Source organism: Staurois parvus, unplaced genomic scaffold (assembly GCF_062004578.1).
Source record: "Staurois parvus isolate SC_StPar_1 unplaced genomic scaffold, SC_StPar_1.0 ptg000231l, whole genome shotgun sequence".
NCBI classification, from domain to species: Eukaryota; Metazoa; Chordata; class Amphibia; order Anura; family Ranidae; genus Staurois; species Staurois parvus.
In genome coordinates, this window is record NW_028318027.1 from 934847 (window position 1) to 998426 (window position 63580).

At 44.2% G+C, this 63580-nt stretch overlaps 2 protein-coding genes across 2 annotated transcripts in view; both read left to right on the top strand.

Moving 5' to 3' along the window:
- Nucleotides 1-11065, top strand: part of LOC149460380 (olfactory receptor 10P1-like) — a 12731-nt gene extending 1666 nt beyond the window's left edge. The window contains exon 2 of the mRNA XM_089679784.1: nt 10092-11065. Within this exon, the coding sequence (XP_089535910.1) occupies nt 10092-11042 (951 nt within the window). The 3' untranslated portion in view covers nt 11043-11065. The remainder of the gene's footprint in view (nt 1-10091) is intronic.
- Nucleotides 11066-21496: 10431 nt separating this feature from the next.
- LOC149460381 (olfactory receptor 10P1-like) lies at nt 21497-31451 on the top strand. Its single transcript, XM_089679785.1, has 2 exons — nt 21497-21611; nt 30478-31451. The coding sequence occupies exons 1-2, from the start codon at nt 21504-21506 to the stop codon at nt 31426-31428; spliced, it is 1059 nt and encodes a 352-aa protein (XP_089535911.1). The 5' UTR covers nt 21497-21503; the 3' UTR covers nt 31429-31451.
- The last annotated feature ends 32129 nt before the right edge of the window (nt 31452-63580 follow it).

The following is a 63580-nucleotide window of genomic DNA, read 5'->3' on the forward strand; positions in this document are numbered from 1 at the left end:
CAATCCTTAATGTAGCCACCGCATCTGATTTTCTTGTATTTTAGGCTGTGTTTTCCTTTGTTACTGGGAGGATCACCAGGTAAATAATACACATCCTGTCCTAGGACAACCCTCACCATGCTGCATCTATGAGGGGTCAGTCACCCTAGGACAGAAAGGGGGAGAGTCGCTAAAACTGGAGCACACTGAATCTGGTGCAGCTCTGCATAGTAACCAATCAGCTTCCAGGTTTATTATCAAAGCTTCATTGAACCAGCTGACTTTAGAAGCTTATTGGCTCCCATGCACAGCTTCACCAGATCCTGAGTGTAGCAATCGTGCCCACAGAGATGGACGCAGTCCTCCATTTGGTTAAGAATTTTCCAGGTAATACCATTTCTCACTCCCAAAGCAGGCTGCCCCCTCCATTTTGTAGATCTATCATCCCCCCTTCCTCTCTGTTCATCCACAGTGACATATGGCCTGTGTGTTGGAAGTGTCACAGGCAGGCCAGAGCACAGCAGGCAGCTCTGAGCTATAAAACCTCTCTGAGCTGGGTGCTGGACTGTCTAAGAAACTGTGCAATCTGGCACCTCGTAAAAGGATAACCCAAGCCTTCCACTGAGTTCAAAGACATTCCAGGGGAGTCATAAACTAGATACCACTTTTAAAATCCATTTTCCCTCTATGCCTCATATCTTGGAATATGAGAGACTTACATAAAAACCAGGCATATCTTCAGATTGCTCATGAGAAGACAAACCATTTGATATGTCACACTCCTTGGCTGGAATATATAGGAAAGCAGAAAATGACATCTCTTGAACCATTCAGGTATGTTTTTCATATTCATATCTAACCGTTCTGCAGATGCGTCTGCATATTAATCTCCCCGTGGGTGGAATGTTACTTGTGCCTAGGAAAATTTATGAGCCAAAATATAAGCTAGGAGAGATTTTGGTTCTAGCTTGGGTCTCCGTCTAGACACCTCTCCCCAAATGAGGCATTGGTCCTTGGCTTCAGAGACACCCCCTGCTTGGGGACACAAAATAGGCTGTCAGGCCTAAGAGTTGAAGTTGAAGAAATCTCCCTTTTAACATCAGAACCAACTTGGGAGACGGTGCCCTTCTGCTCTGAAACTTGATCTGCTTAACCCAGGACTTTTGGCAAGTAATCTACCTCTCTAAACTTCTTTCTATTACCTTTTTGCTGTGTTATTGCTCTCTGTATATTTATATATATATTGGTTACATCTTTTTTCTGTAAATATTTTTATTGCACCCTTTTGACCTTTTAGTAATAAATATTTCTTTCTGAAAGTGTTGAACTGTTTCTATAGCTCTTTAATGCAACTTACGAATTCCTGCCGCTGAAGAGCGCTACTATGTTTGTTTAACCCTCTGTATAACCTGTCTGCAGTGACAGTGTACAGATGATTATCCAATCATTCTAGTGTATTGCTGATATTGCCGAGTTTCCTCTTTCTCTGTACAAAAAGGAGGTGGTGGCAGTGTGAAGGGTTAATTGCGTAATTAACCTGACCCAGTAACAATCGCGCTCAGGCTGCCGGTACATCGATTTGTAGTCCAGTGAGCTGGAAAATCGTGCATGGTGCAGCTGGGTGTGGAATTGTTATGCACGTGACATCGTGGTTTTAGATTGGCTAGTCGAGTTTGGTGAGAACGTCAGGGGTCTAACGCCGCGATCATCACACTGAGTGCTCCAGTAAATCTCCCCCAAAGTGGTTTAGGATGGTAAAACACCTTCCCCTCTCCTCTCTATAACATATTGTGGAGTTGTCCTGCAGTCCACAAAGCAGATCTCGGGCACGGCTGGTAGCAATACTAGAGATGTCAGTACAGCAGAAGCACTGAGGACCTTACAAGCTCCTTGGCAGGATCAACAGGAGGGGTTTACAGGGATATTTAGCAGACAGAAAACGAGGAACTAAGAGAAGCTGATTGTTGAGCTTTACATACACCTTATTATTTATAGTTTAACCCTTAGACGGCGAGTGTCTGGTGTCTGGGCCTTGACGCCGAGTAGCCTCATATTTGCATATCATTTGAAAATACATATGTGCAGAGAGCGCGCGCCCTGACACACGGAAAGGTCCCAATCTCCCCTTGCGATCGGGACCTTTTTTTATTTATTTCAGGTACTTATATGGCGCCGTCAATTTACGCAGCGCTTTACACATATGTATGGAACATTCACATCAGTCCCTAACCCTCAAGGGGCGTACAATCTAAGGTCCCTAACTTACCCACGCAAGCACAGGGAGAACATGCAAACTGCATGCAGGAGGCACCATGGTCGGGAATCGAACCCATTACCCATTTACTGCAAGGCAGACGTGCTAACCACTAAGCTACTGTGCCGCCCACGGTGGTCACATGACCGTAAAACCCCACCCCTGCCTCCCAGCTTCTGAAACTCTTAAAGGGCCAGGGTTAACCTCTTGTACAATATCCTGATTATATAAATGCAGAGAATTTTGTTTTGCCTTTAACATTTCTTATTTGCTGTCTAGTTCTACCATTATATTTTTCTGATTGTTTGTCTGATATAAAACCTTAAAAGTAAACAGCGTAGAAAATGTTGCAAACATTCTAAACTCCCTAGGCTATCCAGTCTGGAAAATCCATGAAGAAAACCCTTCCAATGAGGTTGACTGAATCACACAGCATACAGAGACAACAGTGATGCCGGGGGGCGGACATACCATTTGGGCAGCTGTGCAAGGGTCATCTAGGACTTTGAGGACCATTTATTGTAGATGTGTGTCAGGCCCTGGGACCCATGCACATATTCACCAGCACACCATGGCTGATCAAAAATCATCTAAAACTTGTATTGCAGAAAGATTACATCACTAAGGACCAAGTGCAACATTCTGGAGCTGTGCAGGACCCCTTCGTCAGGCACATACCCCGATGAAGGGGTCCTGCATGGCTCTGAAACTTTGCACTTGTTCCTTTGTGCTGTGATCTTTCTGCAATACCAGTTTTAGCCGGTGTTTGATGATCCATGATGTGCTGGTGAATATGTGAATTGATCCATGATGTGCTGGTGAATATGTGAATTGATCCATGATGTGCTGGTGAATATGTGAATTGATCCATGATGAGTTCAGTATCCAGATGGTAGTCGCTCCAGCACCCATTACTGGCAAGCCCAGTTTCCAGGAACATGTGCGATGGGAATGTAGATGATGTGCTGGGACCCCTCACACCGCCACATATATCTGGTCACAGCTCATTTCTACCTAGCAGCAAATCAACATACAGTAAAGCAAGGTTTTTTTTTCTCAGAGAATGTGTTCCCCACCATTCATGCTGAAAAAATTCCCTGCAGTAAAGTAATGTTTTTACTTGGCACATAGTTTAATGGAGGGACCCAAAAATCAGCATCACAAAACAGGCTGCAATGCGCTCTACTCCTATAATACCATTTGTTCTCCCCACCTTACACATGACCTGGACTTACCTTTGTGCTAAATTGTCTGGTTTCTTTTTGTGTCTTAGACAATAGAATGTTTATGGCTGTCCCGGCCCTGTATTAATGTCTTTGTACTACACATTGTAAGGATTCTTGCTTTCCATAAAAATGTTTATGGAAGAAAAAAAAATAGCATCACACAGGGGGGCTCTTTGGTGACTTTGACCACCACCAGGATAGAAAGTGACAGCATTGACCTTTTATTCCTTTTAATTTATGCAAAAGAATGTGAAGCTTTTTTCTATGCCATTTCTTCTGGTCTAAATATACTGTAAAAAATGTGTTTCCTTCCTACCAACAAATTTTGAAAAGCTTGGTCACCTTTACTTAGGATAATTTTTAACCCCTTTCTGTCTGGACACTTTCACCCCCTTCCAGTCCGGACACTTTCACCCCCTTCCAGTCTGGACACTTTCCGCCCCTTCCAGTCCGGACGCTTTCACCCCCTTCAAGTCTAGACGCTTTCCCCCCCTTCCTGTCAGGACACTTTCTCCCCCCTTCCTGTCCGGACACTTTCACCCCCTTCCAGTCTGGACACTTTCACCCCCTTCCAGTCCAGACGCTTTCCCCCCTTCCAGTCCGGACACTTTCACCCCCTTCCAGTCCGGACGCTTTCACCCCCTTCCAGTCCGGACGCTTTCACCCCCTTCCAGTCTGGACGCTTTCCCCCCCTTCCAGTCCGGATGCTTTCATGCCCTTCCAGTCCAGACACTTTCACCCCCTTCCAGTCCGGACACTTTCACCCCCTTCCAGTCCGGACGCTTTCCCCCCTTCCAGTCCGGACGCTTTCCCCCCCTGCCAGTCTGGACGCTTTCACCCCCTTCCAGTCCGGACGCTTTCCCCCCCCTTCCAGTCCAGATGCTTTCATGCCCTTCCAGTCTAGACGCTTTCCCCCCCCTTCCTGTCTGGACACTTTCTCCCCCCTACCTGTCCGGATGCTTTCATGCCCTTCCAGTCCAGACACTTTCACCCCCTTCCAGTCCAGACGCTTTCACCCCCTTCCAGTCTGGACACTTTCACCCCCTTCCAGTCCAGACGCTTTCCCCCCTTCCAGTCCGGACACTTTCACCCCCTTCCAGTCCGGACGCTTTCACCCCCTTCCAGTCCGGACGCTTTCCCCCCCTTCCAGTCCGGATGCTTTCATGCCCTTCCAGTCCAGACACTTTCACCCCCTTCCAGTCCAGACGCTTTCACCCCCTTCCAGTCCGGACACTTTCCCCCCCTTCCAGTCCGGACGCTTTCCCCCCCTTCCAGTCCGGACGCTTTCACCCCCTTCCAGTCCGGACGCTTTCACCCCCTTCCAGTCCGGACGCTTTCCCCCCCTTCCAGTCCGGATGCTTTCATGCCCTTCCAGTCCAGACGCTTTCACCCCCTTCCAGTCTGGACACTTTCACCCCCTTCCAGTCCGGACACTTTCCCCCCCTTCCAGTCCGGACGCTTTCCCCCCCTTCCAGTCCGGACGCTTTCACCCCCTTCCAGTCCGGACGCTTTCACCCCCTTCCAGTCCGGACGCTTTCACCCCCTTCCAGTCCGGACGCTTTTACCCCCTTCCAGTCCGGACGCTTTCCCCCCCTTCCAGTCCGGACGCTTTCCCCCCCTTCCAGTCTGGACGCTTTCCCCCCCTTCCAGTCCGGACGCTTTCACCCCCTTCCAGTCCGGACGCTTTCACCCCCTTCCAGTCCGGACGCTTTCCCCCCCTTCCAGTCCGGACGCTTTCCCCCCCTGCCAGTCCGGACGCTTTCACCCCCTTCCAGTCCGGACGCTTTCCCCCCCCTTCCAGTCCAGATGCTTTCATGCCCTTCCAGTCTAGACGCTTTCCCCCCCTTCCTGTCTGGACACTTTCTCCCCCCTGCCAGTCCGGACGCTTTCCCCCCCTTCCAGTCCGGATGCTTTCATGCCCTTCCAGTCCAGACACTTTCACCCCCTTCCAGTCCAGACGCTTTCACCCCCTTCCAGTCCGGACACTTTCCCCCCCTTCCAGTCCGGACGCTTCCCCCCCCTTCCAGTCCGGACGCTTTCCCCCCCTTCCAGTCCGGACGCTTTCACCCCCTTCCAGTCCGGACGCTTTCACCCCCTTCCAGTCCGGACGCTTTCACCCCCTTCCAGTCTGGACGCTTTCCCCCCCTTCCAGTCCGGATGCTTTCATGCCCTTCCAGTCCGGACGCTTTCACCCCCTTCCAGTCCGGACGCTTTCCCCCCCTTCTCGTCCGGACGCTTTCCCCCCCTTCCAGTCCGGACGCTTTCCCCCCCTTCCAGTCCGGACGCTTTCACCCCCTTCCAGTCCGGACGCTTTCCCCCCCTTCCAGTCCGGACGCTTTCCCCCCCTTCCAGTCCGGACGCTTTCACCCCCTTCCAGTCTGGACGCTTTCACCCCCTTCCAGTTCAGGCCAATTTTCAGTTTTCAGCGCTATCACACTTTGAATGACAATTGCGCGGTCATACAACACTGTACCCGTATGAATTTTTTAGCATTTTTGTGAGACAGATAAAGATTTATTTTGGTGGTATTTATTCACCACTGGGATTTTTATTTTTTTTGCTATGTAAATTAAAATGTCCAAAAATTAAAAAAAAAAGTGTTTTTCTTATAAAACTTTGCAAATAAATTATATTTCTTCATAAATCTTGGCCAAAATGTATTATGTTATATTTTTAGTACAACAAAAATAACCCAAATTAGTTTATAACCAAAAATTATAATTTTTAAACATTTTTTTTTACATTTTTTTATTTTTTTAATATTATTGTTTATTATTTTTTTTTATATATACTGTCACCCTAGCAGTACAGTGTCACCATGGTGACACTGTACTACTTGTGGGGGGTGAGGAAGTTTTTTTGGTTTTTTTTTTTACACTGATTGCTTTTACACCCATAAAGGATGCAAAAGCAATCATTTCTCCTTCTCTCTAGCTGCATTCTTGCAGCCATTGAGAACTACTGAGTGAGCTGTGATTGGTCACAGCTTGTCACATGGTACAAGGCTGTTGTGAATAGCCCTGTACCATGTGATCTCTGCAATCATTCACAGATTTCACATGTAGTAAGCAATGATGTCACAAGTGACATCTTGCTTACTACTCTGCATGTGATCACTGATTGGTCAATCAGTGATCACATGATTGGGACATCATACAGAGGTCCCGTCCGACGATCGGTGTTTCAATGTGTCCGGAAGAGCGCGCACAAGCAGGGTGTGGGGAGGCCATTTATAAACAGCCGCCCGACTCTGCACTGCCACCGTCCGGCCGTTTATATACAGTACAATGGCCGGATGGGAGGTGGTTAATGAACCCTTCTGTTGATATATACAGAGAGCCTTTGTCACGTACCTTGGTTGAAGGCTCAGTTGATGAGAGAGCTGCCCTTGCGGCTCTGGTCCGAGCACCCCTGAATGTGGTGCAGAGGTACAAGGCTCAAAGAAACACAGGTGCCGATAGCTTGATAGCAGGTGACTGCCATGGTCATGGACGTAGTCAAGGTGAGCCAGGGTCATACATAGTGAGACAGCGGTGTGGTCAGGAGGCAGGCTGGGGGCAGTACCAGGTTAGCAAGCAGAGCGAGGTCCAGTAGAAATCCGGGGTCAGCACCAGAAGATCAGGCAAGCTGAGGTCAGAACCTGGAATCCAAAGAGCAAGGTCAGGAGCAAGCCAGGTCACCAATGAAAGATCAATCAGTACACAGGAACACGGGTCACAGGAAGCTGAAGAACATCCAGCAATTAGTACACAGCTGAGTCTCCATTAAATAGACAGCTTGTCGCCAATGCGGGAAGATGTGCATGCCAATGTGCGATGGCGCATAGGAACGCACCTATGTGTCAGTGCATGCTGGATATTAGCCTTGGCTTGTCTGTGTGCTGGTACATGTGAACGAGCATTTGCTGCATGGGAATTAGCATTAGCTGAAGAGGAATTCACATGAGCTGCAGAAGAAGTAGCAATAGCTGCATTAGGTTCCTGACAGCCTTCAAGAGTTCAGTATAATCCCCAAGTTCCATATTTTGCCTAATACATTTTGTTTTAATGAGAATGTTGCATTTGGGCAATGCACCCATTGGATGCACAGAGTGCATGTAGCACTACCCCCATAAGGGCCACTGGAATTCACTGGTTCTTCCCAAGTAGTGAAGAGGCTACCACAGGCACCAGTCTATACACACGGCCCCAATACGTCAGTCTAGGTGATGTATTTATGACAATTATTGCTTGAAGAACTAAACAGGAGAGGGGTTAAGGCATGGTGTACTCCAAAACACTTGCACAGTAACAGCAGGACATTTTCTACTAGGCTCCCACTGCTGAGGAAGGGGGAATGGCCAACACTATGAGAGCCTTCTCAATCCAAACAACCTCTGGCACTTATATCCTAAAAGCACACAGTCATCAGGAATCCATTCAAAGTCAGTACTCACAAGTCCCCAGGACAGCTGCCACCTTCCAGCTTCCTCTGAACACCATCCAGAGTAGGAGACAGTCCTTCTCCAGACCAGATTCCTTTATGGTAAAGGCCAACAGTCAGGTCCCGAGAAGATCACTTCAGGTCCTCAGCTCTGCCACAGCTTGGACTTCAGAGAACAGCTAACACAGACTGACTTCACAGAACTCTGTCCACAGGCTATCCCCTAGGGCAGCAGCCCTAGAGGTTTTGAAACCCTCACTGCTGAGACACAAAAAAATCTCCACAGGGCTCCAAACTATTTATCACCTCCCCAGCCACCTCCTGGACACTCCAATGCAAGGATTGGCAAGAGCATGATAGATATTAAGGCTGGTCATTTGAATCTCCCTCCTCATGTTCTCAAAACTCCTTCCACAGGTAGGGGAAAGCAATCAAACTCCCAGCCTGTGAAACCCTGAATAGACCAGAACACACAACCACTGCTCTCTTGACTACAGAAGGAACCAAAAACTAAGCCTCAACAGTGTGCAATTGCTCATTCCTAGTTCTGTGACCTTGTTGGCATTGTAGAGGGCGCAGAGGAAGCTGGCTTCAGCAGTGAATACTTGCATAGTGTGGTTTGGGTGAAAAAATTACACTACCCTGGCTAATTGGAAAATCATAACTATTTTGACCTGATGTAACAAAGGAGGACCTGTAAGATTGGTCTCGTTATACCCATATGTTTTGGAGCTTCAGCTGCCTAAAGAATCTTCAACTTTAACACTTTTAGGACTGTAAGGGACCCCTGCCCCCCTTTGTGCACTGAGCTTCCTTCAGCTGGACCCCACTTTGCTACTGTGTCCTACAGTGATGACGGGGACAATGCTGGAGACCAAAGAGCACAGCCAAGACCATAATTACAACAAATCTGGAAGGTGTTTGATGTGAAGTAGCCATTGCCCTTCAATCATGGAGATGGGAGAAATGGGTATTGGAACTGGGTTGTGTAAACTCTCTTTGTTTCCAGATGTTGCTTTGTTACATGTTTGTATCTACATAAGATAATCACTTCCGTATATGTGGATTGGTTTAACTTCAACTGTGCATTTAACAGCCCAACACTGGGCTCAGCAGCTCTCCTTCATCATTACTACTGTTTACCCCTCCACAATGAGAGCACCTATTGACCATTAAAACAAAACTTTATACAGTACATATCATTTTTACCGAATGTCTTCTTTCCAGTCCCATGATACCACGACATCTGTTCAGCCTCTTCTTCCTCTGGTGGTGGGCACATCCTAAATGTTGCAGAGGAAGACCCTATGTAATAACAAGGCACCACTCTCTGCAGTGTTTTCCTTTGAGTGCAAAGACATGGGGTAGTGCCATGACACCAAGACCAATAGGACATTGGTAACAGAAGAAGAGCGTTGGATAGTCCACCCCTGAGCTAGACTATTGAGTCTACAAGTATAGAAGCAAAATTGTTACAGCTACTATATAAGACAGCTTTCTAACAATGGTTGTTAAGGAAGCAACAAGTGCCAGTGTGAATCACATAAGCAACCAGTGACGTCAACTGGCCCCATTCATTCAAGAATCCCTGGTCATGTAAGCAAAAGGGACAGGATAGCGCTGCCATCATTGACCAAATATGGCCACATGGTCATATTTGGGCAATGACATTGACGTATAATTGGTCAATGACATCACCTGGTTATATAAACATATGGTCATATTTGGTCAGTGACATCACCCAGGAAACACCACCCTTTGTTTACATATAGGGATAGATTTACTAAAACTGGAGCACTCGGAATCTGGTGCAGATGTGCATGATAGCCAATCAGCTTCTAGCTTCAGCTTGTTCATTTAAGCTTTGGCAAGGAAAACCAGAAGATGATTGGTTTCTCTGTAGAGTTGCACCAGATTTTTCTCCCTGCACAGCGTCAGGGACCAGGAGATGTAATTTGTGGCAATGGGATTGGGCGTGTCCATCAGTCGACAAGGTTTTTCATTCATCAGGCGTCATTTATCGTGATTGATGAGGAGCTGTTGAGACTGTTGAGACTATGGAGGACAGCACCAGAGATCGGGTGAGTATAGTAGCAAGGTCTGTGTTTTTATTTAAAGATTCTTTTTTTTAATTCTTTTTTTGTAACTTCTGTGCTCAGGATGGAGTTTGGCTTCATTAACACTTTCCCTTTGTCATTTTGTTTCTTCAGCTGACACATCGTAGGAACAAAACAATTGTCACTGAAGTCTTCTTTATTGGGTTTGAAAGTCTCACCGAATACAAAGGTCCACTCTTCCTTCTCCTATTCCTCATCTACGCTTTTACCTGCATTGATAACATTCTGATCATCCTACTAGTATGGAAGAGCCCTCGTCTTCATTCCCCCATGTATTTCCTGATCGCCAATCTGCTGGTTTGTGAAACTATCTACGTTACAAACCTGGTGCCGCCCTTGATGCACAGCACCCTATCAGGAAGGTGGTCCATGGACTTTATAAGCTGCCTTATCCAGATAAATGTTATGATTTGTATTACATTCGTTGAGACTTGTCTGCTTACGTTGATGTCATATGACCGATATCTGGCGATTTGTCAGCCATTGAGATACTCCACCCTCATTCACAACAGATTCTGCCTGTATTTTGTCATTGCTTTTTGGATCTTTTCATTCATTAGTATTTCGGTAATATTGTACCTTTTACTTGCTCTGGTATTTTGTGCCCCTATTGTCATAGAGCACTTTGTCTGTGAATACACGGCCTTTTTTAAAAATGCATGTATTATGTCGGACAGGAAACCTCTTATTATATTTGGCTTTACAATCAGCATTTTAATGAATACACCTTTTCTACTAATCCTCATGTCATACATCTTCATTGTGATCTCAGTCCTCAAGATAAAGTCATCATCTGGCAGAAAGAAAGCCTTCTCCACCTGTGGTTCCCATCTGGTGGTGGTGACTATATATTTTGGCATACCTTTTTTAGTAACTATGGTGCAAGGGGGAGGAAATGTCTATAATTTGTTGGCCGCCTTCTACTATGGGGTGCCTCCGCTGATAAACCCCCTTATTTACAGTTTAAGGAATCAGGAGATTCATAAAGCTCTACAGACAGCAATGAGTGCCATCAAGCAAAACTTTAGCAATAAAATAAACTAATGATAAATAAATCTTGTATTGTATCAATGTGTATTATATTTTATTTATATGTGAAGGAAATGCATATTTGCTCCCCTGCTGATGTTGAATGTTCGCCCCTCACAAAGAAATGATCAGTCTAAAAATCGAATGTTCGGTGTATTGTAACACTGAGAGACAGAATACAACAACAAATTCAGCAGAAATGTGTCTAACAAATGATGACTGATCTGCATGTTCATGAGGGAAAGAAGGATTTGATCCCCTATCATTCAGCAGGATTTCTGGCTCCCAGGTGTCTTTCATACAGGTAACAAGCTGAGATTAGAAGCAGTCTATTAAAGGGATTGCTGCTAATCTCATTTTGTTACCTGTATAAATGACACCTGTCCACAGGAGCAATCAAACCATCAGATTCCAAACTCTCCACCATGGCAAAGACCAAAGAGCTGTCCAAGGATGTCAGGGACAAGATTGTAGACCTACACAAGGCTGGACTGGGCTACCAAACTATGGCCAAGCAGCTTGGTGAGAAGGTGACAACAGTTGGTGCAATCATTCTCAAATGAAAGAAACACAAAACAACTGTCAGTCTCCCTAGGCTCAAGAAAGCTTGGGGACTCTGATGTAAGGAGGAAATCTGACAGACAGAGGGAGGTACTCTGCAGACCAATATAGGGATTAGGGAGGGACTCTGGGAACCCTGGTGTAAGAAGGGACTCTGGGGACTTTGATGTAAGGGGGACTCCGGTGTGAACAGAGAGTTTGTCCAGACTGCTGAACTCTATATGTTGTTTGTTCGTTACTTACTCCCCTGCACTCTGTACATTATTTTGCACATTACATAGTCCTGACCAAGGTGGTCGTTGTCTCAACAGTTGCTGGTTTTAGTAAACTTTTTTTTATGATGAATCCGTAAATGAAATTGTATTACTCTCTGTACTCCCCACCGAGGAGGGAGGAAATGTCCCCTAATGTGCAGAGCAACTGCCAGCAACAATGCAGTAAATGCAGAGAGCTCCAAGGTCCTGTCATTGAGACTACTGACCTGCATTCATAAACATGCCCCATAATTGGGAAATCTGGCATTTAATATAAATACACACATACGTACCGTATTTTCCTGCATATAAGACGACTTTTTAACTCATGAAAATCTTCTGAAAAGTCGGGGGTTGTCTTATACGGCGAGCCGGTGTCAGGGCGGCACTTTTTCGGGGGGCGGCGCGGTGCCGCCCCCCCTTCCAACGGAAGAGACACTAAGTACAGGGGCGGGCAGGGAGCTGCTGTTTTTTACCTGACTCCGGTCCAGCGATGATCCGGTCCAGGAAGCGCAGCTGCTCCTTCATTCTGTTCGGCCTCTTGATGTCCGCGCGGCCGCTCGGCTCCGCCTCCTCACCGGTGATTGGGCGCCAGAACTGTAGCTCAGGAAAGGCACACAGGTGGCCAATCGCTGGCGAGGAGGAGTGAGGGAGCGGCCAGTAAGTGTGCAGCAGCACCATGCTGGAACATTATTGCCACTATTCCTCCCCCCCCCCCACTGACACCAACGATGGGGCACTATTCCTCCCCCCACTGACACCAACGATGGGGCACCATTCGTCCCCCCACTGACACCAATGATGGGGCACTATTCCACCCCCCACTGACACCAATGATGGAACACTATTCCTTCCCCCACTGACACCAATGATGGGGTACTATTCCTCCCACTGACACCAATGATGGGGCACTATTCCTCCCACTGACACCAAAGATGGGGCACTATTCCCCCCACTGATACCAATGATGGGGCACTTTTCCTGCCACTGATACCAATGATGGGGCACTATTCCTGCCACTGATACCAATGATGGGATGCTATTCCTCCCACTGACACTAATGATGGGGTGCTATTCCTTCCACTGACACCAATGATGGGGTGCTATTCCTCCCACTGACACCAATGATGGGACACTATTCCTCCCACTGACACCAATGATGGGGCACTATTCCTCCCACTGACACTAATGATGGGGCACTATTCCTCCCACTGACACCAATGATGGGCCACTATTCCTCCCACTGACACTAATGATGGGACACTATTCCTCACACACTGACACTAATGATGGGGCACCATCATTGGTGTCAGTGGGAGGAATAGTGTCCCATCATTGGTATCAGTGGGAGGAATAGTGCCCCATCATTGGTGTCAGAGCGAGGACTCGTGCCCCATCATTGGTGTCAGTGGGAGGAATAGCACCCCATCATTGGAATACCATACTGAAATACCATACCATATTGAAATCAAATCTGATGTTTTTTAATTTTTATTTGGTGTACGTTGGAAGAGGGGTAGTCTTATACGGCGAGTATAGCCCAAACCCTATATTTTAACAGGAAAGTAGGGGGTCGACTTATACACTGGAAAATACGGTATATCTTCATTTGGGTCAGCCCAATCTTTATAACAGTCCAATACCTCCTGTACATTGAAGCTCCGATCATATCTGAAATACTTAAAACACACATAAATGAAAGCCTGTAAAGGACCAGGTAGGTTTAGTAGAGTGAAGAAAGTGCCGGACGTATAGTTGGGAGACCAGTTCAGTTTTTATTCCGTACCCTGGAGTAGTTTTATCTAGCAGCTTGCCAGGAACTGGGTCTTATCACCAGACTCAGCAGAGGTCACAGGCCTCTCAGCGCTTCTTGCTGAACCACCTGGGATGGTGGACAGTGCCCTCAAAAATTCCTTGATCTTACCTTAAACCTTGTTTCTCTGGAACCTCGAACCATTTTCTCCTTCCATGAACTTCCTATTTTAGCCATGTCTTTGAACTTCCTGTTTGCCAGAATATTGTGGTCTCTCCGACCAATATCTCACTCTTGTCACTCCTGCTGCTGTCTGTAGCCCTGCTACCACTCATTATTGATCCTGATCTTCATCTACACTTCTGCTTGATCCCAACCTGAAACCATTTGTTACCGACCTCTGGCCCCGACTTCTAGATTGTTTACTGAATTTGCTTCTAATTGATCTCAACCTGCTATGTCTGCTACTGGATCCCGGCTTGCTCATCTCCTGGTGGAGCGATCCTGAGGACTGCAACCTGGTACTAACCTTAAGCAAAACCCTATGTCCACCATCAGGAGCTCTGGTGAACACTGGTTACTGCTGTCAGGGACCGCCGCGGCTCCGTCCCCGGCGCATGCGCACTAGCGGCGGCTCACGCCGGAACACAGGCACCAGGTCCCAGCGGGCTGCGGCCGACAGGAGGCCGCACATGTGCAGTAGGAACCGCGGGCGCGCCGTGGGCGGCCAATGGCAGCCCGGGGGCGCGTCCTGGGTGGCCAATGACAGTGCAGGGCGCAATATTTAAAGATGCCCTGCACTGTCACAAATCGCCGCAAGGTCTGATCTGTTACCTGTAGTTCCTGTACCCTGTGATTAAAGACCCGGATTGTTTGACCTTCTGCCTGCTCCAGCCCTGACCCGGATTACCTGACTACGCTGCCTTCTCCTGTGTTTGACCCGGATTGCCCCTGACTACACTGCCTTCTCCTATCCCGACCCCCGGCTTGTTTGACCATTCTGCGGACTGACTCCGGTAACTGACCCTGCGTGTGACCTGACCACTCTCTGCCTGCCGTCTCTGTACCTCGCCATTTCCCACGGTGACAACCGCCGGTTTATCCTGCCTGGTCCTGCCGGCCTCCTCACATCTGGCTCTATTTGGTCTTACTCTCATCCCCGGAGGCTCCCTCTGCCACTGGTGGTATTGCTCGGAGGTCGTGACCTGGTCCTGGTGACCTGGTCCTGGTTCTGCTCCAAGTCCATCCCCACCATCAGGGGCCCTGGTGAAAACGCAGACCGGGACTTAGACTCCACGCTCCGGGTGATTCCGCCTAGTGGGCTGCCAGATGTACCACCTGGTGGATCCGTAACAACTGCTCAGGCTTCACACCTTGGGTGAGCCCTTGTCATCCGCCAAGGTGACCTGCTGCTGCAGGTAGTCAGTGGGAGCCTCTGTACTGCTATAGCCACAGGTCAACGAGCCTGACCCCTGACCATGACACTGCCTTTAATCTATGCTAGATAAATATACTTCAAGATATCTGCTCTCAGTTCTGCTTTATTTAAACCCACACCTGCACCTCCTGATGAAGGGTAATGGTTAAGCCTTCAAAATGCGTTAGCTATCCTTTTTGTTGTTATGATGAATAATAATTGAACTGGACTCTAAACTATCCATTTGGTACTCTCTTCAGTCTACCATGCTTTTGGCACTCTCTTCACTGTGCTTTAGTGGTCTTGGGGCATCTTCTTTGGACCTACCAAATCTTAGAGAACAGCCTTCTAATTAAAATATCAACAGATAATTGCTTACTAAAATCGGGATCTTCTGCACATTGAGCCTTCTGTGTGATATCTTTTGGCTTCTTGCTATCTAAAGCTTGTCAGTTTCTGGATAGGGATGAGCTCAAGGTTCAGTCCAAACACAGGTTTGGACCAAACCTTGCCGATTTGGGCACCCATATCAACCCAGGACTTTTTACTCATTTACTGGTAGCCAAAAATCATGTATAGTAGTAATATTTCAGCTGCTATTTGTTTTCAATGAAGCAGAGAGTGCCAGCACCAACCATGTCCTTATCAAACAGTAACATCACTCATTTATTGGCCAGGAATGCCGATCCATTAAAATAAAAGGGCAGAGATAACATGGATATCACTTACCAAGTATGGTCACATCATCGTATTTGGTCAATGACATCACCCGGGAAACCCTTTTTGTTTACATATGGCGGAGGAGACCAAGAGATGTAAATTGCAGCAAGTGTAGGAATAGGATTGGACATGTCCATTAGTTGGTGGGTTTTTATTCTTTTGGCAGATAGCAGACATTGATCAGAGTATTTTCCAAGAATCTGCATCAATGGATGATGTGATTGACAATTGATTTACATCATGGGACATTTTTGGACTTTTTTTTGTTTTTATTTGTAGCAACCTCCTAGATAGGTGCTAGGGTTATGTAGAATTCGCTCTGGTTCACTATATCCAGTGGAGCTGTATTTTTGTCTTTAGTTATGGAACATACAGTAGGTATGGAGTAATGTAAATAGGAATACTAAATATTTATACTGTCCCAGCCAATCCCCGTGAGCCCTGCACAGGTGGCTGCAGGAAAATGGGTATAAATAACCCAAGACTTGAGGTAGTCTTGTCCTGGAGAAGAGGAGACATCCAGCCTGGGGAGCTTGCTGCCCTCTGGGCAGCCAACATGTGCTTCAACTTTCTGCTGCTCATTGGTGTTCGAGCCCTGATGGCTGGGGGAGCTGTTCTGCTGAAAGTTGCTGGAGGCTGACTGAGGGGCTGTCATCTGAGGATCTAGTCTGAGGTCGCTGGTAAAGGTGTCTGGAAGATACAGTATTGGCCAGAGGCAACCGCCAACTAAGGACATTTGTGAGTACATACTGCTGTGAGAGATCCTAGAGACTCTGGGCTGCTACCACCCCTCTTGTGCTAAAGAGTCATCTGTGTGTGTAGAAGGGACATTGGCTGGTGTCCTGTAGAGCTCAGTCTATATATATCAGCAGAAACCTTCATAACTTGAACCCTGCTCTTTTCCACTTTGCAACTGACTGCCTCTATGACAGAATCTCTCCCCTGTCCTGCCCTGACCTGGCCAATGCTGTCTACAACAGTTCGCTTTCATAAACACTAGACTCACTTGCTCCTCTAACAACACGAAGCATCAGGCCCCGACCATTACAACCTTGGCAGACTGACAACACTAGAAATTTTAAATGACATAGTTGTGCGCTGGAGTGATTGTGGCGTAAAACCAAATCTCACCAAACATTCCCCCTATATAAATCTGCTTTCTTAACATACAATTCCTCCCTCCATGCTGCCAAACAAGCCTACTTTGTCACTCTCATCAATAGCTTGTCATCCAGTATTTGTCGTCTCTTCTCCACTTTTAACTCTCTACTTTCTCCACCTCCACCCAGTACCTCACTCACTGCTCACAAGATTGCAAATCATTTCAAAAACAAGATTGATGCAATTCGTAGGGGCATCTCCACTGCGCAGACATCCATCCCACTTAGCATACCTTATACTAAACCTCCCTCAACACTTTCCTCTTTTGACCTCGCTACTACCGAAGAGGTCACTAAGGTTTTCCCAGAAGCCCGTCTCATTACCTGCCCCCTGGATCCTGTCCCCTCACAACTACTACGGTCACCCTCTTCTTCCATCCTATGCTTCCTCACTCTTCAATCTCTCCCTCTCTACTGGTGCCTTCCCCTCCCCTCTAAAGCATGCGCACATCACTCCCATACTTAAAAAGCTCTCCCTGGACCCCACCAACCTGAACAACTTAAGACCCATCTTCCTGCTGCCATTTACCTCTAAACTCTTAGAACGCTTAGTCTACAATCGCCTGAGCTCCCACCTCACCGACAACAACCTTCTTGACCCTTTACAGTCTGGCTTTCGCTCTCTACACTCCACTGAAACTGCCCTACTAAAACTCACTAATGATCTACTAACAGCTAAAACCAATGGCCACTACTCCATACTCATCCCAACCAATGGCCACTACTCCGTACTCATCGCAACCAATGGCCACTACTCCGTACTCATCCCAACCAATGGCCACTACTCCGTACTCATCCCAACCAATGGCCACTACTCCGTACTCTTACTACTTGACCTCTCTGTGGCTTTTGATACTGTTGACCATCCCCTCCTTCTCAAAAAACTCCACTCTCTCGGCCTCAGACACTCTGCTCTCTCCTGGTTCTCCTCCTACCTATTGCAGCGCTCCTTCAGCGTTACCTATAACTCTATCTCCTCCTCTCCACTTTCTCTTTCTATAGGGGTCCCTCAAGATTCTGTCCTTGGGCCCCTTTTCTTTTTCATCTACACCTCCTCCCTTGGTCACTTGGTAAACTCCCATGGCTTTAAGTACCATCTCTATGCTGATGACACACAAATCTATCTTTCTACTCCTCACCTCACCCCTTCAGTCTCCTCTCGCATTACTATCCTACTAAGCGACATATCGACATGGATGTCACTCCACTTCCTCAAACTCAATATTTCCAAAATGGAGTTCATACTATTCCCCCCAGCCCGTGCCCCCTCCCCTGACTTCTCCATCAAGATCAATAATATGACCATCAGTCCCTCTCCTCATGCCAGGGTACTAGGTGTAATCCTAGACTCCAATCTGTCCTTTCAGCCACAAATCCAATCACTGTCTAAATTGTGTAGACTTCACCTCCGCAACATCTCCAAGATACGCCTGTTCCTAACCTCGGAAACCACTAAACAACTTATTCACTCCCTTGTTATATCTCGCCTTGACTATTGTAACTCCCTTCTCATTGGTCTACCTCATCGCAGGCTATCCCCTCTTCAGTCTATCATGAATGCTGCTGCCAGACTCATCCTCCTTACTAACCGTTCCATATCTGCCACCCCTCTCTGCCAATCCCTCCACTGGCTTTCCATTGCCCAGTAATAAAAATTCAAAACATTACCAATAACATATAAAGACATTTATAACTCTGCCCCAAATTACATCACCGATCTTGTCTCCAAATATCACCCAAACCATCCTCTCCACTCCTCCTGCTCTCTAGCTCCTTTGTCTCCTCCTCCCATGCTTGTCTCCAGGACTTCTCCAGAGCCTTCTGCATCCTCTGAAACTCTCTACTCCAATCTATCCAACTATCGCCTACTCTGCCCACTTTTAAGTGATCTCTGAAAACCTATCTCTTCAGGGAAGCCTATCCCACCTTCAGGTAATAACAGATTCTTCTATTCCTCCTATCAGTTCAACCCCCACAGTTATTACCTTTTGTACCACCAACCCCTCCCTCTTAGATTGTAATCTCCAAGGAGAGGGGCATCCTAACCCTCTTGTATTGAACTGTATTGTTGCTGTATTTTCTCCCTTTATATTGTAAAGCGCTGAACAAACTGTTGGCGTTATATAAATCCTTTATGATAATAATAATAATAATCATTCCCTTTAGTATATCGTCAATCTCTGACCATCATTTCCTCTAGTATGTCTACAGTCTCTGACTATAATGCCCTCCAGTATGTCTCCTGTCTCTGACCATCATTTCCCAAGTATGTGTCCAGTCTCTATGTCTCCAGTCTCTGACCATCATTTCCTCTAGTAGGTCTGCAATCTCTGACCACCATTTCCTCTAGTAGGTCTGCAGTCTCTGACTATAATTTCCTCTAATCAGTCTACAGTCTATGGGCATCATTTCCTTCAGTATGTCTCCAGTCTTGACCATCATTTCCTTTGGTAGGTTGGCAGTCTCTGACCATCATTTCCTCTAGTATATCTAGAGTTTCTGGCAATCATTTCCTGCAGAATGTTTGCAGTCTCTGACTATCATTTCCTCTAGTATGTTTCCAGTCTTTGACAATCATTTTTTCTAGTATGCCTTTAGTCTCATACTAAAAGGAATGATGGTTAGAGACTGAAGGCATTCTACAGGAAATTATTGTCAGATACTCTAGATATACTAGAGGAAATAATGTTCAGAGACTGCAGACCTACTAGAGGAAATGATGGTCAGAGACTGAAGGCATACTAGAGGAAATGATGATCAGACACTGTCGACATACTAGAGGAAATTATTATCAGAGACTCCAGAAGAAATGATGATAAGAGATCATTAGCATACCAAAGGAGGTGATGGTCAGACAGCAGATAGACTAGAGGAAATACTGGTCTGAGATTGCTAACATACTAGAAGGAATGATGGTCAGAAACAGAAGATATTCTGCAGGAAATGATTGCCATAGTCTAGATATAATAGAGGAAACGATGGTCAGAAATTATTAGTGTACTAGAGGGAATGATGGAAATCTTTGTTAACAAACTAGAGAAAATGAAGGTCAATCTCTGATCATCTTTTCCACTAGTACAGTATGTCGTCAGGCTCTCATCAACATTTCCTCCAGTATATTCACAAGGATTGGGAGAAATGATGGTCAGAGACTACCCTTAGAGACAGGATATGCTACAGGAGCGGTTGGGAACTGGAGACATGCTGCAGAAGACAGTGAGAAACGGGGGACACAATATATGAGGATAGTAGAGATGACTGCTATCACACATCAATGTTCCACTGCAGATTGCTGGGGTCCAAGGGCCACACAACAAGTACCATAGGGCTGTAAGTGGCCCTAAGCCACACATTGGGCACCAGGGACATGTTGCATGGGGCTAGTAGAGATTACTACTATTCAAGGCTTTTTTTTCTTAGAGAATAGGTGCAAGAACTTCCCCCTTCTAAATCACTCTTTGTCTCTACCCCCTACCCACCTCCGAGTACCGTCCCTTGGTTCCACCCCCCACCCACCTCCCAGTATCGCCCTTTTTAGAGAATACAGAACCAAGTATCATTTTGTGCTATCAAATAATGTATATAAAATTTATTAATAACAAGAAAGCCAGTAAAATAGATCCATTGCAGTGAGCAACAATAGACCCCAGCAACAGTAGACCCCCTTTTCAACAACAGACCTCACCCCAACAACAATAGACTCCCCCAGCAACAATGGATGCCACACAACAAAAAATGGATGCCACCACCCCAGAAATAGCAATGACAGATCTTCCAGCATCCAGCAACAATAGACCTCTCTCTCAACAGTAGATCCCTCTCAGAAAACAAGTGACCCCCCCAGCAATAATAGACCTGCCTAGCAACAATAGAAACCCATTAAAAATAGATCCCCACCAGCGACAATAGATTCCTCAGTAGCCAGTATCAACAGACCCTCCAACACACCCCAGCATCCCTTCCCATTACATACATTCAGTGCTGGAGGTACCGGAACTTTCCCGCTGAAAGACAGCTCTGCTACTATTACTCCTTTACAAATCATTTCTCACTTCCATTGCAGATTGCTGGGGTCCAAGGGCCACTAAACAAGTACAAAAGCCCCACATGCTAGAAACCAATGCTCCGGGGTTTTCAGAGTACTGAGTGAGTGTCAGTCCTGTGAATGAGAATTCAGAGACCAAGGATTAGACTTGTTCTAATTTAACTACCCCCAAAAAATACTTTAAAAAAATCATGAAACTGCAATAAAAATTATTTGCTGGGAATTATTTTTCATTTGTAATTTGTACAAAATGGTTACTGTGCAAATATATTTCTTGTTATTACTGATAATCCCAATTATATTCAGTTCTAGAATGGAGATTTCCCCTTACGAAAGAGTTATTTTTTGTTTGTACGTAGTTTACAGTCTGATGCAACAAAAGGCTTCATCTGGTGCAATTAAAATATTTATTTTTATTTACAATGTCAAAAAATAAATAAACTAATTGTTAGCTCTGGGAAATGAACACCGCGGGGATAAATCACCAAAGTAGCTTTTAAAAAAAATATAAAAGGACCTGTCAAAGGCTGATAAGTTGTAACGCCGAGGAAATCCTCTACCAGAGTATGGGCATAAATGGAGACCTCCATCATCTTCCTACAGATCTGCTGCATTACCATACAAATGTCCATATTCCCAGGATAAATGAGGAGATGAACAGTACCGGGAACACTGTAAGTACACAATAGCTATTACTATAGAAATATCTCTATAAAATCATATACTTGGAAAACAACTGACTTTCTTATGGCTATATAAAGTTTTGGTATTTTGATCTTTGTATTATATGAATTTTTGGTATTTTGATTTTTTTTTTATTATCTGCATTTTTGGTATTTTGATTTTTTTTTTATTATCTGCATTTTTGGTATTTTCACCTTTTGTAATATTTGAATTTTTAGCATTTTGATCCTTTGTATCATCTGAATTTTTGGCATATTGGTCTTTTGTATTATTAAAATTTTTAGCACTTTGATCTTTTGTATCACCTGAATTTTTGGTATTTTGTTTTTTTGTCATATTTGAATTTTTGGTATTTTGATCTTTTGTAATATCTGAAACTTTAGCTTTAATTAAGCGGTGAGAAAAAGTGGTGCGCCAGTATAATAATAGAAGTAATTAGGATCACATATGCAAAATAATAGAAGTCATAAAGAACCATATACTGTATGTACAGTATAATAATTAGAGTTTTGGTATTTTCATCTTTTTTTATCTGAACTTTTTATATTATATTTTGTACTTTGATCTTTCGTAATATCTGAAATGTTCACTTTCAATAAAAAGGTGAGAAAAGTGATTCTGAAGAAACACCTTCAATGTGTCATGACTAATAGCTGTGTCAGTATAATAATAGAAGTAATAAAGGATCATATATGGATAATAATAGAAGTAATAAAGGATCATATATGGATAATAATAGAAGTAATAAAGGATCATATATGGATAATAATAGAAGTAATAAAGGTCATGTATGGATAATAACAGAAGTAATAAAGGTCATGTATGGATAATAATAGAAGTAATAAAGGTCATGTATGGATAATAATAGAAGTAATAAAGATTCTTATATGTATAGTAATAGAAGTAATAAAGGGTCATATATGTATAATAATAGAAGTGATAATATATGAGATAGACTCATTCCATGCAAAGCAAGATAGTTCAAGCCGTGATTTGTCATCATTGTGATGATTATGGCTTACAGCTCATGAAAACCCCAAATCCACATCTCAGAAAATGAGAATATTCCATGCAATCAATAAAACACGGATTGTACATAGAACAATATCGGACCTCTGAAAAGTAGAAGCTGCATATGTACTCAGTACTTGGTTTGGGCCCCTTTTGCAGCAATTACTGCCTCAATGCGGCGTGGCATGGAAGCTATCAGCCTGTGGCACTGCTGAGGTGTTATGGAAGACCAGGATGCTTCAATAGCGGCCTTCAGCTCTTCTGCATTGTTCGGTCTCATGTCTCTCATCTTTCTCTTGGCAATGCCCCATAGATTCTCTATGGGGTTCAGGTCAGGCGAGTTTGCTGGCCAATCAAGCACAGTAATCCCACGGTCATTGATCCAGGTTTTGGTGCGTTTGGCAGTGTGGGCGGTCCTGCTGGAAAATGAAGTCAGCATCCCCATAAAGCTCATCTGCGGAAGGAAGCATGAAGTGCTCCAAAATCTCCTGGTAGACGGCTGCGTTGACCCTGGACTTAATGAAGCACAGTGGACCAACACCAGCAGATGACATGGCTCCCCAAATCAACACAGACTGTGGAAACTTCACACTGGACTTCAAGCATCTTGCAGTGTGTGCCTCTCCATTCTTCCTCCATACTTGGGGTCCTTGGGCCTCTCCATTCTTCCTCCATACTCGGGGTCCTTGGGCCTCTCCATTCTTCCTCCATACTCGGGGTCCTTGGGCCTCTCCATTCTTCCTCCATACTCGGGGTCCTTGTGCCTCTCCATTCTTCCTCCATACTCGGGGTCCTTGGGCCTCTCCATTCTTCCTCCATAATTGGGGTCCTTGGTTTCCAAATGAGATGCAAAAGTTGGTCTCATCAGAAATGAGGACTTTGGACCACTGAGCAACAGACCAGGTCTGTTTTTCCTTAGCCCAGGTAAGACGCTTTTGACGTTTGTTGTTCAGGAGCAGCTTGACATTTGAAGCCCATGTCCAGGATCAGTCTGTGTGTGGTGGCTCTTAATGCACTGACTCAAGTCTCAGTCCACACCTTGTGAAAGTCCCCAACACTTTTGAATGGCCTTTTCCTGACAATCCTCTCCAGGCTGCGGTCATCCCTTCTGCTTGTGCACCTTTTTCTTCCACACTTTTCCCTTCCACATAACTTTCTATTAATGTGCTTTGATACAGCACTTTGGGAACATCCAAATTTTTTTGCAATTACCTTTTGAGGCTTTCCCTCCTTATGGAGGGTGTCAATGATGGTGTCAGGTCAGCAGTCTTTCCCATGATTGTGATTCCTACTGAACCAGACTGAGAAACCATTTAAAGGCTCAGGAACCCTTTGCAGGTGTTATGGCTTAATGAGCTGATTAGAGTGGGACACTATGGGCAATTTCTTGTTGGCTCCCTGGTGAGCTAACATCCGTTCTAGAGCCCAAGTATCAAGACACAATAGTTGTTATACGTGACACCAACCCTGAGGATGACGCACGTCCCGCTGTAAGCTGTCCAGTACCCTGTCCATTACCTAGAGGGAGACAAAGGTTTGGCTGCCCAATATCCAGAGGAAGGAGAGTCCGCTAAGATGGCCCAGCACATCCATCCCATGAGGGAGACCTCTGGTTGATTTATTACATGCGTATTAAAAGATATGCATCTGGTGAGTGCGTATTTTTACTATTTATCACCAAACCACTGGATCGTGAAGTCACTAGCAACTCCTGTATTGATCACTCATCACCAACTGTCACCATTTTATTTCTAATTATTTTGTTAATATTTTATTATATTACCTTTATTGGACTGGAGCACAGATTGATTATGACTTTATCTTTTTATTGATATATCATTTGACTGGAGTACATACCTTTTAGCGCTGTACTTTTTATACACATATTTATGAGGTTTATGTTTTGGTCGCCTTTGTGTGCTATAGCTGCTGCAATTTGAAGCGCTCACTGATTTCACTTACCATATGACTTTAGACGCTGATTGGCTCCCATGCACAGCTTCACCAGATCCTGAGTGCTCCAGTAAATCTCCCCCAAAGTGGTTTAGGAAGATAAAACACCTTCCCCTCTCCTCTCTATAACATATTGTGGAGTTGTCCTGCAGTCCACAGAGCAGAACTGGGGCCCGGCTGGTAGCAATACCAGACATGTCAGTACAGCGGGGGCACTGAGGATATTACAAGCTCATTGGCAGGATCAACAGAAGGCATTTACAGATATATTTGGCAGACCAAAAACGAGGAACTAAGAGAAGCTGATTGTTGGGCTTTACATACACCTTATTATTTATAATCTCTTGTACAATATCCCGATTATATAAATGCAGAGAATTTTGTTATCCCTTTAACATTTTTTATTTGCTGTCTAGTTCTACCATTATATTTTTCTGATTGTTTGATATAAAACCTTAAAAGTAAACCGAATAGAAAAATTAGCAAACATTCTAAACTCTCTAGGTCACGGGTGTCAAACTGATGGCCGTCCAGCTGTTGCCAAACTACAAGTCCCATGCGGCATTGCAAGATTGACAGTTACAAGCATGACTCCCAAAGGCAGAGGCATGATGGGACTTGTAGTTTTGCACTGCCAGTTTGACACCCCTGCCTTAGGCTATCCAGTCTGGAAAATCCATGAAGAAAACCCTTCCAATGAGGTTGACTGAATCACACAGCATACAGAGACAACAGGGAAGCTGGAGGGCGGACATACCATTTGGGCAGCTGTGCAAGGGCCATCTAGGACTTTGAGGACCATTTATTGTAGATGTGTGACAGGCCCTGGGACCCATGCACATATTCACCAGCACACCATGGCTGATCAAACGTCGTCTAAAACTTTTATTTCAGAAAGATTACATCACAAAGGACCAAGTGCAACATTCTGGAGCTGTGCAGGAGCCCTTCATCAGGTACATGCCCCGATAAAGGGGTTCTGCATGGCTCTGAAACTTTGCACTTGGTCCTTTGTGCTGTGATCTTTCTGCAATTCAAGTTTTAGCCGGTGTTTGATGTTCCATGATGTGCTGGCGAATATGTGAATTGATCCATGATGTGCTGGTGAATATGTGAATTGATCCATGATGAGTTCAGTATCCAGCTGGTAGTCGCTCCAGCACCCATTACCGGCAAGCCCAGTTTCCAGGAACACATGTGATGGGAATATAGATGATGTGCTGGGACCCCTCACACCATCACATAGATCTGGTTACAGCTCATTTCTACCTAGCAGCAAACAGTAAAGCAAGGCTTTTTTTCTCAGAAAATAGTTGCAGGAACCCCCTCCTTCTTCTGAGTCACCCCTTGTTTCCGCCCCCCTACCCACCTCTGAGCACCGTCCCTTGGTTCCACTCCCCTTCCAGGATTGCTCCTTTTAGAGAATACAGAGCAAAATATAATATTTGGTGCTAAGTAATTTGTATGGAATTTGTTAATGACAACAAAAAAAAGCAGTAAACTAAATTCCCTGCAGCCAGCAGCAATAGACCCCCCCCCCCCCAGTAATAATAGGTTCCCCCCGCAACAATGGACCCCTGCAACAAAATACCAGCCCAGCAACAATAGACCTCAAGCAGCAACAACAGATTTCCCAGGAGCCAGCATCAATAGACTCTTCAGCAGCCAGCAACAATAGACCCCTCCCTCAATAGTAGATATTTTCCCTAAAAATGTGACCCCCAGCAACAATAGATCTTCCTAGAAACAATAGATGGACCACCATTAAAAATAGATCCCCTCCAGTGACAATAGATCCCCCAACATCAATAGACCTTCCAGCACACCTCAGCACCCGTTGCCATTACATACATTAAGCGCTGGAGATGCTAGAGGGGCCAGAACTGTGTTCCTCACCATTCATGCTGAAAAAATTCCTGCAGTAAAGTAATGTTTTTACTTGGCAAGTAGTTTAATGGAGGGACCCAAAAATCAGCATCATAAAACAGGCTGCAATGCGCTCTACTCCTAGAATACCATTTGTTCCCCCTACCTGACACATAGCCTGGACTTACCTATGTGCTAAATTGCCTAGTTTTGTTTTGTGTCTTAGACAATAGAACTACACATTGTGCTGATTTTTGCTTTCAATAAAAATGTTTATGGAAGAAAAAAAAATAGCATCACATGGGGGGGGGCCCTTTGGTGACTTTGACCACCACCAGGATAGAAATTGACAGCATTGGCCTTTTAATCCTTTTAATTTATGGCAAAGGAATGTGAAGTTTTTTTCTATGCCATTTCTTCTGGTCTAAAGATACTGTAAAAAATGTGTTTCCTTCCTACCAACAAATTTTGAAAAGCTTGGTCACCTTTATTTAGGATGATTTTTAATGAACCCTTTTGTTGATATATGCAGAGAGCCTTTGTCACGTACCTTGGTGGAATGCTGAGTTGATGAGAGGGCTGCCCTTGCGGCTCTGGTCCGAGCACCCCTGAATATGGTGACAGAGGTACAAGGCTCAAAGAAGCAGGGGTGCCGATAGCTTGATAGCAGGTGACTGCCATGGTCATGGACGTAGTCAAGGTGAGCCAGGGTCATACACAGTGAGACAGCGCCATGGTCAGGAGGCAGGCTGGGGGCAGTACCAGGTTAGCAAGCAGAGCGAGGTCCAGTAGAAATCCGGGGTCAGCACCAGGAGATCAGGTAAACTGAGGTCAGAATCTGGAATCCAAAGAGCAAGGTCAGGAGCAAGCCAGGTCAGCAACTAAAGATCAGTCAGTACAAACAGGAACACAGGAACACGGGTCACAGGAAGCTGAAGAACATCCAGCAATTAGTACACAGCTGAGTCTCCATTAAATAGACAGCTTGTCGCCAATGCGGGAAGATGTGCATGCCAATGTGCGATGGCGCATAGGAACGCACCTACGTGTCAGTGCATGCTGGATATTAGCCTTGGCTTGTCTGTGTGCTGGTACATGTGAACGAGCATTTGCTGCATGGGAATTAGCATTAGCTGAAGAGGAATTCACATGAGCTGCAGAAGAAGTAGCAATAGCTGCACTAGTTTCCTGACAGCCTTCAAGAGTTCAGTCTACTCCCCAAGTTCCATATTTTGCCTAATAAATTTGTTTTAATGAGAATGTTACATTTTGGGCAATGCACCCATTGGATGCGCAGAGTGCTATATATGTAGCATGTAGCAGGGGCGGACTGACAACCCATGGGGCCCCCGGGTAATAGGGGATCATGGGGCCCCGTGTCCTTGCCCAAACTCAAAAAATTCTATGAAAAAGGTATCAGGGCCCCCTACTGACCCCGGGCCCTCGGGCAGTGCCCGAGTTTCCAAATGGTCAGTATACCCCTGGCATGTAGCACTACCCCCATAGGGGCCACTGGAATTCATTGGTTCTTCCCAAGTAGCACAGAGGCTACCACAGGCACCAGTCCATACACACTGGCTCCAATAAGTCAGTCTAGGTGATGTCTTTATGACAATTATTGCTTGAAGAACTTAAACAGGAGAGGGGTTAGGGCATGGGATACTCCAAAACACTTGCACAGTAATAAGAGGACATTTTCCACTAGGCTCCCACTCCAGGATTCTGCTGAGGTAGGGGGAATGACCAGTACTCTGAGACTCTATGAGAGCCTTCTCAATCCAAGCTACCTCCGGCACTTATATTGTAAAAGCACACAGTTACCGGGAATCCATTCAAGGTCAGTACTCACATGTCCCCAGGACAGCTGCCACCTTCTAGCTTCCTCTGAACACCATCCAGAGAAGGAGACAGTCCTTCTCCAGACCAGATCCCTTTATGGTAAAGGCCTACAGTCAGGTCCTGAGAAGATCCCTTCAGATCCTCAGCTCTGCCACAGCTGGGTCTTCAGAGAACAGCTAATACAGACTGACTTCACAGAACTCTGTCCACAGGATATCTCCTAGGGCAGCAGTCCTAGAGGTTTTGAAACCTCACTGTTGAGACAGAAAAAATCTCCACAGGGCTCCAAACTATTTATCACCTCCCCAACCACCTCCTGGACACTCAATGCAAGGATTGGCAAGAGCATGAATAGTAAGGCTGGTCATTTGAATCTCCTTCCCCATGTTCTCAAAACTTCTTCCATAGGTAGGGGAAAGCAATCAAACTCCCAGCCTGTGAAACCCTGAATAGACCAGAACACACAACCACTGCTCTCTTGACTACAGAAGGAACCAAAAACTAAGCCTCAACAGTGTGCAATTGCTCATTCCTAGTTCTGTGACCCTGGTGGTATTGCAGAGGGCGCAGAGGAAGCTGGCTTCAGCAATGAATACTTGCATAGTGTGGTTGGGGTGAAATAATTACACTACAGTGGCTAATTGGAGAATCATAACTATTCTGGCCTGATGTAACAAAGGAGGACCTGTAAGATTGGTCTCATTATACTCACGTTTTGGAGCTTCAGCTGCCTAAAGAATCTTCGCCTTTAACACTTTTAGGACTGTAAGGGACCCCTGTCCCCCTCTGTGCACTGAGCTTCCTTCAGCTGGACCCTACTTTAGTACTGTGTCCTGCAGTGATGACGGGGACAATGCTAGAGACCAAAGAGCACAGCCGGGACCATAATTACAACAAATCTGGAAGGGTGTTTGATGTGAAGTAGCCATTGCTCTGCAATCATGGAGATGGGAGAAATGAGTATTGGAACTGGGTTGTGTAAACTCTCTTTGTTTCCAAATGTTGCTTTGTTACATGTTTGTATCTACATAAGATCACTTCCGTATATGTGGATTGGTTTAACTTCAACTGTGCGTTTAACAGCCCAACACTGGGCTCAGCAGCTCTCCTTCATCATTACTACTGTTTACCCCTCCACAATGAGAGCACCTATTGACCATTAAAACAAAACTTTATACAGTACATACCATTTTTACCGAATGTCTTCTTTCCAGTCCCATGATCCCTCTTCTTCCTCTGGTTGTGGGCACATCCTAAATGTTGCAGAGGAAGACCCCATGTAATGACAAGGCACCACTCTCTGCAGTGTTTTCCTTTAAGTACAGAGACATGGGGTAGTGCCATGACACCAAGACCACTAGGACGTTGGTCACAGAAGAGGAACATTGGATAGTCCACCCCTGAGCTAGACTATTGAGTCTACAAGTATAGAAGCAAAATTTTTACAGCTACTATATAAGACTGCTTTCTAACAATGGTTGTTAAGGAAGCAGCAAGTGCCAGTGTGAATCACATCACATTAGCAACCAGTGACATCAACTGGCCCCATTCATTCAAGGATCCCTGGTCATGTAAGCAAAAGGGACAGGATAGCGCTGCCATCATTGACCAAATATGGCCACATGGTCATATTTGGGCAATGACATTGACGTACTATTGGTCAATGACATCACCTGGTTATATGAACATATGGTCATATTTGGTCAGTGACACCACCCAGGTAACACCACCCTTTGTTTACATATAGGGATAGATTTACTAAAACTGGAGCACTCAGAATCTGGTGCAGATGTGCATGGTAGCCAATCAGCTTCTAGCTTCAGCTTGTTCATTTAAGCTTTGGCAATGAAAACCAGAAGATGATTGATTTCTCTGTTTCTAGAGTTGCACCAGATTTTGCTCCCTGCACAGCGTCAGGGACCAGGAGACGTAATTTGTGGCAAGTGTAGCAATGGCACTGGCCGTGTCGATCAGTCAACAAGGTTTTTAATTCATCAGGCGTCAGTTATCGTGATTGATGAGGAGCTGTTGAGACTGTTGAGACTATGGAGGACAGCACCAAAGATCGGGTGATTATAGTACCAAGGTCTGTGTTTTTATTTAAGTATTTTATTTTTTTTTTACCTTTGTGCCCAGGATGGAGTTTGGCTTCATTAACACTTTCCCTTTGTCATTTTGTTTCTTCAGCTGACACATCGTAGGAACAAAACAATTGTCACTGAAGTCTTCTTTATTGGGTTTGAAAGTCTCACCGAATACAAAGGTCCATTCTTCCTTCTCCTATTCATCGTCTACGCTTTTACCTGCATTGATAACATTCTTATCATCCTACTAGTATGGAAGAGCCCTCGTCTTCATTCCCCCATGTATTTCCTGATCGCCAATCTGCTCGTTTGTGAAACTATCTACGTTACAAACCTGGTGCCGCCCTTGATGCACAGCACCCTATCAGGAAGATGGTCCATGGACTTTATAAGCTGCCTTATCCAGATAAATGTTATGATTTGTATTACATTCGTTGAGACTTGTCTGCTTACGTTGATGTCATATGACCGATATCTGGCGATTTGTCAGCCATTGAGATACTCCACCCTCATACACAACAGATTCTGCCTGTATTTTGTCATTGCTTTTTGGATCTTTTCATTCATTAGTATTTCGGTAATATTGTACCTTTTACTTGCTCTGGTATTTTGTGCCCCTATTGCCATGGAGCACTTTGTCTGTGAATACACGGCCTTTTTTTCATATTCATGTATTATGTCGGACAGGAAACCTCTTATTATATTTGGCTTTACAATCAGCATTTTAATGAATACACCTTTTCTACTAATCCTCATGTCATACATCTTCATTGTGATCTCAGTCCTCAAGATAAAGTCATCATCTGGCAGAAAGAAAGCCTTCTCCACCTGTGGTTCCCATCTGGTGGTGGTGTCTATATATTTCGGCATACCTTTTTTAGTAACTATGGTGCCAGGGGGGAGCAATGTCTATAATTTGATGGCCGCCTTCTACTATGGGGTGCCTCCGCTGATAAACCCCCTTATTTACAGTTTAAGGAATCAGGAGATTCATAAAGCTCTACAGACAGCAATGAGTGCCATCAAGCAAAACTTTAGCAATAAAATAAACTAATGATAAATAAATCTTGTATTGTATGAATGTGTATTATATTTTATTTATATGTGAAGGAAATGCGTATTTGATCCCCTGCTGATGTTGAATGTTCGCCCCTCACAAAGAAATGATCAGTCTAAAAATCGAATATTCGGTGTATTGTAACACTGAGAGACAGAATACAACAACAAATTCAGCAGAAATGCGTCTAACAAATGATGACTGATCTGCATGTTCAGGAGGGAAAGAAGGATTTGATCCCCTATCATTCAGCAGGATTTCTGGCTCCCAGGTGTCTCTCATACAGGTAACAAGCGGAGATTAGAAGCAGTCTCTTAAAGGGAGTGCTGCTAATCTCATTGTGTTACCTGTATAAAAGACACCTGTCCACAGGAGCAATCAAACCATCAGATTCCAAACTCTCCACCATGGCAAAGACCAAAGAGCTGTCCAAGGATGTCAGGGACAAGATTGTAGACCTACACAAGGCTGGACTGGGCTACCAAACTATGGCCAAGCAGCTTGGTGAGAAGGTGACAACAGTTGGTGCAATCATTCACAAATGGAAGAAACAAAAAACAAGTGTCAGTCTCCCTAGGTCTGGTGCACCATGCAAGATCTCACCTCGTGGAGTGTCAATGATCATGAGAACAGTGAGGAATCATCCCAGAACTACACGTGAGGATCTTGTCAATGATCTCCAGGCAGCTGGGACCACAGTCACCAAGAAAACAATTGGTAACACACTACGCCGACAAGGACTGAAATCCTGCAGTGCCCGCAAGGTCCCTCTGCTCAAGAAAGCACATGTCCAGGCCCGTCTGAAGTCTGCCACTGAACATCTGAATGATGCAGAGGAGGACTGGTGGAAAGTGTTGTGGTCAGATGAGACCAAAATCGAGCTCTTTAGCATCAACTCAACTCGGTGTTTGGAGGAGGAGGATGCTGCCTATGACCCCAAGAACACCATCCCAACTGTGAAACATGGTGGTGGAAACATTGTGCTTTGGGGGTGTTTTTCTGCTAAGGGGACAGGACAACTGCACCACATCAAAGGGACGATGGACGGGGCAATGTACCGTCAAATCTTGGGTGAGGACCTTCCTCCATCAGCCAGGGCATTGAAAATGGGTCGTGGATGGGTGTTCCAGCATGACAATGACCCAAAACACATGGCCAAGGCAACAAAGGAGTGGCTCAAGAAGAAGCACATTAGGGTCCTGGAGTGGCCTAGCCAGTCTCCAGACCTTCATCCGACTGAAAATCTGTGGAGGGAGCTGAAAGTTCGAGTTGCCAAACGTCAGCCACCAAACCTTAATGACTTGGAGAGGATCTGCCAAGAGGAGTGGGTCAAAATCCCTCCTGAGATGTGTGCAAACCTGGTGGCCAACTCCAGGAAACGTCTGACCTCTGTGATTGCCAACAAGGGATTTGCCACCAAGTACTAAGTCATGTTTTGTGAAGGGGATCAAATACTTATTTCCCTCATGAACATGCAGATCAGTCATCATTTGTTAGATGCATTTCTGCTGAATTTGTTGTTGCTATTCTGTCTCTCAGTGTTACAATACACCGAACATTCAATTTTTAGACCGATAATTTCTTTGTGAGTGGGCAAACATTCAAATCAGCAGGGGAGCAAATACACATTTCCTTCACTGTACATACATTTCAGGTTCATGAAAACATAATTTGTGCCAAGTCTTACTGTTCATTTTCTTAAAAAGGTTACAGCTTGAGTAAAAAGGTCTGTCTCCTGCCATCATGCTGCAAAGGAATCCTATGGTTTGTTTGCACATGGGCTTAAAATAGACTTTTGAGACTCATTTCCTCCTTTTTTAGTGTCCCACCCTCCTCTTATGCTTCAAAGACAACAGAACAGGACAGGGTTGCCAAATGTTCATACATTTATGTACAGTTCGTAAAAACAGACTGATGTTTCCTGTTGTCCATAGGACTGGACAAGTTGTTCATAAATTTGGGGTGGCTGGCTGCATTTGTCACCGAATGTCCATGTGACACTCCAAGGCCTTTTTTACACTTTGCTTCAAAATGTGGCATTGGACACACTTTTTTTTAAACACTCTGAGTGCCAATCAAAACACCCCTCTCTAAAAAAAAGTCCTCCTCACACTGTTGCATTTGTTTTGTTTCATAGAAGTCTATGACAATGCTTGCTAACGGCACCTGCAGCTTTTGAGGGGCTTTTATTCAGAGCTGGGTTTACTTTCCTTTGGAGGCATTGCAGGGATGCACTGGGAAACCAACAAGCGAACCAGAAAGACATCATCAGCATTCACTTCTGGTTCATGTTTATATATTCGGAGAGTGTCTGGTGCAGATGTAACATCTGGTGTGCAGCGTGAAGCAGCAGGAAGGTTCGGACCAGAGCAGAGCAACTGACAGATGGCACACATGGTGTGCAGCATGGGAATATTATAGCAGAAGGTGAGTGGGGACCGAAGAGAGAGGACTAAGCAACACAGGGTCAGCAGAGCTGGAGGACTGGAAAAGGAGAAACTAGTAGATGTCACATGTGGTGCCCAGTATGGGAGCAATATAGCCAGAGAACGAGGACCGGAGATAGAGAGGAGGATTAGCAAACCAGAAGATTAGCAGAGCTGGGGGTTACTACTGAGTGAGGGATCAGCAGAGTTGGGGGCTACTACTGAGCATGGGATCAGCAGAGCTAAGGGATACTGATCAGTGGAGGATCAGTAAAGGTGGGAGTTACTACTGAGCATGGGATCAGCAGAGCTGAGGGATACTGATGAGTGGAGGATCAGTAAAGGTGGGAGTTACCAATGAGCAGGGGATCAGCAGAGCTGAGGGATACTGATGAGTGGAGGATCAGTAAAGGTGGAAGTTACTACTGAGCATGAGATCAGCAGAGCTGAGGGATACTGATGAGTGGAGGATCAGTAAAGTTTGGAGTTACTAATGAGCAGGGGATCAGTAGAGCTGAGGAATACTGATGAGTGGAGGATCAGTAAAGGTGGGAGTTACTAATGAGCAGGGGATCAGTAGAGCTGAGGGATACTGACGAGTGGGGGATCAGTAAAGGTAGCAGTTACTAATGAGCAGGGGATCAGTAGAGCTGAGGGATACTGATGAGTGGGGGATCAGTAGACCTGCGGGCTTCTAGTGAGTAGGGGATCAGCAAAGCTTGGGGTAATACTGAGTGGGGCATCAACAGAGCTAAAGGGTACTACTGAGCAGGGGATCACATTGCTCAAAGAAGAAGCATATGTGCCTTTAGCTTCTAATACAAGTCCACTACCCTGCTTTTACAAGGACTTTGCTTGCAGTTCTGCAGAGGAGAGTTTAGTGTCCTCAACTTCGTACATAGTTCTTTTTGGAGTATCTCACTCACCCCCAAGTTACTCCTAAAATAAAAACACCAAAAAGAACACCCCTGGACTGTTCAATGAGCCTAAGAGTGACTGTGTTCCTAGCTGTGGGGCAAATTTGGGAAAATACCTCAGGACCTTTGAAACTGCTGGCTCCTACTGGGGTACTGCTAGAAAATTATTGATGTGTCTTTATTTACACTTATCACTTTTTTGCATGATTGAGCAGGGGATCTATGTACCCCTACTCTTTCAGAAGGTGGTGGCCAATAATATGGGTGAGTTCCCTTTGCAAGGTGCCCTCCATGTTGAGATCATGTGGCCTGGTGGTGGCCAATAATATAGGTGGGTGGGCAAATTCGGAAAAAGATCTCTGGACCTTTGAAACTGCTGGCTCCTATTGGGGTACGGCTACAAAATTATTGATGTGTCTTTATTTACACTTATCACTCGTTGCATGATTGAGCAGGGAAACTATGTGCCCCTACTCTTTCACAAGGTGGTGGCCAATAACATGGGTGGGTGGGTTCCACTTGCAAGATGCCCTCCATGTTGAGAGCATGTGGCCTGGTGGTGGCCAATAACACAGGTGGGTGGGGCAAATTCAGAAAAAGACCTCAGGACCTTTGAAACTGCTGGCTCCTACTGGGGTACTGCTACAAAATTATTGATGTGTCTTTATTTACACTTATCACTTTTTAGCATGATTGATCAGGGAACTATGTATCCCTACTCTTTCACAAGGTGGTGGCCAATAACATGGGTGAGTTCCCCTTGCAAGGTGCCCTCCATGTTGAGAGCATGTGGCCTAGTGGTGGCCAATAACATAGGTGGGTGGGCAAATTTGGAAAAATACTTCAGGGACCTTTAAAACTACTGGCTCCTATGGGGAAATTCTGGGTCCCGTGCTTTCAGCCACTTGAATGGCTGGGACGTGATGACGTATGGGAGTCACATCGCTGCGGCACAAATCAGGGGGCTTAAATGTACACTGAGCTGCACGTGCTCAGTGTACATTACGGCTGACAGGCAGAAGGAAACGATTATGACAAAACAGACCGACAGGGTCTCTTCTGTTATAACTGTCCTATCTGTTTGCAATTTTTTTAAATAAATTCAGTTTACTACCACTTTAGCATCTGTAACAGACCCTCATCTAGGATAAAATGAAGGGAATCCCCAGCTGCTTTGTTCACAATCAGGGGTAAGCAGCCAAAGTTGTCGTTTACTGGTGATTAAAGGGAATCTTTTATTTTTGTAAATGTCATTGTTGCTGTAGTAGTTTGTAAACATCATACACATGTAGCACTTCACAGGCAAATTAAAGACACCCCCAGGCTTGTTTTTAAAGGAATTTTGCATTTTTAATGTTAACTTTAAGCATTAAAATTGCTGCTCTTAAAATATTTTTTTTTTGCATATGTTCATGTCCCCCAGGGTAGTAGTCAGCCCCTCATGCCATTTTTTGGACTATATCTTGGCTATTATCCTAGAAAATGGTCATTTAATATTCAGTTGCTATTGACTTCAGTGGTGTTTAATGCACATACTTGTTCGTACCTATGAAAGTGGAAGTGGTATGGGAGTCAGTCTGTCTCCAGGAACACAATAGGGTTGGATTGAAAAAATGTATTGCAGGCAGTCAGCAGAGACAGTAGAAGAAAAAAAGATGAAATTCAATCCCACACTAGTAAAGGATTGGGATTTTCAGCAGACAAGTGAAGGATTGTATTTCACCTTCTTCTATTGATGCTGTTAATTGTGTGATACTGACTTTGCACTCGGCACTGGGAATTTGGCCTTGAGCCAAAAGTAAAAAAAAAAAAGCTGTAATTTATGAACTGAAATTCATTCAAGTGTCTCCAGAACATGGGAAGTAACCAACGGGTGTTCTTGCTTGAGGAACATCAGCAGAGTCATGAAAGAGCATACAAATCACTTGAAGAGTCCCCAATCCAACCATAATTTGTCATATAGGGGAACATTCTCTAATATCTGCAGATACCCTTAGTGAATGTAGAACTTAAAGGATAACTTCACATTTGTGTGGATAAAAAAAGCAAATAAAAAAATAATATATACAATTGCCATTGGGTCTAGGGGTATATGGGAACTGTAAACTTGAGGACAAATATCTTAGCAACAATACTGTACAAAAAACATGGCTGAGCAAAAATAGAATACAGTCTCTTTAAGGAGCATTGAAGTCCGCTGATGTACCTCCTCAGATTCCTCTTCACCCATCTGCACTGAGGGTATCCCTGGGCAAGGGATTCCAAGCACTAACAAAGAAGTAGTCCCAAATGAGAAGTTAGTAGGGTCTTGCACCTGACTGCCGTCTCCCCTTGTCTGGCCCAGGAGGTGTAGAAGTACTCACACTGTCTTGCTCCTTTCATTCTAACAGGTTGTCCTCGCTAGGAGATGTGGGACAGTGGAGATCCTCCTTTCCAGCAACCTTCCTGTAGGTAGGCTCTCCCTTCCCAGGTTCCACACTCAAGCCTTCCTCTCAGTCCATCTTCCACCCGACACTGCACACTGCTCCCCAGGCTCTGTCATACTTAGGGGCCAAGATCCCTCAAACATGCAGATCTGAAAAGGTGGGAGGGCTGCAGAAGTTCTGACCTGTAGAACCCCCCAGCCTATACTTAGGTGAACTCACTAATTCACTCCCAGGTTGACTCATCCCTGGCTGCTACCCAGCCTCTATCTTAAAAAAACAAAAAGTCTATCTAGCTTTCCTTTTCAAACTGCATTGCTGTAATTTTCGGTAAAGTTCAATGCAAAATGACTCCCTGGAGGTGGTCTGTAAACAGATGGTATACAAAACGTCCCCCAGAAATGTCATTTCTTGCTTGTGTGATTTGCTCATTGGTTTTCCTAGAAGTCTGCACTAAGATACAAGTCAGATTTTAGGTGCCCCCTTGCAATGAAATTGCCACTTTTGGCAAGAGACTCCCAAAGGGTTAATTTCCTGTAAAGTGATGCAGACCCTGCCACTTTACTCATGAGAACACTGCAAAGGCATCGCCTGGCTGTCCTTTGAAGAGTACCCTGGAGCAAGAGATTCCAAGACAGGCATTGTCAGGGATGCGGGTGTGACCAGAGATGTGTGGACTGACACAGGGAAACACAGGCTCCAGATATGGTATAAACAAGACAATTTATTAAGACTAACAATACAAACATAAACGCAGTGCACCAAACCCCAAGCTAACACAAATACATACAACAAGGTGAAACAAACCTAAACTGATACAGATACACAGGTACATACACATATAGAGCACAATGTAGTCATGCAGGCCGGGTCGATAACTATCGGGCAGGTAGGTACAGGAGGAGCAGGCGGAAGGAATGGTCAGGGTCACAAGCCAGGGATCAAATAGGAGAAGTCAGCAGAGGTCAGGATCAGGCAGGGTCGGCAACAAGTCAGGCAGAAACAGGAACAGGAACAGGACTACAGGTTACAAGGTACAGGGACCCATGGAAAAACACACACCAAGGCACAGACTGCAGGTCTGGCCATCCCTTAAATACACCTGCAATCAGCCCCAGGTGATGGCTAATTGCCGAAGTGAACCTCTGGTTGTTGAGAGCACCCATTGGCCAGCCCTGGTACTGCAGCCCACAAGGCATCGTGAGTTCCACCACTATTGGCAAGTCCATTCCTGACAGTCATGCAGCACTGTCGCAAGGAGAACTGGTTATGTATTGCACCAAGCATCCCTCTCTCCTTTCGGCCCGGTGGGTGTAGAGGTACTCACACCGTCCTTGTATCCTGTAGCTAGGGGGAAAATACATTCAGGCCTCTCACTGAGACAGTTTCTGTCCCAACTTGCAGGCTGTCCTTCCCTGGTGGATCGTACGTCAGTGGAGCTTCCTCTGGCAGCTTCTTTTCCTTTTCTGCAGCCTCTTGCCTGGGGGCAGAGACCCCCTTCTCCAAGGTCCCCTCTCATGCTACACAGCAGCACCTTTAGTAATCCATCTTCCACCCCATTCCAGACCCCTGCTGAGATGGCTCCTTATATCCAGGGGCAGTCTGCCACACTACCAGAACCTTTTGCTTGATTTATTTATTTATTATAAGTACTTATATACCACTGTCAATTTTTGTAGCGCTTTACATATATTATACATTCACATCAGTCCCTAACAATACAGCTTAAAGTCTAAGGTCTCTAACTCACATTTATACATACACATATTAGGGCCAATTTAAAAAGGAGCATATTAACCTACCAGCATGTCTTTGGAGTGTGGGAGGAAACCCCGTGCAGGCACAGGAAGGGTATACAATCTTCTTATAGGTAGTACCATGGCTGGGATTGGAACCAATAACCCTAGTGCTACCGCGCAGAAATACTAATGACTTAGCCACTGTGCTGGGATTGGTGAGACTCCCATGAATATACAGATCCAGATCTTCACCCCTCCAACCATTAGCTTCTGGAAGGTTCCATGGACCTCCAGTACCAGGTGTAAGCCATAGAAGCCAAACCTGCTGAGTCATCCAGCCTAATTCGCTAGCACCACTGCTACATGTCAATCAACTCCATTGTCTCCAGTACATTCCTCATTAAAAATGTTCTTTGTTCTTGAAGAAAGCTAAAAAACCAAACTCTTGACCCCTCTATTGATGTATATAATTAGTGTAAAAATTATAAATACATAAAGATTACTAACAAAGTTAGGTAATGTTTAAATATTAAAGTGACAGTACTCCTTAATATCAGCACCAAGAAAAAACTTCATAGGCTCACCCTTAATTTTCCAACCAAACCTTTATCCAGGAATGTGGCCTGAATGGTCATTATCTGTATCAGATTAGGCCACATGCCTTTCAACATTGTGGGAATGCCTTGCAAAGGTAGCACTCACCCCCATAAGGGCCCGCTGTTGAGGTCCTAAGGTTTCCCACTAGATGCACCAGCAGCCAGGCCCACAGTCACAGTCACTCTTCGGCTCAGTCTAGGGGTATTCTTTTTTTATGCTGTGGATAAGCGGGTACCACTAGTCCTCCTGTACAGGGCCCTGTGGTGGTTTATGTAAGAATTTATTCTACTTATGTAGGGCGGTGTCCTTTTCCCTTAAACAAAATATTACAGTGCCTCCAGCTGTTAAAATACGGCAAATATTTAATGAACCAATAATTTGGACACCTTAATAATTTGATCACCACTTATTATTATACCTTGAGTCCTTTTAGCCAGTATGATTTCGTACCATATACACAAGAATTGCCTTATAATAAATAAATAGATAAATTTATTTATGTACAAAAATTACCGTATTTGCCGGCGTATAAGACGACTGGGCGTATAAGACGACCCCCTACTTTTCCTGCTAAAATGTAGTGTATGGGCTATACTCGCCGTATAAGACTACCCCTCTTCCAATGCACACCAGTAGGAGGAATAGTGCCCCATCATTGGTGTCAGTGGGAGGAATAGTGCCCCATCATTGGTATCAGTGGGAGGAATAGTGCCCCATCATTGGTATCAGTGGCAGGAATAGTGCCCCATCATTGGTATCAGTGGCAGGAATAGTGCCCCATCATTAATATCAGTGGGGGGAATAGTGCCCCATCATTAATATCAGTGGGGGGAATAGTGCCCCTGTCAGGAATGGACTCAGCACTGGTGGTGGGACTCGCCTGCCGTGTGGGCTGCAGTACCAGAGCTGACCAGCGGGTGCTCTCAGCAATGGACTCAGCACTGGTGGTGGGACTCACCAGCCGTGTGGGCTGCAGTACCAGAGCTGACCAGCGGGTGCTCTTAGCAGCCAGAAGCTCACAATCAGCCAAACCTGGGGCTGATTACAGAAAGGTGTATATAAGGCATGACCAGGCCTGTGCTCTGGGCCTTGGTGTATGGTTTCCCATGAGCCTCTGTACCTGTATCCTGTGTTCCTGCTTCGTTGCTGACCCGGCTTGATCCTGATCTCTGTTGACCGTCTCCTGTTCTGACTACTGGCTCATCCCTGACTATTCTTCTGCCTACTCCTATGCTGTTTGACCTCCTGTTGCTGTACCTTGGCTTGTGACCCGTTTACTCTTTGCCTGCTGCTCTGTACTGATCTGCCTCCACCGTTACCGACCCGGCTTGTCTGACCACGCTAACTACTCTGCCATCCATCCATCCTGCACGGATCCAGCTGTACCTGCACATACCTCTGGCGGATCCCTCTACCACTAGCAGGGGTACTCAGGGGCCGCGACCTGGTCTCAGTCCTGCGCCAAGTCCATCCCCACCATCAGGGGCTCTGGTGAAAAGGCAGACTGGGGCTTAGACTCCGCGCCCTGGGGAATCCTGCCCTGAGGACCGCTAGAGGTACCACCAAACGGTCATTACAGAACCCTACGGCCGGCCTGACCGTTCCACCTCTCCAGCCCTGACTACGCCTGTGTTCCTGCACCTCCTAAAGATTAGTGGAAGGTTGGTTTGCTCACTGTGCGTTTATATAGATATATATCTGGGTGGCTAATAATAAACTGTATTATATTACCTGCGTTTCCCTGTGTCAGTCCACACCTTTCTGGTCATTCCCTGATTCCTGACATCCCCATCATTGGTGTCAGTGGCAGGAATAGTGCCCCATCATCGGTGTCAGTGGGAGGAATATTGCCCCATCATTAGTATCAGTGGGAGAAATAGTGCCCCATCATTGGTGTCAGTGGGAGGAATAGTGCCCCATCATTGGTATCAGTGGCAGGAATAGTGCCCCATCATTGGTATCAATGGGGGGAATAGTGCCCCATCATTGGTATCAGTGGCAGGAATAGTGCCCCATCATTAGTATCAGTGGGAGGAATAGTGCCCCATCATTGGTATCAGTGGCAGGAATAGTGCCCCATCATTGGTATCAGTGGGAGGAATAGTGCCCCATCATTGGTATCAGTGGCAGGAATAGTGCCCCATCATTAGTATCAGTGGGGGGAATAGTGCCCCATCATTAGTATCAGTGGGGGGAATAGTGCCCCATCATTGGTGTCAGTGACAGGAATAGTGCCCCATCATTAGTATCAGTGGGGGGAATAGTGCCCCATCATTGGTATCAGTGGCAGGAATAGTGCCCCATCATTAATATCAGTGGGAGGAATAGTGCCCCATCATTGGTATCAGTGGCAGGAATAGTGCCCCATCATTAGTATCAGTGGGGGGAATAGTGCCCCATCATTAGTATCAGTGGGGGGAATAGTGCCCCATCATTGGTATCAGTGGCAGGAATAGTGCCCCATCATTAGTATCAGTGGGAGGAATAGTACCCCATCATTGGTGTCAGTGGGGGGAATAGTGCCCCATCATTGGTGTCAGTGGGAGGAATAGTGCCCCATCATTGGTATCAGTGGGAGGAATAGAGCCCCATCATTGGTGTCAGTGGGAGGAATAGTGCCCCATCATTGGTGTCAGTGGCAGGAATAGTGCCCCATCATTGGTATCAGTGGGAGGAATAGAGCCCCATCATTGGTGTCAGTGGGAGGAATAGTGCCCCATCATTGGTGTCAGTGGCAGGAATAGTGCCCCATCATTGGTATCAGTGGCAGGAATAGAGCCCCATCATTGGTGTCAGTGGGAGGAATAGTGCCCCATCATTGGTATCAGTGGCAGGAATAGTGCCCCATCATTGGTATCAATGGGGGGAATAGTGCCCCATCATTGGTATCAGTGGCAGGAATAGTGCCCCATCATTAGTATCAGTGGGAGGAATAGTGCCCCATCATTGGTATCAGTGGCAGGAATAGTGCCCCATCATTGGTATCAGTGGGAGGAATAGTGCCCCATCATTGGTGTCAGTGGCAGGAATAGTGCCCCATCATTAGTATCAGTGGGGGGAATAGTGCCCCATCATTGGTATCAGTGTCAGGAATAGTGCCCCATCATTAGTATCAGTGGGAGGAATAATGCCCCATCATTGGTGTCAGTGGGAGGAATAGTGCCCCATCATTGGTATCAGTGGGAGGAATAGTGCCCCATCATTAGTATCAGTGGCAGGAATAGTGCCCCATCATTGGTATCAGTGGGAGGAATAGTGCCCCATCATTGGTATCAGTGGCAGGAATAGTGCCCCATCATTAGTATCAGTGGGGGGAATAGTGCCCCATCATTGGTGTCAGTGGGAGGAATAGTGCCCCATCATTGGTGTCAGTGGGAGGAATAGTGCCCCATCATTAGTATCAGTGGGGTGGAATAGTGCCCCATCATTGGTATCAGTGGCAGGAATAGTGCCCCATCATTAGTATCAGTGGGGGGAATAGTGCCCCATCATCGGTGTCAGTGGGAGGAATAGTGCCCCATCATTGATATCAGTGGCAGGAATAGTGCCCCATCATTAGTGTCAGTGGGAGGAATAGTGCCCCATCATTGGTGTCAGTGGGAGGAATAGTGCCCCATCATTAGTATCAGTGGCAGGAATAGTGCCCCATCATTAGTATCAATGGGGGGAATAGTGCCCCATCATTGGTATCAGTGGCAGGAATAGTGCCCCATCATTGGTATCAGTGGGAAGAATAGTGCCCCATCATTGGTATCAGTGGCAGGAATAGTGCCCTATCATTGGTGTCAGTGGGGGGAATAGTGCCCCATCATTGGTGTCAGTGGGAGGAATAGTGCCCCATCATTGGTATCAGTGGCAGGAATAGTGCCCCATCATTAGTATCAGTGGGGGGAATAGTGCCCCATCATTGGTATCAGTGGGGGGAATAGTGCCCCATCATTGGTATCAGTGGGGGGAATAGTGCCCCATCATTAGTATCAGTGGGGGGAATAGTGCCCCATCATTAGTATCAGTGGGAGGAATAGTGCCCCATCATTGGTGTCAGTGGGAGGAATAGTGACCCATCATTGGTATCAGTGGGGGGAATAGTGCCCCATCATTGGTGTCAGTGGGAGGAATAGTGTCCCAACATTGGTGTCAGTGGGAGGAATGGTGTCCCATCATTGGTGTCAGTGGGGTGGAATAGTGCCCCATCATTGGTGTCAGTGGGGGGTGGAATAGTGCCCTATCATTGGTGTCAGTGGGGGGTGGAATAGTGCCCCATCATTGGTGTCAGTGGGGGGTGGAATAGTGCCCCATCATTGGTGTCAGTGGGGGGTGGAATAGTGCCCCATCATTGGTGTCAGTGGGGGGGGGGAATAGTGCCCCATCGTTGGTGTCAGTGGGGGGGAGGAATAGTGCCCCATCGTTGGTGTCAGTGGGAGGAATAGTGCCCCATCTTTGGTGTCAGTGGGAGGAATAGTGCTCCATCATTGGTATCAGTGACACCAATGATGGGGCACTATTCCTCCCACTGACACTTGCTGACCCTGTTCTCGTATGGTGCTGCTGCAGCCAGCATATGTGGTTGCAGCAGCACCTCTACACTGAACACTTACCTGCTGGTCCTGCACTCGATTTTCGCTGGGCCGCTCGGCTCCGCCCCCTCGCCGGTGATTGGCCGCCTGTGTGCCTTTCCTGAGCTACAGTTCTGGCGGCCAATCACCGGTGAGGAGGCGGAGCCAAGCAGCCGCGCGAACATCCAGTGGCCGAACTGAAGGAGCAGCAGCGCTTCCTGGACCGGATCATCATGGGACCGGAGCCAGGTAAGAAACAGCCCCTGCCCACCCCTGTACTTAGTGTCCCTTCCGTTGGAAGGGGGGGGGGGGCCCCCCTAAAAAGTGTCAGTATGCCGTATACCGGCGTATAAGACGACCCCCGACTTTTGAGAAGATTTTCAAGGGGTAAAAAGTCGTCTTATACGCCGGCAAATACGGTATATATATATTAACACAAAACGCAAAAGACTGGTAATAAATGGATACTGGTACACACGATCAAAAATATACTATACCAATACTATACACCAAACAATTTTTCTAATGATAATAAAGATTAATATCAAATTTAGTAATAAATGGTAATTTAGAGTACTTCAGAGGTCATTTCTCCCAAAACGTGGCCATAGGAATGGGAGAAAATATTCCCTGATAAATTGTACTCTAACCAATAAAAATTAATGATTTATGCAATATGTAAATTTTCAATATGACACCAAACAATTTTTAGCAGTAATAATCTGGATCTCTCTATATATATATATATGAACACCCAATGCAGTTATTGTCACTCTAATGTAATTATTATTACTCTAAGCAACAGAGGAGATATACAATACAATATTAATTCTAAACAGTCTCACCACACCCAGAACCTGGATTATGACGCCTCCCTAGTGGATTCAGCTGGCAATTGAAACGCCTTCAGGAATGGCCGCAGGGGGCAAGTGAGGTGAGTGTAATAGGTGGTAGTGTTGTAAAAATGTAGGATGGTAGAGGTACAGAGAGTTTAGAAGTTTAGTAGAAGTTTTTAAAAGTTGGAAAGGATTAAGTAGTAGTTCTTCAGATGGGATAGATTTCAGCCTCGTCAGATTTCTTCAGCTTTTCAGATCTCCTTTGGTAGCTTGTTTTTTTTAAATGAGGTGCATGGCTTTTTTATACCATCCAAACCATTGTTCTAAAAGACCCTCCCAACAGGCTTTTTGATTGGCCGGTCGAGAAGTGTATGTACTTAAGATATCTCTCACCTGTCCACTGGGGGGCAGTCAGGGATCACAAACCAATTTGAGTATTTATGATGACTCATACCTCGGGTGGAAACCAAGGTGATTTTAGATATTAAATATACGTCTCATCCAAATATATTTGATTCTACCTATAATGTCCTGGATGGGAACCATAGAAGATATATGTGTCTTCAGTTATTCATTTCCCTGAGGTTCAAACTTGTGTGAAACATTTGCTTTCTGATGGAAACATACAACTGATACCAATTCACAAAATATCTTACTTTTCACCATTTCATACTTAATTTAGTGGTATACAATCCCAACTCTGCTGAATATATTTTTGTTTGAAAAAGAGTGTGAATAATGTGTCTCTTCTTTAATGTCTTTGTGGGTAGAAATATAAGTTCTAAGTTTAACCTTTTGGTTTTAGGAATGACGTTTCCCTGAACAGGAAACCTCTGTTTACTTGTCCATTGTTAAGATAATAGGGTAAACAACCAGTTATACTTGTAGCCTTCGTTTGAGAAGTCTGTTGGCTTATCACTCTCCCCAAGGTTTTGTTTAATCTTCTCAGACTTATAAGTATTGTCTCACTATTGTTAATTTGGTCAGGTGTGGTGACTCACTGTTTGGAAGTCCAACGTTGTATTTGACTTTCTAATTAGCTTTTTGTAGGTGAAATCTCCTCAACTCCAATAGACAAATGGCAATTTGTTGAGGCAACATACTTTGCCAGTCTTATAGTCGCCGACATCAGCTCTCACGATTGTCTCTCTTCTGGGCCTGTTTAACAACCTGTAGAAATTCAAATAACCTATTGTCTCTGGAACAGGTTCCTTCCACTCATTGTGGGTGTAATTTCACTAGAAGGTCATTTGAATTCTAACCAAGAAAGGTTAACCCTTAACAGACGGCTGGGCTTGTTGCTGTTGGAATGAAATTATGTTTTTTATAAATAGTCCCCCAAAAGTCACTACAGCCCAGGCCAGCATGGAGGCCCATGTAGATGAGTGAATCGGATGTGGGCAAGGAGGGTGATCAGCATGGAGGGGTGGGGGGAGGGAGCAGTCACTGGAACCGGTCCCCTCTTTGGCTTTTTCTGCAGCATTCGAAAGTTGGCTTTTTTCCTCTTCTTTGGTTCCAGTAATCCCCTACAATGAACCACATCCATCACCTTCCCTGTTCACCATACATTTCCCCCTGCTGCCCAGGCTCCCCTGTGTCCCCCCCCCCCCCCCCCGCTAGTGCTGCTCTGGCTTCCCTCCTCTCCTTCCCACTGGCAGCTGCAAACACACAATACTGAGTGGGGGATGTCTCCAAGCTGCCCTACAAGCCTGGTGGGAACTCCTAACCACTAAATACATTGACATCAAACAAATCTTTATCCCAATCAACACATTACATTTCATTACGCCCTCTCTAGCTCTAACCCAATGGGAAAAACGAGGTATAAACTCTATAGCAGACCTCTTTACAGGCCACACTCTAAATTCATTACAGAATCTCCAAACCCAATTCAGTCTTCCTATCACTGAACACATTACCTACTTGAGAATCGCTCACTGCATACAAACAAAAACTATACCCCAAATCACAAAGATCCCAAATACTGCCTACCATTTCTTTAACAAACCACAATACCCAGGTAAGGGTATTCCCACTTTCTATACGTACATATCGAACCTACAATTTTCCCTACAATCAACATCCCTATCAAACTGGGAGAAAATCCTTTCTGAATCCATTATTGCACATTCATGGGAAAAAGCATTTGGCACCACCCTTAAATCTTCCCGGTGTAGCTCACACTGGGAATCATACTTAAAAATTCTCCACCGATGGTACCTAACTCCTGTCAAATGATCTAAATATTACCAAAAACACTCCTCTTCTTGTTGGCGACACTGTGGTGACTTAGGTTCAACATTACATATACTATGGACCTGTAAATCAATCAGATCCTTTTGGAACAGTGTCTTTCAACTAATCTCTGAATTATCAAAAACACAGATAGTCCCAAACCCACTTGCACTCCTACACATCGGGATTGAAAAATTTCCCCATAACACCCGCATTATCATTATCCATATACTATTCGCAGAAAAAAATCAATATTACCAGATTATGGAACTCTACCACCGCTCCTCCTTTCACATCACTGATCAAAGATCTCAATCTCCAGTGTGAAATGGAAAAAAGATCCGCCATTAACAATTCCACCCATTATACATTCCTATCTTAATGGACTCGTTGGTCACAAAATCCGAACTGCTCTGTACAATTCTGATAACCTAAGCACAAACTGAATTGCGCACCAACTCCAGACTGGTATCCCTCCTCCGACCCCCGTTACTTATACCCCCTTCCCCTTCCTACTCTCCTTTCCAATTCCTTCCCCATTTAATACCCCCTCAATACCCCATACTCTTTACCAAGGTTCAATACGAAATTAAAGAATACCTCTAATATTGATGATTTATTATTAATATACAGTATTTATAAAGCGCCAATGGTTCGCTCAGCGCTGTACATTACAAAGGGGGACAGAACATGTGACAGAACAATACCAATACAATGCAAAACATGAGGGGATCGAGGGCCCTGCTCTTTGGAGCTTACAATCTAGGAGGGAGGGGATGGTGGCACAGGAGGAGATAGCTGTGGGGGATGGAGTGGTAGGAAGAGTGGAGGAGGTCGGCAAGTTAGCAGGGGGTGGGGTAGGCTTCCCTGAAGAGATGGGTTGTCAGGGTGCGCCTAAAGGAGAGGAGAGTAGGTGATAATCTGATGAGTTGGGGCAGGGAGTTCCAGAGGATGGGTGACACCCTGGAGAAGTCCTGGAGGCGGGCATGGGAGGAGGAGACCAGGGAACTAGAGAGAAGGAGGTCTTGTGAGGAGCGGACCTCAGTCAATTGGTGGGGTAAACATTTCATACCATGATGTATTAATATGCTTACCAATGAACCGAATATTCTTATCTTGTTATTCTTTCAAAAATTTCAATAAAAATATTGAAATATAATAATTAAGTGTTCTTGCATGGCAGACCACTTACTGTTATCTCACATATATGTTCTTATTATTATTATAGCCAAATTTACCACCCTACCTCCTCCCAGTTTTTACACTACATAGACAGTAATATACCGAAAGGTGCGGATTGTTCCCGATTGGTGTGCTATTACTTTGTGGAACGTTTCGCCAAATGGTTCACGAATTATCAGCGTTTTTGTGGTGAAATTGGTCCCATAGGAATGAATGGCGGAATGTTCAGAACTAGAGTGGGAGCTGACAAAAGCTAGAGTGTGAGCTGAAAAATCAGGACATGATTTCTAAACTGCCACCACTCCCTCATTTTCAAGCCCACCTACAGATATCTTATATCAAAACGTTCAGCTATCCCTGCTATCACTAAAAATGTCCACAGCTAAGCCATAGTCCTGATAGTTTTTACAATATGACCATTTGTTTGCAACTCACGCCGCCCATTGACATTCATTGAAACTCCACTCTAGCCACCTCAAATTTGAAGGGCAATTTCTAAACTGCAACTGTGCCTTCATTTGTAATATTTCAGAGACATACTATGCATCAAAATGTAGGTCTAGGTCTTGTGATTCTCATAATATAAAGCTCTTCAGTGTAGGATTTATAGTTTTAAAATTACAACCCTTTGAAGATGGCAACCGCCAGTGAAGTGAGCAAGTTGGAGCAGTTTGTTTTTAACCGCTCTTCTCTGCCCTTGCTGTAGAGTGAGTTGCCATAGGAACCCAGGTATGTGAGCAGGCAGCAGAGTGACAAAAGCTAGAGTGTGAGCTGAAAAATCAGGACATGATTTCTAAACTGCCATCACTCCCTCATTGTCAAGCCCTAGACTACTGGAGGAGACAAGAACACTTCACACAATTTCCCCAGAAATTGTAGCTTTTCTAGTTCATAGTATTGTATTTATATTTTAACAATTAATATTCCTGTTTTATATTATTGTAATATTATTATATTGTAATTTTAATATCATTTCTAGCCTCTTAGGCTTGACAATGGCCAGAAAGTAGTATCAAGATTCGCTCCCTCTAGACCTCATTGGGGTTGGAAGGCAAGCCTGGGTTTCATGGATAAAAAAGTGTGATTCAATGAACTCCTGCAAATCGAACCTGGGAAGATTCTCTCATCCGAAATCACAGAAGACACTGCCATTATGGAAGACATTATTCATAATAATATAATACATAATAATAATCCATATTATTATTTTTATATTTTCATAATTAATATTATTGTTTTATATTTTAATAATTAATATTATTGTGTTATATTATTGTAATATTAATATATAGTAATTCTAATATAATTTCAAGCCTCTTAGACTTGAAAATGGCCAGAATGTAGTATCAAGATTCGCTCCCTCTAGACCTCATTGGGGTTTGAAGCCAAGCCTGGGTTTCATGGATATAAAGTGTGATTCAATGAACTCCTGCAAATCGAACCTGAGAAGATCCTCTCATCCCAAATCACAGAAGGCACTTGCATTATGGAAGACATTGTTCATAATAATATAATAAGTAATAATAATTAATATTATTGTTTTTATATTTTAATAATTCATATTATTGTTTTTATATTTTAATAATTAATATTCTTGTTTTATATTATTGTAATATTATTATATAGTAATTATAATATAATTTCAAGCCTCTTAGGCTTGAAAATGGCCAGAATGTAGTATCAAGATTCGCTCCCTCTAGACCTCATTGGGGTTTGAAGGCAAGCCTGGGTTTCATGGATATAAAGTGTGATTCAATGAACTCCTGCAAATCGAACCTGGACAGATCCTCTCATCCCAAATCACAGAAGACACTGCCATTATGGAAGACATTGCTCATAAAAAATATAATAAATAATAATAATTAATATTATTGATTTTATATTTTGATAATTCATATTATTGTTTTTATATTTTATTCATTAATATTATTGTTTTTATATTATTGTAATATTAATATATTGTAATTTTAATATCATTTCAAGCCTCTTAGTCTTGAAAATGGCCAGAATGTAGTATCAAGATTCGCTCCCTCTAGACCTCATTGGGGTTGGAACGCAAGCCTGGGTTTCATGGATATAAAGTGTGATTCAATGAACTCCTGCAAATCGAACCTGGGAAGATTCTCTCATCCCAAATCACAGAAGACACTGCCATTATGGAAGACATTATTCATAATAATATAATAAATAATAATAATCCATATTATTATTTTTATATTTTCATAATTAATATTATTGTTTTATCTTTTAATAATTCATATTATTGTTTTTATATTTTAATAATTAATATTATTGTTTTATATTTTAATAATTAATATTACTGTTTTATATTATTGTAATATTAATATATAGTAACTATAATATAATTTCAAGCCTTTTAGGCTTGAAAATGGCCAGAATGTAATATCAAGATTCGCTTCCTCTAGACCTCATTGGGGTTTGAAGGCAAGCCTGGGTTCCATGGATATAAAGTATGATTCAACGAACTCCTGCAAATCAAACCTGGGCAGATCCTCTCATCCCAAATCACAGAAGACACTGCCATTATGGAAGACATTGTTCATAATAATATAATAAATAATAATTCATATTATTGATTTTATATTTTGATAATTAATATTATTATTTTTATATTTAAATAATTAATATTATTGTTTTTATATTTTAATCAATAATAGTATTGTTTTTATATTATTGTAATATTAATATATTGTAATTTTAATATCATTTCAAGCCTCTTAGTCTTGAAAATGGCCAGAATGTAGTATCAAGATTCGCTCCCTCTAGACCTCATTGGGGTTGGAACGCAAGCCTGGGTTTCATGGATATAAAGTGTGATTCAATGAACTCCTGCAAATCGAACCTGGGAAGATTCTCTCATCCCAAATCACAGAAGACACTGCCATTATGGAAGACATTATTCATAATAATATAATAAATAATAATAATCCATATTATTATTTTTATATTTTCATAATTAATACTATTGTTTTATCTTTTAATAATTCATATTATTGTTTTTATATTTTAATAATTAATATTATTGTTTTATATTTTAATAATTAATATTACTGTTTTATATTATTTTAATATTAATATATAGTAATTATAATATAATTTCAAGCCTCTTAGGCTTAAAAATGGCCAGAATGTAGTATCAAGATTTGCTCCCTCTAGACCTCATTGGGGTTTGAAGCCAAGCCTGGGTTTCATAGATATAAAGTGTGATTCAATGAACTCCTGCAAATCGAACCTGGGCAGATTCTCTTATCCCAAATCACAGAAGGCACTTGCATTATGGAAGACATTGTTCATAATAATATAATAAGTAATAATAATTAATATTATTGTTTTTATATTGTAATAATTCATATTATTGTTTTTATATTTTAATAATTAATATTCTTGTTTTATATTATTGTAATATTATTATATAGTAATTATAATATAATTTCAAGCCTCTTAGGCTTGAAAATGGCCAGAATGTAGTATCAAGATTCGCTCCCTCTAGACCTCATTGGGGTTTGAAGGCAAGCCTGGGTTTCATGGATATAAAGTGTGATTCAATGAACTCCTGCAAATCGAACCTGGACAGATCCTCTCATCCCAAATCACAGAAGACACTGCCATTATGAAAGACATTATTCATAATAATAATAATAATAATATTAATTCATATATAATTTTTATATTATTGTAATATTAATATATTGTAATTATATTATTTTATAATCATGTTATTTATAATATTATATAATGTATATTATACATTTGTTACCAAAAAAATCGACATAAAGCGGAGCCCCACCCAAAAGGGGAAGTTTCACTTTAAAGACTGGTCCCCCGCTCCCCATTAAGGATTGGCACCTTTGGGGAGCAGGGGGGTAGCGGGTACCCAAATTTGACAGGTACTTGCTCCCACTTCTGCTGCGAACGCCTAGGCGATCGGAAGCAAATGTTGTCCTCCCTCCCCATAGTCTTCTGGGACACATGACAGGTCCCAGAAGACTACAGGACCATTCAGGAAGGCAGAGCTTCTTGCACATACACAGTGGGCACCCGGCTGTGAAGCCGTAAGCTGTCCCAGCCGGGTGCCTGAAACACCAGATGGCTGGTGAAACAAGCTGCGGAGAGGACACTGTGGGATCATGGGACAGATGAGTGGCTGTTTTTTAAAAGTCAGCAGCTACAGTTTTTGTAGCTGCTGACTTTAATTTTTTTAACAGTGCGACTGGAACTCCGCTTTAATACTTTGTAGAAGGTTAATTATATAATATTGTACAGTGGGGATCGAAAGTTTGGGCACCCCAGCTAAACATTTGTATTAATGTGCATAAAGAAGCCAAGAAAAGATGGAAAAATCTCCAAAAAGCATCAAATTACAGATTAGACACTCTTATAATATGTCAACAAAAGTTAGATTTTATTTCCATCATTTACACTTTCAAAATAACAGAAAACAAAAAAATGGCGTCTGCAAAAGTTTGGGCACCCTGCAGAATTTATAGCATGCACTGCCCCCTTTGCCAAGCTGAGACCTGCCAGTGTCATGGATTGTTCTCAATCATCGTCTGGGAAGACCAGGTGATGTCAATCTCAAAGGTTTTAAATGCCCCGACTCATCTGACCTTGCCCCAACAATCAGCACCATGGGTTCTTCTAAGCAGTTGTCTAGAAAACTGAAACTGAAAATAGTTGACGCTCACAAAGCTGGAGAAGGCTATAAGAAGATAGCAAAGCGTTTTCAGATGTCAATATCCTCTGTTCGGAATGTAATTAAGAAATGGCAGTCATCAGGAACAGTGGAAGTTAAAGCAAGATCTGGAAGACCAAGAAAAATATCAGACAGAACAGTTCGCAGGATTGTGAGAAAAACAATTCAAAACCCACGTTTGACTGCACGATCCCTCCAGAAAGATCTGGCAGACACTGGAGTTGTGGTACACTATTCCACTATAAAGAGATACTTGTACAATATGGTCTTCATGGAAGAGTCATCAGAAGAAAACCTCTTCTACGTCCTCACCACAAAAATCATCGTTTGACCTTTGCAAATGAACATATAGACAAGCCTGATGCATTTTGGAAACAAGTTCTGTGGACCGATGAGGTTAAAATTGAACTTTTTGGCCGGAATGAGCAAAGGTACGTTTGGAGAAGAAGGGGCACAGAATTTAATGAAAAGAACCTCTGTCCAACTGTTAAGCATGGGGTTGGATCAATCATGCTTTGGGGTTGTGTTGCAGCCAGTGGCACAGGGAACATCTCACGAGTAGAAGGAAAAATGGATTCAATAAAATTTCAGCAAATTTTGGATGGTAACTTGATGCCATCTGTGAAAAAGCTGAAGTTAAAGAGAGGATGGCTTCTACAAATGGATAATGATCCTAAACACACCTCGAAATCCACGGGGGATTACATCAAGAGGCGTAAACTGAAGGTTTTGCCATGGCCTTCACAATCTCCTGACCTCAACATAATTGAAAATCTACGGATAGACCTTAAAAGAGCAGTGCGTGACAGACAGCCCAGAAATCTCAAAGAACTGGAAGACTTTTGTAAGGAAGAATGGGCAAAGATACCTCAAACAAGAATTGAAAGACTCTTGGCTGGCTACAAAAAGCGTTTACAAGCTGTGATACTTGCCAAAGGGGGCAGTACAAGATATTAACTCTGCAGGGTGCCCAAACTTTTGCAGACGCCATTTTTTTGTTTTCTGTTATTTTGAAAGTGTAAATGATGGAAATAAAATCTAACTTTTGTTGACATATTATAAGAATGTCTAATCTGTAATTTGATGCCTTTTGGAGATTTTTCCATCTTTCCTTGGCTTCTTTATGCACATTAATACAAAGTTTTAGCTGGGGTGCCCAAACTTTCCATCCCCACTGTATGTATTAATCCAAATGCTGTTAACAGCTAAAATTGTGTACTTAGTTACTAAAATTGCTAAATAAAACTATATACATTTATTTATTTGTTTCAATAATTGTGTGACAAGTGAACCTTGTCCGATACAAATATTTTAATAAGGTTTCTATCTTTATTGTCAACTTCAGTTGCTAATCTCAGGAGAGTTTACTAATTAATTGGTTTAGTTACAGTGAAAATAAAAGCAATTATTTATGTTTTTAGGCCACGTTTGCACACCTGCTTCAAGGTATTGTTTGTGTTTATTATTAATTAATAAGGTTTTATACTTTAGGGACAAAGTTTCAGAGCCTGGAGAATAATTATATTGGAGTTTGCAAACACTTAGAATCAGGCCAAAGGCATTCTTATCAGACTGCTATAAGTTAGAAGTACAAAAGTGAAAACCTTTTTCAGGAAAGAATAGATTTAGTAAATTAAAGATTCCATATTATTACCTCAAGAGAAAACAATAAAAAGTCTGTTAGTTTGTTGCACACGTTACACTTTAGACCTGTAGGCTTTCACATTGCAAAAAAAGGACTTTACATTTGAATACACTTTGACCCATGATGTATTTATTATTTTTTTGTTTACTTTTGCATAGAGCAGGGGATGATTAGGACCCTTCAAGTGTTTGTATAGAGTTTGTTTTTTTATTGCCTCCGCATTGGAGAGATTCACCGTTAATTTACTGTCTTGGAGACACAACAGGCAATGAAGGGAAATTTGTTTACCCCCTTCCTGCCCAGGCCAATTTTCAGCTTTCAGCACTGTCGCACTTTGAATGACAATTGCGCGGTCATGCAACACTGTACCCATATGAAATTTTTATCATTTTTCACACAAATAGAGCTTTCTTTGGGTGGTATTTACTCGCTGCTGGGTGTTTTATTTTTTATGCTATGAACAGAAAAAGAGCAAAATTTTTGAAAAAGAAAAAAAGTTTTTCTTTGTTTCTATTATAAAATGTTGCAAACAGGTATTCTTTCTCCTTCACTGATGTGCGTTGATGAGGCTGCACTGATAGGCAACACTGATGGGCACTGATAGGCAGCACTGATGGACACTGATAGGTAGCACTGATGAGCACGGATGGACACTGATAAGTAGCACTGATGAGCACTGATGGGCACTGATAGGTAGCACTGATGGGCACTGATAGGTAGCAATGATGAGCACAGATGGGCACTGATAGGTAGCACTGATGGGCACTGATAGGTAGCACTGATGAGCACTGATGGGCACTGATAGGTAGCACTGATAGGCAGCACTGATGAGGTGGCATGGATAAGCAGCAATGATGTGCACTGATAGGCAGCACTGATAGGTGGCACTGATGAGCTGGCACTGATTATGCTGCACTGATATGAAAAAATGATGGGCACTGATAGGCGGCATTGAAGGGTGCACTGATGAGCAGCAATGATGGCCAGCACTGATGGGCACTGCTGGGTGGCACTGAAGGCACTGACTGGCGACACTGCTGGGCGGCACTGATGGGCAGCACTGATGGGCACTGGTGGGTGGCACTACTAGGCACAGGTGGGTGGCACTGATGAGCACAGGTAGGTGGCACTGATGGGTACAGCTGAGTGGCACTGCTAGGCACTTGTGGGTGGCACTGCTGGGCACAAGTGGGTGGCACTGCTGGGCAACAGTGGGTGGCACTGGTGGGTTGCACTGCTGGGCACCAATCATCAGTGCCCTGATGATCATTGCCGATCCCTTCTCTGACAAATGCCGGTTATCGGCAGTAATTGTAATTACCAGTGATCTGTTGTGTTATTGGACACGGCTGATCATGTGGTAAAAGGCAGCTGTAATTGGCCTTTTACCACATCATGTGATCACAGAGGTCACTGGGTGTGTGCCCCCGGGGGCGCACAGGAGGGTGAGTTCTGGGAGGACATCATATGACGCCCTCCCAGAACTGGCTGGCCACAGTGAGGCCATAATTCGGCTATCTGCGGTTGGCAAGTGATTAAAGGAAGGAAAATCTACTCCAAAATAAATGTCCCTATTGGAAAATCTGACCTTTATTCCTATTTTGGTGACAATGTCCAGGTGACAATGGTGAAGTTAGAAAGATGAATCTCTCCTCCAGGACACAAACCACAAATCCTGACAAATGTTCTAATTATTCTTCACTCCTTCCAGGGGTCAGATGTATGCAATTCATCAAGCCCAGGATTTCAGAGGTCAGGAGTATGTAATGCACCAAGGGAAGGGGTCAAAGATATGTAATGCAGTGGGAGTGGTCAGTATTGCATAATGCACAGAACACAGGGGTCAGGGATACATAACACATGGATTGCAGGGGTCAAGAATATGTAGTGTACAGCCAAATGTACAGAGTGCAGGAGTACGGGTAGATAATGTACTGAGTGCAGGAGTATGGGTAGATAATGTACCAAGTGCAGGAGTAGTGGTAGATAATGTACAGAGTGCAGGAGTATGGGTAGATAATGTACCGAGTGCAGGAGTAGTGGTAGATAATGTACAGAGTGCAGGAGTATGGGTAGATAATGTACAGAGTGCAGGAGTAGTGGTAGATAATGTACCGAGTGCAGGAGTATGGGTAGATAATGTACCGAGTGCAGGAGTAGTGGTAGATAATGTACAGAGTGCAGGAGTATGGGTAGATAATGTACCGAGTGCAGGAGTAGGGGTAGATAATGTACAGAGTGCAGGAGTATGGGTACATAATGTACAGAGTGCAGGAGTATGGGTAGATAATGTACCGAGTGCAGGAGTATGGGTAGATAATGTACAGAGTGCAGGAGTAGGGGTAGATAATGTACAGAGTGCAGGAGTATGGGTAGATAATGTACAGAGTGCAGGAGTATGGGTAGATAATGTACCGAGTGCAGGAGTAGGGGTAGATAATGTACCGAGTGCAGGAGTAAGAGTACATAATGTACAAAGTGCAGGAGTAGGGGGATATTAATGTACAAAGTGCAGGAGTAGGGTATATTAATGTACAGAGTGCAGGAGTAGGGGGTAATGATGTACAGAGTGCAGGAGTAGGGGGTAATGATGTACAGAGTGCAGGAATAGGGGATATTAATGTACAGAGTGCAGGAGTAGGGGTAAGTAATGCATAGAGTGCAGGAGTAAGGGATAATAATGCACAGAGTGCAGGAATAGGGGTAGGGGTAAATACAGCAAGTATTCCAATGCAAAGAGTTAGGTTAGCTGTGATACTGTCCATATAAAAGCATGCTGGATATTGCATCTGAAAGCCTTTTCCCTTATAGGCCCTGGGGGAGTAGAGGTACTCACTCTGTCCCTTGTACCCTGTGGTTTTCCATAGGACTGCCTGTTCAGGCCTTTTTAGCTGTGCTAGTCTTTTATGCTGAGCAGGGTTCCTTCTGGATAGGACTTGCAGTGCAGTTCCCTCTGTTTAACTTCTCCTTCCTTCCTTCCTCCCCGCTCCAGCCTAGAGGCAGTGCCCTCTTTCCCCAGGGTCCCCTCCCAGGCCTCACGATCCTCAACACTTTGTTACACATGACTGATGAAGGAGTCCTGTGAGACTCTGAAACGTTGCTCTTGCTGTGACTATGTGATCACTTATTAAAGCTTTGGAGCCATATTGGAGATCCTCGGTATGTTGATGACATTCTTCTCCTCCAATATCATAAAAGCACTCATTACAGTATGTGAGAGGAAGCCAGGAAAAATGATGGGTTGTATCCAAGATGGAATATATATTTGTCCTGTGTGTAAGCAATACACGTATTTCTTTTTCCTTTTTGTGCTGTGAGGTGAGCCTGTTTGGCTCACTGAGGGGTTACCTGAAGCAGGTTGAGCATTCTGAGCTCTATAAAATTCCCAGACTGCTTAGGGAGGATGCTCCATTCTGGAACCAGATTGCTGTGCAGGACAGATTGGGAAGCAGCCATTTACTTGTATGTTGAAGTTAAGTCTGTGTGACTATGGACTATGACATGTTGTGTGTGAAAGTCAAGTGTCTGGGCAGCAGTAGGCTGTTTCAGGACAAGTAGTTAGGTTCCTGTGTCTGCAGTTAGATGCCCAACATGGCAAGGGTTTATTTTGTGCTTTTTTGTTTTATTTTGCTGTTTTGATACCTGCACTTTGTGATCACAGACTTCATAAATAAACCACAATTGTGTTTCACCAAGATCCTGTTGTCTTGCTGTGCCTTTTTCACCGTGATGTGACTCATCCAGGGAGTTAAACACAACCCACTACTGAGCTAATTCCTTATATATGGTGGAGGCTTGCAGGCAGGTGAAGTAAGGCCAGCATGGAGGAGCTACTGGGACAGCTTGCTCCAGCAAATGCAAATCAACAGCAGACTAAGTTTGCAACAGAGGCTTGCAGCCCAACAACAAGCTTTGCAACAAAGCCTTGCAGCCCAGCAGCAAGCCCTGGAACAGGCAGAGGCCTGCCATAGGGAAGCGCTGGAACAGCAAGAACAGAAACACCAGTAACACATTGAGGCTATCATTCAGCAAAGGCAGAAGACTGAGGCTGGGAGTGATTCCATGAACATACCACCTTTTCAGGTAAGCTACTTGTTGCCAAAGATGACTGCAGGTGATGACCCTGAGATGTTTCTGGCCACATTTGAAAGGACAGCTGGAAAAGAAAGTTGGCCTAAAAAACAATGGGCTGAACTAGTGGCCCTTCTACTATCTGGGGAGTCCCAAAAGGCTTACTTTGACCTCAATCCTGTCAAGGCCAAAAACTGTGATCATTTAAAAATGGACATTTTAGCACGATTGGATATAACCCTGGCTGTCCAGGCTCAGCATGTACACAACTGGAGTTATCGGCTAGGAAAACAACCCTGATCCCAAATGACCTTATTCATTTGACCAAGAACTGGTTGCAGCCAGAAACGGTGTCTGGACAAAAAATTGTGGTATGAGTGGTCATGGACAAATGTATGAGGTCTCTCCCTACTACCTTGCAAAAATGGGTGAGCAATTGAGATCCGGAAACAGCAGACAGACTTGTGGACCTTGTGGAATGGTACCTAGCAACCAAGAATCTTACGACTTCCCTCAAAGACTCACGGACTTTCCATCTCAAGACCAGACCATCCCCAGCTATAAGTAAGACCGCACCAAGGCATGGGGGTGGAGAGAAAGGAAAAGAGGGAACTAAAGGTACTTTGGGGACTGATTCCAATGTCTGGTGAGAGCGGCCTGGAAAGCCAAACCCGCAGGAGATGACTAGAAGGTTGATTTGTTACCTTTGCCAGGAAGAGGGACATTTAGTGGAAGATTACCCAGTTATTGATAAACCAATGCACTGTAACTTTCCTACGGAGAGGAGGCAGTCCCTATTTTCAACGGATACATGCATTGCAGTAAAGAGAAATGAGAGACCGTTGTGCAAAATGTGTATAGATGGTAAAAAATGTTGTTGGATTCAGGCAGCCAGGTTACCTTGGTGAAAACTGAACTTGAAACGGGAAAAACCTTGCACCCTAGAAACATGGCAGTCATTTGTGTACAAGAGTATCCTGTGGCAACAATGTCCATTGAAAACTCTTTGGGTAACCTGTGTCATCAGGTGGATCTGGTTCTCCAATTACCATATGATGCCATTGTGGGAAGGGATTTTCCAAAATTCTGGGAAACTATGGGATTACCCAGATTCCCAGTTAAGTGCTTCTTCTGAGCCTTCAGGTTCTCCTAGGGAATTCCAATGTGTGGGGATTCTCCTGAGATTTCCTTTTCAGCATTAGCAGGGGAAACAGGGCCTAGGGAGAAGCCTGCAACCTCAGAACTAGAACAGCAACCTCTAGTGTTTGATTTAGAAGTACACAGAGAAAATTGTGCCACTAAACAATTGAAGGACCCCACATTACTAAGGACACTAGAGAATGTAGTGAAAATAGATAGGGAGCCAGTGAACCCCAACGAGAGGATTGCACTCCCGTACTGCATCATAAAAGGGGACCTATTATACGGGGTGTCACAGAGGGCAGGGGAAACCATTGAACAACTGGTGGAGCCCAAACCTAAGTTGGTCTTATAACTGGCCCATAGGCACATTTTTGGGAGATATTTAGGAGCTAAAAAGACCAGAGAAAGAATCATACAGAGGTTCTATTGGCCTGGGATCACTAAGGAGGTGGAAATGTACTGTTCTTCCTGTATGGTGTTCCAGATTTCTGCACCAATGCCACATTTCTGTAGCCCTTTGTTTCCCCTGCCCATCACTGAGGTCCCTTTTGAGAAGATCACTGTGGATTTGGTTGGACCCTTGCTAAAGTCTGCTAGAGGGCACTAACACATTTTGGTGACAATGGGCAATGCCACCCGTTACCCAGAAGTGATTCCTCTACAAAACACCTCTGCCAAAACAATTGGCAAAGAGCTATTTCTGATTTTCAGCCATGTGGGCACTCCTTAAGAAGTACTAACTGACCAGGGCACCCCATTTATGTCCAAGGCAACTAAAGATCTTTGCATTTTCTGAAGGTAACACAATTACATACTGCATACTTCTGTGTATCACCTTCAGACAGGTGGGCGGGTGGAATTATTTAACAAAATGTTAAAACAAAGTTGAAAAAGGTGGTAGGAAAGACAGAAATAATTGGGATTGTCTACTATCTAATTTAATGTTTGCGATCAGAGAGGTTCCCCAATTGTCCACAGGGTTCTCTCCTTTTGAGCAACTGTATGGGAGGCACCCACAGGGGCTATTGGACATTGCCAGGGAAACATGAGAGAATGAGAGTCCCCACATGGAAGTGTGGTTGAACATCTGGCACAAATGCAAAATAGAATTGTGATGCCTATTGTGAAGGAACATTTAGCTCAAGCCCTGTTAGCTCAGCAAAAGATTTACGATCATGGGACCCAGGTCCATTCATTTTCACCTAGCGATAGGGTGTTGGTGTTGATCCCCACAGTTGAAAATCATATCCTAGCCAAATGGTAGGGTCCCTATGAAGTGTTCAAAAGAATGTGTGATGTGAATGATAAAACTAGCCAACCAGGAAGACGGAAACCTGAGCAGGTTTGTCATGTGAATTTGATAAGGCCATGGAAGGATAGGGAAACCTCGGTCATTGAGACTACCGCACATCCCACTGCACCTAACGTGCTAGTGCCTGAAGTTGGGATAGCAGAGACTCTGTCAAAAGCTCAGCAACAGGTAGCTAGAGAATTTGTGCTCTGCAATAAAGAGAAGTTTCTACAATTGCCAGGTTGGGTGTCTGGGATTAAACATTATTAGCCCACCAGGGGATAGGATCAAGCTGAAACCCTATTGAATTCCAGGAGCCAGGAGAGAGTAAAAAAAATACTTGAACTAGTAGTTATAGAAGAGTCAACTAGTAATTGGTCCAGTCCTATTGTGTTGGTGATCTTATTCAAGTGGCAAAAGTCATTACAAAACTGCCAACTTCCATCTGGTTTGGTCACTAAGTTTGACATCTATCCCATGTCACGCATAAATGAACTGACTGATCGCCTAGGAACAGCCCAGTATATGATGACGTTGGACCTGGCCAAAAGGTATTAGCAAGTTCCTCTCTCTGGATCAGCCAAGGAAAAAAATGCATTTGTAACTCCAGAAGGGTCTTTCCAGTATCGGACGATGCCTTTTGGGTTGCAGAATGCTCCTGCCTCATTTCAACTGGTGATGGATAAGACCCTTTGGCCCCATTGAGCCTATGCTGCTGTATACCTGGTCAAAAAGAATGTGATGAAAAAGAATGTTCAGCAATAAAATAGGGTTTAGATTCTCTCTGGTACTAATTCCTAGGTAGACATTTTGAACTGATAACCGTTAAAGTGGATGGCACAAAACAAAGAGACTAATAAGAGGGTGAATAGGTGGTTCTTGGCCCTTCAGGAATTTAGTTTTCAGTGAAAAACACCGCCCCGGTGTTAGAATGGGGGATGCAGATGCCTTGTCCTGAGTGCACACATGCCTGGCAAACTGTGTTCCAAATCTGTGGTTGAAACAAGAGGGGGAAATGTGACAGGAATCCAGGAAAACCTATGGGTTGTGTCCAGGATGGAAGATATATTTGTCCCTGGTTCAAGCAATACACATATTTTTATTTTCCTTTTTGCGACCTGTGGTGAGCCTCGTTGGCTCACTGAAGGAATACCGAGCTCCAGGGCTGTCTTAATAGTATCAATGACCCCAGGGCAAAGTAATGCACTGGAGCCCCTGCCAGCCTGCCTCAATTTACCCACCTACTCTCAAGAATAAAATATAAATAGTTGATATAATAAAACATATTTATTAGTACTTTTAATAAAATCAATTTTAAACAATAGAAAAAGTGCCATACATTAAAGACTAATCAACACAAAGGGAATGGTACAGGGGAGAGGCAGAAGGGCACAGGACAGGGGGGAACAGGAGGGCATGATAGTGGGACCAGGAGGGCACAGTACAGGTTCCGGGATTCTGCTTGGGACACAGCTATTCCAGGACAGCTTAGTTAAAAGCTTGACTGTTCTGGCAAATCTGGGACAGTTGGCAAGTATGATGTAATGCAAAAGTATCATGGGGCCCCCATGCACCTGGGGCCTCTGGGTAGTGTCCAGGGGTACCCATGCAATGAAACAGCCCCAATGAGCTCAGCTGAAGCAGGTTGAGTACTCTGAGCTCTATAAAACTCCCAGGCTGCTTAGAGAGGATGCTCCATCCTAAAATCAGATCTTTGTGCAGGACAGACTGGGGAGCAACCATGTACTTGTGTGGTGATATTAAGCCTGTGTGAATATGGACTCTGATATATTCTGTGTGAAAGCCATGTCTGGGCAGCAGTAGGCTGTTTCAGGACCAGTAATCAGGTTCCTGTGTTTGGCAAGGATTCATTTTTTGTTTTTTTTTTTAATTTTTTTTGTTTGATACCTGCACTTTATGAACATTGACTTTGTCAATAAATTATGTTTCACCATAATCCTGCTGTCTTGCTCAGCATTTTTTTTTCACAGTGCTGCGACTCATCTAGAGAGTCATGCACAACCCACCACCGAACAAATTCCTCACATATGGTGGAGAATGCGTAAGCTGAGATATTATATATATATAAATATATATATATATCTTCTGCTATCCTGCTTACAAAACCTGCTCCAGTTTCTGGGGAAAAAAAATAAAAATCAGCAGCTACAAAAACTATGGCCAATCACCTGTTCTAGGATCCAGCGGTGTCCGTACCGCAGCTCGGTTCACCAACCATCCTGTATCCCCAGTGCTGGCATCTTAAGTGTGGGCAGGCGGCTGTGCCAGCTTGTGGTTTGTCAGCTGGGTGCCCACTATGCATACATGAGCAGTGTTGCGTGTTGTGAATGGTCCTGCAGTCCTCTGTGACCTG

What these genes read in the sequence shown, in the direction of transcription:
- LOC149460381 (XM_089679785.1), top strand. Translation starts at nt 21,504, where the DNA reads ATGGGCATAAATGGAGACCTCCATCATCTTCCTACAGATCTGCTGCAT. An exon ending in TGAACAGTACCGGGAACACT is followed by an intron (nt 21,612 to 30,477) that starts GTAAGTACACAA and finishes TTGTTTCTTCAG; the next exon opens with CTGACACATCGTAGGAACAA.